Source organism: Rhyacophila brunnea, unplaced genomic scaffold (assembly GCF_057557595.1).
Source record: "Rhyacophila brunnea isolate RB1 unplaced genomic scaffold, BYU_Rbru_1.0 scaffold_23, whole genome shotgun sequence".
In the NCBI taxonomy this organism is placed as follows: Eukaryota; Metazoa; Arthropoda; class Insecta; order Trichoptera; family Rhyacophilidae; genus Rhyacophila; species Rhyacophila brunnea.
In genome coordinates, this window is record NW_028232893.1 from 30,552,989 (window position 1) to 30,625,077 (window position 72,089).

The following is a 72,089-nucleotide window of genomic DNA, read 5'->3' on the forward strand; positions in this document are numbered from 1 at the left end:
CCTACGCCCTCAACCAGTCTGAATTTATACACCAAGATACAAAACAAATGAAATTTAAATTAACGGGTTTTTAAAATACTTGATTCAAATGCTAACTATCTTAAAAAACTAGATATATTTTTTTAAATAAATAATAGTAAGGTTGTATATTGTTAATTTAGACAGTGTTTTCCAAACTATGTGATCCATTATTTAGGTAGATGGCTTACCAGAGGCGAGGACTCTAAATATTTATTTTTTATAATATAATTATTAATAAATATATTGTTGTCAATTATTCTATTCCAAACATTTTTATCAGACAATATTTATTTTCTATAGTTACCAATAGTACCATAAACCTAATTTGATAAATCCCAATAACAGGTAGGTATATTTAAAAAAAAATACCGAATAGGACTTTAACTCACGTCCATCGCATTCCAGACGGCGAACTTCATCAAATAAAATTATTAATCACGTGAAAATTTCCTAACAATTTCTAATTCTGGCTATATTGGCGGCAGACAGTCTTTTATATTTTTAAATCAGTGATTAACAACACTAGCTTTGATTTCTAGAAAATTTAATGGTGTTATTTTACTTTTGCGATGATCGCAGTGGTGTTTCCGCTTATGCGATGATCGCATTGCATTAAGTACTCAATGAAACTGTTTTAAAATATAAATATAAATCAAAACAATTCGATTCAATGCACGTATCTGTTATGCGATCATCAAACATAAAATGCATTAAAATGGACAAAATGTAATAACGAATGCGATTATCGCATAAATAAAATGGAAATTGGACGATTCGGCGCCGGACAATTTGGCGCTATGCAATCGAATGAAATTTGAAAATAAATAGACGTTTGTGAATTGAAGGTATCCCCGGAAAAGGAGTCTATATGCAAAAACAAAATTGTCCAGGAGAGGAAAAAAACATTTTATTCGATAATGCGGACTTTTGGAGTATATCTGTGATAATAATTATGTTCATGAAAACACTCTTTATCATTGACAATTTTAATTTTTATTTTGGATAATAAAATAATCATATAGACCCCTCTTCTACAGTAAGCATTTTAATGTTGCTAATATCTCAAAAGTGTGGTAGTTAAAATAATAAAACTTTCAAATATCGTGAGCAATGATATAGATCCGTTTTAGTCAATAAAATTACTTTTTGACATGATGTATTATATGGACCCCTTTGCCGGGGACGCCTTCAATTATAGGTAGGTACTTTTAAATATATATTTAATACTTTATATTACTTGGTGAGAATTTTAATATGCACACGTAAATAATGATTTAATTGTGCATATTATTATGTTTAAGTTCCAACGATAAGATAGTTCTTTTATTTTTATATTAAGCGTCAAGCATAATAATTCTCAATCTTCAGAAAACTAAGTAGTAGATAGAAACTGATTAAAATTCCTTGTCTATTTTCTGTATAAAATTGTAACATACGTCTATTTATTTCATTAATGAACATTATTTCATTAATCAGTGCGGCGCCTACTTGTCCTGGCGTCCAGTTGTCCCATTGCCAATAAAATGACTGCCATTTGAATATCGTATACATTCAATTCGATTGCGATCATGGCATAAAAAATCACCACTCTAGAAAGTATCCTTATTTTATTGTAATATTATGTTCTCATGGGAGGGTCAATCAAAAATGTTAAATTCTAAAGTTGAATCTACTGAATAAAAAATAACTAAATATAAAAATGCCGTAGAATCGCTTTCAAGTATTGTATTTTAATAGCCTCTTTCGTGAGCATAACAATTCTGTCATTGTAGTTTGGAAAACACTGCTTTACGTAAAATATAATATTTCTAACATAAAGTATAAACTCAAAGTAATTTGAACTCTGACTGACAACTTGGTGTTAGATACGTATTAAGTGATTTGGCATCGCAGCTTTCAGTTCTCAGTCAAGAAGCTATCATGGAAGGTCTTGTTGGCGAGGAGTTGCTGCTCCCAGAGTATCTCCTGAGGATTAGACCTGGTCTTCCTGGAATCGCTTTCTTCGTTTACGGGTGCGTACTTCTTGATGCTTTCACTCATATGAGAGAACATGTCTTTGAGCTGGAATTGAAATAAAGAATCCGATTATGAACAGTAAAGAGAGAAGACAGACAACAATAATTATTCTTCGGACAGAGTATGATTTATATCATCACCACCAGCCGGGGTCGATCCAATGCAGCCTCTTGTATCATCTAAAGCAGGGGGGGGCAAACTTTTTGGATGGAGGGCCAAATTCAAGAATTCAAAATGAGCGGCGGGCCGCAAGTAAAATACCATTTTTAGATATACCTACACTATTTATTATCACGAAAAATAAACATACAAAAAAATTTATGAGAAGAATGAAACTGTAGAACATTTTTTTTTAATTCAGGTGTTAATTTTGCAGTTTATATTCTCAAAACTTCTTGTAATGGGCATCGGAGATATTTGATCGTAAAGAATTTTTATTGAGGTTCATGATCGAAAATGTTTGTTCACATATATAGATTGATCCAAAAATAACGAACATTTTTCTTGCATAATCTTTAAGTTGGTCGAATTTGTCTGAATTAAGGGCATTGTAAAATTTGGAGATTTCTTCACGACGATGCAATTCTCTTAAATCAGTGTCACACTACAGATTAATAATCTCAAGTTGTAGCTCTGTCGGTACACTATCAATATCTATTGAAATCTATGTTCAACGTAGAAAATAGTGCTTACATAGTGCGAGACGAGACGCAAGGAAGATGTACTGAGATAATACATTTACGAAACAACAAATTCTTCAAATTTTAATCTATTGTCAATATTTTTTAAAAAATTATAAAAAAAGTTATTCGTAATCAAAAGTACAATTAATTATGGCGGGCCGCAAAAAAATACCCGGCGGGCCACATGCGGCCCGCGGGCCGCAGTTTGCCCTCCCCTGATCTAAAGTGAATAAGTGATACTGGGCCTTGCTCAGTCACGTGCTGTGAATGCCTCAAGTAAGTCTCAAACCTAGTTTTCCAATTATTCGAGCAAAACAGATTTCAGAATCTTGGAAAGAGGACTTGCATGACCTGGATTCATGGCCCCCACATCCTGAAGCAGGCCCCCAGGCTAGAATTTTGGCGGGCCCCCTACCTATCGCTAAAGGTAAAGGCAGTGTGACTATCTAGAGTTGTGTATTCCAAATAGTGTTCGAGGTAAAAATTAGGGTATTTAATTTAACTAATACACCCACTTTAATTATGGAGTTATCGAATATTAACAAACAATAATCAAAAATTACATCGCACAATCATATGCTTTTAATTTTGCTGTAAGCGAAATAGTTCCGCAGGCGACATTTTTACTATTAGTGCAATTTTGTGTGTTTATCTCACTTGACTGGTCAATTTGCCAGGCCAGGCCCCCCTTAAGACAGGGCCACCAGGCTGGAGCCCTGTCACCCCTCCCCCTTCTTGTGGGGGGTATGCCTGGGTTGATGCAAGAAGATTTTAATGCGACATGATTTTTTGGAGACGCTGCATGGTGTCTATATGCTCACAACTAAGAAGCATACAGTAGGTCTTACGATCCTTTTTTATCCTTTTTTTATCTATCTAATAGGCAGTCTGTGGTGCAATGGATTTTTCAAAATCCTGGCATAATATTACTAGGATTAATTATGTCGTACCTTCGAACTGTCTTTTATTAAACTGTCAAATCCATCTTTAAGAAGAAGAAGAGTAGAATCGAGGGCGTCTGCTGCCTCTTTTGCGTATTTGTCCTGCTTTTTACCATCGTCAGGAGTTTCTGGCAGAGCTGGCTTGCAGAGAGATGGCTGAAATAATAGAAGAATATGTTAAGTAAATATTTTAATGACTGAAAAAAGTTATTTTTGTTAACTCTACTTAAAGTAAATAGTATCCTATAATGCGTATCGTTTGTGGTTGTACCTTCCTCTCCATATGTCATCTTCTCTGCATATGGCCTCTAAGACCTTTCTCAGTATCTTCCTTTCAAATGTGTGCAGTTTTATTTCATCTATTTATAATACAGTTCAGTATTTCAATACATAATATTATATTATAACCAATAGTAAAAATCTTTTTGAAAAAAGTAAGAGACCCCGCAGGAATTTAACCTGCATCACTTGGGTATTGCGCCCACGCACATTGACCACAATGCTAAAGGAGTCATACTTAATTTTGACAAATTTTAATTAATGGCTGTTACACTGAAGCGCTTTCTAAATTGAGCTACATTGGCGATCGACTTTTGTATTTAAATTGTGTGATTTATTCGTTGAATAAAACAATTAGTTAGGTAATTAAAAATTATTAGCAAGTAGTTCAAGTTCAAGAAAGTTACAAAAAAAATATCTTGGATTGATCCATGACATCGGTAATTATTAGAGTAATACCTACTTTGATTTAAAATGCATAAGCCGATTGCCAATGTTGCTCAATTTAGAAATCGCTTCAGTGAGTATTAAAAGCCTTTAGTTAAAATGTGTCGTAATTAAGTATGACTTCTTTAGCATTGTTGTCAATGTGTGTGGGCGCGATACCCGAGAGATGCAGGTTCGATTTCTGTGGGGGGTCATACTTTTTTCAAAAAGATTTTTTCTTTTGCTCATATTGTTAGAAGAGTATTTTTTGACTATTATCTATTATGGCATGGTTTTCGCACGGTTTAATTGAATTTTAAAAACTAACCAACACCATCTGTAAAGTATTGTAGTCTTATTACAATGTAAACAACTACGTATGACTGACAAAGTTGAATGTGCACTATTTATGGCGGATCTTAACAGCCTACCCCCACCCTTCGTCCAGTGACGTCCAGATAAAATGCCACCTAATTTTTTAGCATCCTTTCATGACTCTAATATCTAAAAAATCTCTTGTATGGATACATTACTAACAAAATATATAGGTACCACTGATACATACAAAATTGAATTTAGATACCTTATAAAAAGCGAATAAATATACCCAAATCATCAGAGTCTGAGATTCTATGTGATTAATATCACGCATTTGGTCTGTACCATTAAATTTAGCAATACACAGACTTATTATTTCCACACCATTTTTACTATGCTATTATTGTAGGCATGTAAACAAAATAATTTTAGCTATGTCTATATAGGTATACCAAATGATTTTCCTCGATTTGCCGCCCTTCGAATAACTGCCGCCCCCAAGCGACGCCTAATCTGCCTACCCCCACGGGACGTCACTGCCTTCGTCACTGACATAATATGGCGGATAAATTAGCATATTTCTATCATAACTTAGTACATTCTATATCACCACTGCACGTAGTGATAAATATATATTAACAGGACGATATCAATGAATTTTATTTTACTGTCAATAAAACAAGAATATAATATCATTGAGTTATTTATTAGTTTTATAATACTCTGAACTATGTATCTTAGAGTGATAACAGGTCGTCGATTTGTCGACTTTATATTAAATCTTACATTGTATATTGTTATGAATTAAATAGCGCATATTAAATGTCATGGCCTGTTTGATAGAGCGGCCGTATCTGGAGCCGTGGGCCGCGAGTTCGTTACCGCGGCTGAATACAAATATACAATGAAGCCTTTTAATTTTTTTCATCTAATGCAAGTACCTCCACTCTGTTGGGGTCTATAAATTATGCTTCGCTTACACGCAAAAGTAGCAGAAACCAATAAAAAGTTATTTTTAAGAGGAATTACGAGAGATTAAATTACTGACTTTTTAAAGAAATCCCATTATTGTGTCGCTAGATTTCAAAATCAGCCAAGTCCATAATAGATGAATAGGAGAAAAACAGCTTTTTGTTTTTTTTATTTTATGTTTATGTTTTAAATTTATATTATTTCGAGTATAGAATATTTAAAATTAATAAATTCCACATTTTGATATTGCAGAAATGTTAGAAAGCATTAGTTCTTCATCAATTCACAAAAAAGTCAAAAATACCTAAAGGTGGACTTGGCTGATTTTGAAATCTAGCGACACAATCGTTGTTTCTGAAAAAATTGATCACACATCCCTACTATTTATAAACAAGAGTTTATGGTCGCCATATTTTAATGTGCCAAAGCACGTTATTTTGTTATAGCTACAAATTCAACCGTATTAAAAACGTTGTGGAATCGTCACCCAGTGTTGTAGAACATAAAGTTTTGTCCAATAAATGAAATGGGGAAATTATCCGCAATACTAAGAATTTAAGCAACATTATGACGATACAATGAATAATAAATTTTTTGGTGTATTTCTTATCTAATCGTACTTTTTTATCACCACTTTCATACTGGAACAACTATTGATTGCAATGAATTATTGTTCAAGTGTAAGCATGGAGTTTTTTATTAACATTTTTTAAGTTTCCGATCAAACAAACACAATATTTTGGCGTAGAAATACGGATTGTCATCAAAAATCATTTTTGCAAAGGTTTGGTCATATTTAAATCAATATCTCATCTCGTCGATTTAATTTCTAAATTAATCAAAAAAGAAAATCAAAATGCATACAATTACCGCTTTTATTTAAAAAAATATTTAGCCTTCTTCAATCTTTCAAATGATTTATATTTTGTCGTTATATATAAACTGTACGTATTAAATGTAACTGTAACACAGTTCACCGTTAGCTGTAGTACCGGGGGAAAATGGCCGCATAGCATTGAGATCAAAAAATGAGCGTTAATTTTTATATTGATTGGTATCAAATATCTAATAATTACCAGAATTTCCATTACCAGTCTTTCCTTTAAGGGTATTCCGGTGGTTTTACGTATTTTTAAGTATTTTTTTTTTATTCAGATGTTAGTTCGATCTTAATACTATACAGCCATCTATTTCAACTGCTTGCGTAACACATTTCTGGACACACTTTATTTATTAGAGGTTTGCTATACAAAATAGTGTATTGAATCTTTGCGTTATTTTGTTGTATTTCACTGACGTTCACACCGATGACCGAAGGCTTTGTTAACAACAAAGTGACAATTTATTAGTATTAAGTCTTTGTTGTTATTGTAATATAATTAATTAATTTGTAATATTATTATAATATATTACCTGTATTAAGATGGCCGCCAGCAGAAAAACTAATCGGAACGACATGGCGTGATGCATTTTGTATACTATTTTTCTCCCAATAACTTGCAGTAATCCGATAAATTCTAATATTAATTATTGATTGATAGTTACTATGGATGTGTGCGTTGTTTCACGCGATATACCGTTGGTCAACTGTCCGGTGGTCTTTTCACCCGATGACTCTATACAATATTGGATTATTCACGCGCTATCGTACGGTGGGCAAATAGAAAGCGATTGGCCAGAACAAGATAATTTAATTAAAATTATTTGTAGTATTAACGGCCCACATGCTCAGCGTACGTCAAAATGGAGCTTTTATGCTATTTTCAAAGCATGATCCTGGACATTCCTTAAACGTTGTAGATAATCTATTTACATAATTTTGAAGCCTTATTATCCTTTATATTTATTTTAAACATTTGATGACTGCATAAAGTATTTTTAGTACATAAAATAGTATTCTTTTAAACCTCTCGCTCTAATGTTTTAGAATATAGTCATATTTCAGTACGTCCATGTAAAGTGGTGTTAAGATTTTTTATATTTATTAATTTTTAAAAGCATTTATAAAACCATTAGTAAAATTTATGTCGACATTATTATTGTGAAATATTTACAATAAAAAATTATATTGATAATCTCTGTGATCCCAAATTTGACAAGAATTAGGCATTTTATTATTCAAAAATTGGCAAGATTTATAAGCTATGTTTTTGACCATTCAAATGTGATAAACATTCTACGAATAATGTTTGCTTTATAATAATTATTGACCTAAGAATAAGGTAGTATTTTTTTGAAATGCGCCATTTCTATTGGCATTTCCCAGTGGCTAAGCTACAACATACGACCGTCGCCATAAATTGACAAACGATAAATGAAGTAGGGAGTAAGATCATGTTAACGCGCGTGTTTGAACTGTGTATACAATTATTATCCATTTACACAATTACGCATAAAATTTGAATTCAGTATAAAAGTTATACTTATAACACTAAAAATTCGAGAAACTCGACGTGACGAAACCCGTAAATAGATAAACAGAACTCGAGCACTAGTACCTATTCCGGGACTTGAGACTGACGTCAACTCGATATAATTCTCATACTCAACTGAAACTAAAACTAACTCCATATTATTATTACTATAAAACGAACATGTCACCATTTTTGTCCTTCGCTATATCAACTTTACAACTGGGGAGAAAGGAAGAGAAATTTCATTTGAGTATCTAGTTAATATATTTATGGCTATGTATACGTGTATTATGCTATCTCGCTCGCGCATATTTATTGTCAATAGTATTGAAAGTCTACCAATAGTACCAACTAGCGAGTCGCGGCGATGATCTCATCGCATGCGCTCGAACTTCGAACAAATTTCTTGTAACAAGTTTATTGGGCTACACCATTGATATACTACTGGATGAATCATATGCTTCTTAAAATGGCGCCCGATTTTCAGCGACTCGGCCAGTGTTAAAACTTACTGTTTTAATATCAGCGGACTTAACTCGATATAAGCTCACTTAATATTTGTCTCGAAAACGACCTGGCAATAATTATGAGTAAGCCAAGTAAGTATGAGTATTTTTGGTAGCTTGCAAGCTTTGGGTTGCAGACACCCTTAGGGTCACTATTCCAAGAACGCAAATTTAGTTTTACAGCCAGGGCAATACGGGTGAAATTCGGGAATCCATGCGGTCTTATCGCATTATACCTACAAGGAAATATTATAAGACGATATTCGTAATATCTTTTGTGGTACATTTTTAAAATGACACTTGTATGGGAACTCCTCATCTAGTAGTATATCAATAGGCCACACATACTGAGTGTGGGTAGTACCTACATGCCGAGACTTGACTACGCAAACTGGTGACAGTATTTCTAAGTCACATCTAGTCAGTTAGTAGTCAAACGACATCTTATTTTTTATTAATTGTCTCTACAATCCACCTACAATCTTGGCCGCCTCACGAAGAGGTTTTGTAACATTATTTTTTTACGAGAAATGGATGTTAGCCACTTCTCAATCTATTATATGCATGCTCTAGATTCAAATGCACATTGAAAAACAGTATGCGAAATTCGCCAGATCCGAGATTTCAACCCGAAACCCTCAACTTACCAAGCGTATACGTTAGCTCAAATCAGTAGCGAATGGTGGAGGTAGGCTGTTAAGATCCTCCATAAATAACGCCTATTAAACTTTGTTATTCATACGTAGGTATTTGTTTTTATTGAACTAACGCTACAATTTACAGATTCTATTGGTTAATTTTTAATCATTTAATACCTGCCTAAACCAAACCATAATCGTTTTTGTATACTTTGGGGGCTACGATAAAATTGTGCACACTTTTTCATTCATAATTATTCGTTTTTGTCGGATTAAAAATACATTTTACACGTCATATTGTTGGTTCATTTTATTTTAATTCGTTAAGCTCTGCCTAAATTAAACAATACCATAAGTATAAATAATATTATTCTATCTATCACATATTCAAAGTTATGCATGATTTAATTGCATAATATTTTATAGATAGATGATAGTATATTTTGACTATTGTCTATCATGGCTTGGTTTTCGCAGCGTTTACCACTATCTATAAATTTTAGTCTTATTTCAATGAAAACAAATACGTATGACTGACAAAGTTTAGTATCCACTATTTATGGCGGATCTTAACAGCCTACCTCCACCCTTCGCCACTGCCTCAAATTCTTCATTTTCGACCTTCATACGCCACATTTACCTTATAACGTGAGTAACATTTTAAAAATCCTTATTATAAACCTCCTTAATGACAATATAATTATAGATTACTTCGTATTTCAATATAGATTTGTCTTGATTAATCCGCCTGTCACTCTATCTGTAACGCATATGTGAGCAATCTCTCTGGCGCACGTAAATTTGGATTTGTAAGATTTGGGGTATTTTTTGCGCGATCGCATAAATATAACACCAACGCTCTCATACGCGGTGCGCTTAATTGCTTAGACATACTATGTGCATTTCGCTAACACGTTTCTTTTGAAACCCATTCACTCATTAAACACACCGGCGTAATCGAAATAGATATCTACCAATCTATATCGGTATTCAAATCGGCGTGTTCTTAGGCAATGAATATTATATCCTTTATAATTATATTACCTACTGTTGACTAAGTAGTGTTACTGACCACAAGAATGTTGCATTCTAATACATTGATCAATTTGTACGCGGAATGTGTTTGAGTAGGTATTATATACACGGTGTTTACAAACAATAATCTGAATAAATCATTTTCATGTCAAATGTAATGTCTCCATACTAATATTGATTTTGCCCTCTTTTCGACAACATTTCTAACTTCATTTCTCGTGATTACTCTCTTGTTAATCTGGAGATTGATGGAGGTAGGTTAGGTTAGGTTAGGTTAGGTTAGGTTAGTAGGTAGGTCAACTAATTGCACGTATTGTTTTGGTAGCCGGTCTGTCGTGCGCAGTAACGTCCCGTCGGGGTGGGCAGATTGAGCGTCGCTTGGGGGCGGCAGTTACTCAAAGGGCGGCAAATCGAGAAGAATCATTAGGTATATATAGACATAGATACCGAAAATTCTCCCATTAAAAATCAGCTGACTGGTTGGAAACAAAATGTATTAATTAACATAAAATGTTTAACCGGAGTGTTTCTTTGTCGGGTATGCGATGTCTAGTTTACTTCTGTTGTTCATGGATGTCACGTCCTTAATGACCAGCAATGACACGTGCAGATTTGAAAATTATATTTGAATTATCGGTAGGTACATACTTACCTAATTAATTTGTCCAAATATTTTTGCCAGTCACTCGCGAGTCTTGAAAGTTGTCAGGTGTATATTTAAATGTATCTGAAAACCGTGGACTCACAATATTGTCTATTGAAGTAGAGATGGCATTTAAATTAGATTTAGTGGTATATATTTTGTTAGTAATGTATCCATACAACATTTTTCTTAGATATTAGAGTCATGGAAGAATGATAAAAAACACTGTATAAAAAATGGGGAGGCATTTTGGCGCCGTCTAAGGGCGGCATTTCGGCTAGCGACTTCACTGGTTGTGCGATGTTTTGGTAGCCGAATGCTCCGCCTAGAACTTTGAGGAAAATTCAGTTATGCTACATTTAGGTTGATCTTTCACTCGTGGATGAACTTATTACAAAGAAGTGAATGTGGAAATGAAATTATTATACTATCGCCAACGATTGATTGTATGATGTCACTGAGTTAAAATAAGACTAAAATAAGACTTAAAATAAGACTAGAAAAAATAAGACTTTAATATATCTCAATTACATAACAAATCTGAAAACGGTCTGCTGATATTTAAAAGAAAGATTCTAAAATCTAACCTAGACGATAATATATAATAATTATGTAGGTACATCATACCCGCCCGAATACAATTATTATTTGAAACACAACACATTTTCACATATGCAAAAGTTGTTATCAAACTAGACATAGTTTCGACAGTCCATATGAAAAAAAATTCACGCTTCAATCAAAGCAACATCCCACGAGGTGTCGCTACTTCCTATAACACAGTAAAAAAATGTCACACTTGCTTGCAATGGCTTATAATCAAAATAAAAAAATATTTACAGAAGTTTATAAGTATATTTTTAAATTTATAATACATATTATAATATAGTGTCTCGAACCCCTGTGATTTTACAACGTTTTTCTTAGCTCGTATTCTTGTTTGTCCGGTGGTTGTTTGTCCAGTAAAAATCTTGCAATCGATTTTTAACTAACTTCCCGACTAGCTAGACATTTGAAACTCTTAGAATATATATTTATTAAAGTATTTTTTAAATACTTTTAGCCATCTTTAAGTAGAATTGAATTCGTTTTCAGTTAATTCTGTTTTGTATGATAAGTTATTTCGACACCATTATTGGTTGCTAGAGGTCTGGGGTGCTAGCAACTAAATTATTAATATATAGTACGTGCGTTACTATGGAAATCAATATGACATGTCAAAATGACATTTCAGTAATAATAATCTATCAAGTACAAATTTTTTTGATCGTTTAAGCTAGTCAAGTTAAGTTTATATGTTTCAACAGAAAATTTAAAAACGTTGTATATAAAAAGTTCTTTTTATCTTGTAATTATTTGTGTTTCATTCATCGTTAGGACAACTATGTATTTCTGACCCAGCAGCAAATGTCAACATCATAGTTCAACTGATAAACCGTCATATTATTTATGTTACATACAAATAATATTTTTATTCGTTTATTATACTGCTATACAATAATAAAATATTATTTATTTTAATACATAAACTGCCTACTTTGCTGAATAATGAGGCGCTGCGGATTAGACAAGTACAGGTGACATATTATATTAATATGAGTGAAACATCTAACTGATTTATGTGAAATTTTATAAATATTTTATTCCTGGCAATGGGTTATATCATTGCCCACTGAAGAAGGAAGCCGATACATTACACGACGGGTCCTACTGTTCGCCCCTCCCGTTTTCTATGGATGACCTTTCATTGTCTATAGAGTGCTCATACTGACGCGTCTGTCGTGTTCACTTGTCGGAGTATTCTTAGTTTCAGATTTCTTTCAGATTATTTTAACGTATCTTGGAGACCTTGGAGTTCATCTGATTTAGTGGTTCTGTGTTAATAATAATAATTGGAAGTGACGATCAAAGTAAGTAAACTTCTTCTGTGTATAATATTATCATACTACACTAGGACGTTTGTCAATGTGACAGTCAATTCTAAACGACAATAACTAATAACTTATTTATACTCTTCAGTCATTATCGAATACTAAGCTCTGCTTGCAAGTACGTTATCAATAAATAGTATGGCAGTGGATCACTCGTTGCTTGAGCAAAAAATTATGTTCAGGCTTTATTAATCTAAAGATGGCGGTGGTTATATCTCATGGACATGGTGCATAATTATAATCAGAGCGTTGGAGCGGAGCTCGGAACAGGAGCACGGAGCAGTGGAGCAATGGAGTTTTACCTGGAGCAGGAGCAGAGCTGGAGCACCGAAAATTTGTAGTGCTCCACTTATCCGTATGTTTTTTTCAATATTTTTAATTTTTTTTAATAGTCCTAAAATCCAATGAACATATTGTAAGTATTTAACACTGCAACACAGGAATCATTTCAAATACGACAAGACTGCCGAGGGATAAATATAACCTCACGTTTTTTGACAGAAGAGGCAGATAATGGAAGACGATTTGCTGTTGGTAATTTTGTTTAATAGAATTAATAATGAAAATGACGAATAATAAGTAAACTACTTACTTTTTTTATTTTTTAACATTTGTCTACATATAATACCGATTAAAACGTTTTACCCGGAGCGGAGCAGACCATGGATCGGACCTGGAGTGGAGCAACTTACTCAAAAAGGGTCCGCTCCAACCCTCTGTATATAATTATTGATTTCATATCAATTTTAGCCTGTAAGTACGTAATATTAGGGTGAACTAATATACCTTCTTAAAGGCTGCCACTTTGTACCGCAGTCGATGCATTCAATTCACCGATTATGCATTATACCTAAACCTTGTTTATTTGTTTTAATATATAATATATATTTAATGACATTTATCATTACTTAATTTTGTTCCCCAATACTTTACCTAGTTCCGTTGTTTATGAGATCTTTAAGCTCAAATTAAAATGACAGATTCTCAGACAAACGCCTGGTCCGGTCGTGAAAAGTCACTTTCGAGTCGTTCCCTGGAGTCGTAATCGAATTGGAACAATTCCTATTTTTTTAAGATTACCGAGAACATACGAAAATATCCGAATTAACCTCGAGCTTCCAAGTGTTTCCAAATTTCAAGTTATTCACATTTATATTTTTATAAAAATCGTTGTTTTTTAAACTAAATATAAAAAATATTAAAACTATGAATGAGTCAAAAATCTCTCGCATAGAAAACTAAATAAACTAAATTTTAATAATAAATATGACCATAAAATATATGTAATAATAAGATGGGGCTTGACAAATTCACATTTTCTAACATTTTTTTACAATTGTAAGTTTGTCTTTGACTATATTAATAAAACATATTTTGCTTTTTAATGTTTTCAGGTACATATGTGTCGCTACATTTCAAAATCAGCTTAGTCCACCTTTAGGTATTTTTGACTTTTTTTGTGAATTGCTGAAGAAGTACTTCTTTCTAACATTTCTGCATTATCAAAATGTAGGATTTATTAATTTTAAATATTCTATAATCTAAATAATATAAACTTTCACCCTTATGACTGTGTATTTGAGAAAACAAAAAGCTGTTTTTCTCCTATTCATATATTATGGACTTGGCTGATTTTGAAATCTAGCGACACATATTTATTAATTAATACAGTTAAATTGTAAATTATCAAAAAAATGTCTCAAATTGCAAGCTTCGTATTTTTCCTCTAGGTGCCTCTGGTAGGTAAAGACATCGCCTTAATGAAGGCTGTCTGACTTTATTCATTATTTTAACAGACGAAATAACATAATACCCTAGTAAATACAATTATTGGTTACTTGTCTAAATTTTATTTGTTGCTTTAGTTATAATTATTGACACTAGCAACTTAGCGTATATTATTAACCAATCAAATCAAGCGTCAACATGATTGAGTTGGTGGCTTAATTGTTCTATCTAATTGATATTTAAAGTCGACGATTGCACACGACGATCTGTTATGCACAAAATCAATAAGTAGATAAGAGATTCTAATTAGAGAAACCGCAACTTCCTGTGATAAAGATAGCATCCTCTGATATCAATAATATTGTCAATTTAAATATTGATTCATTCTAATTAATTCCAGAAAACCACAAAACAATAAAATATGTTATTTGTGTTTGATAATTAGAAACTTCTAGAACATTATTCTTTTTCATATATGAACAATTGCACACGTAATGAGACTGTTAGTTCTCCGTCGACCATTGTCTCTCTAGTATGTAAGTTGGCTTTCTGTCAATTGTAATAAATCTGTATTACTGTAATTTATCTCCGTTTAATAAATCAAACATCTATCAAAAGTTCTTCTATTTTAATTTGATATCTCCTGTGAACATTTCCGCTCTCTTTCGCTATTCCTGACAAAACAAAAGAGACTTTAACAGAATCCTATTTTCATAGTCCTCTGTATAATAATAATAAAATAGCAAATAATACCTTACAAGTATAAAGACTATTTAAATTCGTAAATTACGAAACCTAAAAGTACTAATTAAAGTGATTAACTATCTTACTTAAACTACTCCACTTTTTGGGGACGTAACAGATCGTTGAATCTGGTTGAGTCTACGAGTCTGCTGGTGTAATGATGGCCGAGCGACAACGACTAGGGTTCAAGTCACGGGTTTGACAAAAAAATCACATGTCTTTCAATGTGCGATTGGAGTCAATATACGGACATTATGTTGAGCTATGTAGACTAACATGCATTTCCAGTAAAAAACAAAAATCTATTAATCCAAGCTCCACTCTGTGGAGGCCAATGATCAGTCGGGCAGTCAGCATGTTTTTTTTATACTTGGGGTTTATGGCCTGACCGTCGTAAAGTGCCCTATATTAAAATCTTAAGCCTTTCGGTCATGGAGAAACTAAACTCCGACAAACTAGTTGCTGATAGAACTCTTAAACTGGCCAATGACTGATGTTTCGCACACGGTGCTACTGAAACCCACTTGAAATTTTAATCAATCTCATAACCTCAATCTATCAAAATGAATATAAAATATTATAATATATAGGTATACAAAATATAAACGGGAATATTCTGGCAGCCTGCAATTATTATACAGGCAAGCCAAAATTTTAAATTAGAAATCAGTTCATCCATCTTTAACGTTTGACGTCTTGACTTGTTATAGCTAAATTGCTTGTTCAGTTCAGTTCAGTGCTACCAATTTTGGTAAGAAAAGATGATTTTTCATCGAATCTACTGATATTGGCACCACTGTTTTATAGGGGATTGGAAATTGAGAGACTGGGAGACCAGCATTTCACGTCTCTTCAGTTTAGTCCCAAACGTTTTGAAATAGAAATTCCAGTCTTGCCGTCAGCGAGCCACCATTGGAATACATTAGCTAGATACTGGCTGGAATTTTAGTTTCAGACTCGTCTTTTTTGAGTATTCTCGTGACCGGAAGGCCTTAGTCCATGGCGATGGCTTTTACGTTTCACCTTTTTTTGGTCAAATACGTGGCAATGAAGCTCATAATATGACCGATGGTGGTGAAATCAGAATGAAAGGGCCTTCATACAGCAGTAGATTGATCTAGCTAGACTAGATTGATTGATTGACTGATTTCCAACCTTTTTTGTATGGCAGGGCTACGCCGACGTGCAACCGCTCGTCCATTATGGGTATAGAATAGGCCCCGTTAAACTTTGTGTTTAACTTATTGCCAAAAAGGTTTCAAGTTGTATTTTTTTGCTCAAGATTTTACGAATTCTCGCGGAGACCCTGGCACAGCTCGCAAAGCCCCAGTGTTCTGTGGAACACTGTTTTTTTTTTTTTTTTGAATTATTAATAACCATATCCTTGCTTTTTCGTACTAGGTGGTTGTTAGTAATTTTGAACAATCACAAACATCCAGGCTTTGAGAAAAACACATAAAATGTTTTTTTTGTCATGACCGGGAATCGAACCCAGACTCTCGGGTAGAAGACCAGCGCCTTATCCACTGCACCACGAGAGCCGCCTGTGGAACACTGTTGGGAATCATTGCTAGAATCTAGGCTGATAATTGAATAATCAATCTTAACTGAATCTCTTGGAGATTCACGCTTGCCAGGTAGTTATCCATTATGTAAATTAATTATAATAAGTACTTATACAAGACTAAAATATTTTCGAGAAAAAAAATAACCAACGTCAAATTTGACAGCTGAGTTTTGACGTAAAAATGCGAGGGTAAACTGTTCAGGTGTAGCTACCAATCTAACGAGAAATAGTTTTTGTTCAACCATAATAGTAGAATCATTATGCTTATTTTAAATCAATCAAAAGCAATGATCAACGCGATCTAATCGTTGCGTGTAATTGCTTATAGTGTGAAGACGATTGGTCACGACGGTCGGCGCAGATCGTTGGATCTGTTGGAACTTCGCATCGGTTGGTGTAATTATCCCATTACGTCTTACACATCGAGATATGCGCATAAAAAGAATGACAGTTTTGAGGGGTTTTTAGCTACATTTATGTGTTATTATAATATATTAATAGACAGTGACGTCCCTAGATAAAATTCCGCCCCTTGGCAGCGCCAAAATGCCACCTTATCTTTTATACATTATTTTCAGCATCCTTTCATGAGTCCAATATCTATGTAATGTGTTGTATGGATACATTACTAACAAAATATCAGACTAATTATTCGCAAATCTGCACGTGTCGTTTCTGGTCACCAAGGACGTCGAAGAGCAACGGAAGTAAACTAGATATCACAGTCAATTCAGTGAGCTGAATTTTTTAATGGAAAGATATTTTCGTTATTACTAACTTTGGATAACTTCTATATTATATTTCAAATGATTTTCCGCGATTTGCCGCCCTTCGAGTAACTGCCGCCCCCAAGCGACGCTCAATCTGCCTACCCCTACGGGACGTCACTGTTAATAGAAAGAACTCAGCTATTTTGACCATTGCTTAAATTGAATATAATTAAAGTTATTTGGTCAATTTGAACATTTCAAAGAGTAAATGTTGTGCATTTCAAAAATGGAGATAAGCCCTTTTGCTTCTTACCCACTCAATTACGTCAATAGTATGAACATAAAGCATAATAAAATCGGCGCATGTAGGTACATTTAATTGAAATTGACACACATTTATTTGAAATAATTGTTGTACATAATATTATTGATCATTTTTTATGGTAAATGTAAAAAATCTAATTTTCCTTCAATATTTTCAACTAATTCTTTAACGTGAGAGAAGACATCGCTTATCGTTTTATTGTCTGTCTTAAAAAGAAATATTTATGAGACATCTGTGTTAAATCAGAGAAAATCATTGGCCGTTGGATCGACGAGATGAGATAATAGGTATGTGGGAATCAGAGAATAAATAAGTAATGAGATCTGCGTTACCTTCTGTGTATGGTAGTAACAACTTATAATATTCTCGAATGTGTGGAAATATGTGATAAATTTGTTAACCGTGTTAAAAGTTAATATTATGTTATGTTCAGTGTTATGTCTTCCACTGTGCCAGTATCCTAGAGCCTAGAGCCTAGACAAGTGTCTATAGATGGATGTATATTTGATGAAAGTTAGTTCGCAGTAAAAGTTTGTTCGCAGAGTAAAACTAGGCTGGAGTGCTTTTGGCCGCCTGAATAATGTCTTCAAAAGTGACCTTCCACTGTGCCTAAAGCGCAAAGTGTTCAACCAGTGGGTGCTTCCCGTGATCACATATGCGTGTGAAACATGGACCCTAAGTAAAAGAGAGATCCAGAAACTCAGAGTAGCACAACGTGGTATGGAGAGGTGCATGCTGGGCATAACGCGAAAGGACAAAAAGAGGAATGAGTGGACAAGGAAGCAAACAAGGGTTTGCGATGTAATAGAGTTTATTAAAAGCCTTAAATGGAGATGGGCTGGACACATAGCTCAAACAAGAGACAATCGTTGGACAAATCTAGTGATCTAGTGGTATCCAAGAAGTACAAAACGTCCGCAAGGTAGATCTAGAGGCTGCTGGATCGATGAAATGATAAATTCTGCGGAAATACGTGGGAACGCAATTCACAGGACCGATAGAAGTGGAAGCAGCTTGAAGAAGCCTTCATCTAGTAGTGGATAGATTCAGGCTGATGATAAATATGGCAATGTTGACAGGTGGTACCGCCACCCTAGTACTTAATATGATATATTGTTAATGATTTTTATGGCCGCGGGAGGGACGGGATTAACAAAATCTAGACGATGTCACTGACTTCCGGATACATTCCCTGTACCCAGACATTCGACACTTTGAGTATAGCATTATTTTATGGTAATCAACACTGAAAAAATTGCGCCCCAGGCGACATTTTAAGTATAGACAGTTAACTTTGTTAAGAAAGCGAACGAAAATACGGCTCTCAACTAGATTGGGAGAGGAAATAATATTGTAATATTATATTGATAGTCAATAAATTTTAATCACATAGGAAGGTGGCTTGACAGCATCGAATCATCCAGGTTACGATTCTCAGTCATGATTTCCCGAAAAAGAAGAAGCACTAATATTCCATTCACCTAAATATTTTATATTTTTTTCGTTTCTGAGGGTGGTCCGGACACGACGACCTCCTACCCTTTTGCGTGCCTGCCTGTGATTACTTGCATACAAAATTGGTAATTCCAAGGATGTATATTTCAATTGTATGGTTTGGTCATCATTGCGTAAATATGGCGACTGGTTTTGAATTTCTATCATATGATGCTCAAATTTTATTGGAAGATTGCGTCTGGCCCGATCGTCTGCCACGATCGCCAAATTCTATTATCTATTGTTTTCCGGGATCGTGAGCAAATTGGAACCAATTCTATTTCCGTCTGCGACGATTCACGAAGATTCAAGCAAAGATTGCCGAGAACGTACGAAAATATCCGAAGATACCACTCGCTTGCGAGGTCAAGTTTGACAGCTGAGTTTTGACGTAAAATTGCGAGGGAAAACTGTTCAGTGTAGCTAACGATCTAACGAAGATAATAGTATTTAGACAAACTTTACAATATTTTTAGTAATAGCAACACTATGTTTATTTTATCATAAGCAAGGATCAACACGATCGATTTGTTTCGTGTAATTGTTTATAGTGTAAAGACGATTGGTCACGACGGTCGGCGTAGATCGTTGGATCTTTTGTATCTGCGCGATTGTTGGTGTAATTATGCCATTACGTCTTACACATTGAGATATGCGCATAAAGATAATGACACAGTTTAGAGGGGTTTTTCGCTACATTTATGTTTTATTATACTATATTCACTGTACTCAGCTACTTTTACCATTGTTTAAATTAAAAATAATTAAAGTTATTTGGTCTAATTTTAACATTTCAAAGAGTGACTGTTGTGTATTTCAAAAATGGAGAGAAGCTTTTTTGCTTATCACGTCTGGTTGGGCCATTTATATTACCATTCCACTACTTATCTCCTCACACACCTCCAAATCCCCAGTGTTATTGTCACCAAACAATCAATAAGCAATTACGGGTCATGAGATACGGTATTACAAAGAACATTCAATTGCATCTCGATAGCGGGCGTGAGCGCGCTTCTAATAGCTTTCCGTCGCTTAAGTGATTGACTTAATAGATAGAAACTCATTCAGAATCTATCATCATCATTCATACACCCTCACATATAATCCATAAAACTGTGTCACAAAGTGCGTGAATGTACGAACCGGGTGACCCAAGACAACAATACCGATACTCGAGTTAAAGTTGAAACCAGACCACGGAGCCATCATACATCATTACAAAGGTCAGTGTCTGGCATTCTGTTCCATCGCCCCTTCCCCTAGATCCGACCTCCTCATCTTCCCTCAAAGTAATTACAGTTCACTAAAAGGCTCAACCAACGTCAATAGTATGAACATAAAGTATAATAAAATCGGCAAATGTAGGTACATTTCATTGACATTGGCAAACATTTATTTGAAATAATTGATGTACATAATATTGATCATTTTATGGTAATTAATCAAGTGAAAAACGAAATGGTTCTTCAATACTTTCAACATTTCTTAAGAGGAAATCACTTCTTGTTTCATTGTCTGCATATACGAGTACGCCGATCTGAAAACACATATGAAACATCTGTGTTAAATCTGTGTTAATTCTGTGTTAAATATGTGTTAAATCTGTGTTAAATCAGGGGAAATCATTGGCCGTTGGATCGACGAGATGAGATAATATGTACGTGGGAATCAGAGAACAAATAAATAACGGGATATACCTTCTGTCATCTGTGTATGGTAGTAACAAAACGAGCTATAATTATTCTCGAATATGTAGAAATATGGAATAAACTTGAACGCGTGTGAAAAAATATTTCAATTGTTACTTTGTTAATAATTGTCACGTGGGCGCGCATACAGAAAAATGGTATGGAGAGAGTTTTAAAAAATCCATTCTTCAATAAATATTTGCCTTGATTTATCTATCTTGCAGAGGGAGACAATGAAAAAACGTATTAAAAGGGGAAAGATATGTGAAAATATATGTGAATGTGTGTGAGAGAGGGATAATGAAATAATATATTATAAAGATGGGAATGTTGACAGGTAGCACTCCCACTCCGGTACTTAATATAATATATTTTTATATATTTTTATAGCCGCGAGAGTGACAGAATTTACAACATCTAGATGATGCTACTGAATTCCGGATATATTCCCTATACCCAGACATTCCACACTTTGAGTCTAGGATTATTTTATTTAATGGTAATCGACACTGAAAAAATTGTGCCGCAGGCGACATTTTAGATTGGTAGAGGAAATAATATTGTAATATTATATTGATAGTCAATAAATTTTAAGGACATAGGAAAGTGGCTCGACAACATCGAATCATCCAGGTCACGATCCTCAGTCATGATGTCCCGACAACGAAGAAGGACTAATATTCTATTCACCTAAATATTTTATAATTTTTTCGTTCCTGAGGGTGGTCCGGACACGAAAATCCTCTAACCTTTTGCGTGCGTGCTTGTGGTTATATGCATACAATATTGGTAATTCCAAAGCTTTATATTTCAATTGTATGGTCTGGTCGTCACTGTCTAAAATTCTGCTTCAAAATATTGTTCTGGCGTAAATATGACGACTGGTTTTGCATTTCTATCATATTATGCTCAAATTACATTGGCAGATTGCGTCTGGCCCGATCATCTGCCACGATCGCCAACATCTATTATCTATGGTTTTCCAGGACCGTGAACGATCGTGAGCAAATTGGAACCAATCCTATTTCCGTCTGCCACGATTCACGAAGATTGCCGAGAACGTACGAAAATATCCATAGCTACCGCCGCTTGCAAGGTTAGGTTTGACAGCTGAGTTTTGACATGAAATTGCGCGGGAAAACTGTTCGGTGTAGCCACCAATCTAACGAATAAATAATTTTCGGTAAACCTATATTTTTATTAATAGCAACTATATGTTAATTTTAGGCCAATGAAAAGCAAGGACCAACGCGATTGAATCGTTGCGTGTAATTGCTTATAGTGTAAAGACGTTGGTCACGACGGTCGGCGCGGATCGTTGGATCTGGTTGGATCTGGTTGGATCTGGTTGGATCTGGTTGGATCTGCGCATCTGCCAATGTAATTAAGCCTTTACTGTGTAAGGAATGCAGCAGAATCGAACGGCTTTCATCCAACATTGGGGCTGATAATGGTGACACTGTTAATGACATAAGTAGGTACATAATGTATAATAAAATTGGCATATGTCCATTTTCTTGGTAAACATTTATTGACAATAATAAATTGTTCTACATTTTTTGGTATTAACCAATGTTAAGTAATATCCCTTTGATCCCCTTTTCAATTTTTTTCTCAGCATCTAGAGTGAGAGAGGTAGTGTCGATAACTGCTTTCGTTGCGATTCCTCCAACACCACCTACATATGTGCCCAACTGAAAAAAAATGCAAATACTTATTAACCATATGTACTTAATTTTTCGTAGTTTCGGACCAGGCCGCTTTAGGGGTGACAGGTGTAGTGACGAAACGCCCACGGTGGCCGCGCGGCTTAAGCGTTGGACTATAACGCCGTGGGTCCCAGGCTCGAATCCTGGGTCTGGCAAGTACACATATTATTGTTTTTCAATTTGTGTGTGTCAGGGTATATACCTAATAGGTTGAGCAAGTGGCTGACATCATTTTTCGTATAAAAAAAAACAACATCTGTCAATACAAACCTCTACTCTGTGGAGGCCCATATGATCCTATTAGGATCGGACATGGTCGAAAGAATATCGGCTATTTAAAATTTGTTTGCCGCTGGCTTCCTAAACCGACAAGAACCGCGTTTTATTTAGACATGAATTTTATCTCAGTACTATACAACCCAAAGAGGTTGGATGGTCTTTAATATACGACCATATTTCCGATACAGCATTTCACAGTGAAGTGTGATACGGCGAACTGCATACGTAAAAATTTCCGGACACGATATTATGAACCAATCAAATCAAGTGTCAACATGATTGAGTTGGTAGCTGAATTGTTCCGTGTAATAATTGCTATTGAAAGTCGACGATTGCTCACAACGATCGTTGTATCTGGTTTGGTCTGCAAATCTGATGTTCTAATTAGGAATTAACAACTATGATATTAGTTATTATTGCAGTTGTTGTATAAGTGTCCCATTATCTAATTTATAACAGGCACCTACCTACCTAATGTTCAATAAAAACATGTCATTGTTAAATGTCATGATAATTATATCAAATTTATGTAATTCTGTTTTCCCGGAAGTTAGACAAACATCCGATAGATGACAATGGCAGCAAATCGGTGTGTAAGTCACCTACAATTAGTTATCTATCGCATTTTGTAATACTTAATTAAAACCAATCATTATAAATTCAACATAACATTGTTGATCTGTTGTCCTCTAATGTGACAAAATTTAAATTTGACAGGAGAGACAAAAACAGCTTTATAAGCACAAAAAATAAGTAAGTATGTCTTTGAAGTTCCTTTCTGAATAATTTGATTGGTCTGGTGGAGGTAGGCTGTTAAGATCCGACATAAATAGTGCACACTAAACTTTGTTAGTCATACTTATTTATTTTCATTCAACTAAGAATATAAATTTCAGATGGTGCTGATTAATTTTTAAAATTCAATTCAACCCAGCCTAACCCAAAACCGTAGTAGCTTAGGTATGCTGTATGCAATCCGACAAAGATAGTGCACACTTTTTCAGTCATACTTATTATTGTTTTCGTTGAATTAAGAATAGGTACATATTATTTCAGATGTGGTTAGTTAGGTTTTTTTTAAATTCATTTAGCCCTGCCAAAACCACATTTTAATCGATATAAAATATTGTTTTATCTAAAATTATGTATGGTTTAATGGCAGAATTTTTTCGAACAATATTTCGTAGTTGCTGTCAAAAGTTGGTAAGTCGATAAAGAGACTCCCAAACTTATTTCACATAGTAAGGAAAAATGTTGAAGTAAAAAAGATATGATGCTTAAATTGTGAAATTATTTATTAAAATTAAGCATTTACTATTTATTAGCGATAGGTAATGGAGGGCTGGGTGTTTGTGATTGTTTCACTTATATTACTACCTACACTACACTACTTTCACTACATTACTGACATTGGGTCTCAGGGTCTGATGTAAGTAATGCAAAAGAAAATTGTATATAAAAAGAAGAAAATCGTGGGGTTGCTGCCAAAAGATGGTAAGTCGATTATTTAAGTATTTTGAGTTAACAACGGATTATGCATCTATTATATAAATTAGTATGCTAGAAAAAAAATTGATGTCATCCGATATATATAAAATGCACATAAAGCATAAAGAGATTAACACTATGCCTGATTTTAGAGGGTATGTCAAACTTTCAAATTGTAATTAAGTACTTTATAACATGATTTAGAAACATACCATCTTTTGGCAGTATATTTATTATGATATAATATTATCTCAGGTCAGAACCAACTTCTAGTGGTCTTATAACTATCAGTTGGCTTGGGATTATAGAAAAAATAGTATTAAGTTATCACTTACCACTTAACTGAGAGTCATAGATATGTGTCAGTCGAACCCTAAAGTCGAATTCTAAATTTAAATTACTAACTAACTAAATATTAATTATATCATGGTTTGTAAACGTTTTCCACCACAAACCTTAGTTAGTGCACGTCGTACAAATTGTATTTGTATGCAAATTCTCACGGTAGATGCCAGTAGACAAGCACTGATCCACTTACTTACATGGTGGGTATCTTTTTGCCGCGCTCATGAAAAAAATAGCGTGCTGTTCTTAGCGCGCTATGTAAAACCATATCCAGGCGCATAAGTCCCTAAGACACTCCAACTTTAGGAGGCCAATTTCGGCATCTTATAGCAGGAAGTAAATCAATGGGAAAAGGGCAATGGCCCAGAATGAAACCATTTAAAAAACGGTTAAACATGCTTAATTAAGTCGGGGTTAAATTAGAAACTCTGGGAGAATGGGACAACCAGGCGCCAAGACAACTGGGCACCGCTCTATCCAATAAAATAAATAGGCATTCGTTACGATTTTAACTAGAAAGTAGACGAGGAATTTTAATCAGTTTCTATCTACTACTTGGTAGTTTTAATCCATTTTCGCTCGCTCGCATTCTCTCTTAACAAAATGTTTTTTATAGGTAATTGAGAATGGTCATGCCTGAGGTTTAATATAAAAATAAAATAACTCTCTTCTCGTTGTAACTTAAACATATACACAATTAAATCATTAATAACAGGTGCATATTTAAAATCTCACCAAGTATTAAATAATAATATTACCTAAATATGTATTTTAAAAGTACCTATAATTCACGAACGTCTATTTATTTTTGAATTTCATTCGATTATGTGGCGACCAGTTGTCCCGGCGACGAATCGTCCTAGACTCCAACTCTGGACAATGTTTATATTACCAAATCAATCCAGATGGTTCTGCATCGCGCTCTTAGTGCTGATGCAGGAATAGTGAAAGTAAAATTCTGGCCGTCAGAGCCAGACTATCTTAAATCATTTTTTTCCGAAAATAGGTATAAGTTAAGTATAGGTATATAGAATTTGTACCAAAATTATCATATTTCTGAACATCGTTATTCAGACTTTAAATACCTATATTCATGACAGAAACCCGAAATTTTAAAATATAATACCTAAAGCTGTACTTATGTAAAATTTTAAAAAAACTCAAATTGTGTTTTGCCGAAAGTGTTTGTTTTGTAGATAAGATAATCTGGTTCTCAGGTACCTACACAATTGTATTTATTGGATTTACCTCTTTCAATGCGTCCCCTGCCGATGTCTCCTGGTAGGCGTGGCGCTTCACCACTCCACCACAGCTTTCCTATGGAAAAAATCTTACATTTAAAACTTTTGTAACTGCAATATTAAACGGATAACAAGGATAATCAATATTAATATAACGCGTTACCTTGATGTGGTGATAGACAGACCATATTGATGGATAAGTAATTGCTAGACAAATCTTATTATAAAACAGTAGCCAATAAATATATTAAAAAAGACAAGATAATAAAGTTTAACGGAAGTACGTGACAACGAGATGAGTGGAGACAAAAATAAGATAATATGTAGAGGTTTTACCCAACTCTACAACTGACACAGTATTGTCTATGCTCATGTTTAGAGCATGTGGCATAGACAATAACGAGTCGGAATTGACAGTTGTCTAGAGATCTTAAATATATGTATATGTAGAGGTTACAAGGGCACTCAGCCCTTTTCCAATTAGTAAGTTAAAAGAATCAGGATATCATAGTTTAATATAACTTCATGCTAGCTAATGTATTTATGCCATATAAACGATATAAAATACCAACGCGTGTTTTCATTCAACACTGCCCATACAAAATTACATGTCACATACAAAAGCAACCGTCTAAATACAAGATAATAGCTAGGGTAGTTGACTAAATGAATAACAACTACTCCCCTTATGGAGGCACTCCATTGGCGAGCCAAAAGTTCGAGGATAGTAAATCGTCCAATCTATCTGCTGCTGAACAACGAACGAATAAAAAAGTCGAGCTGTCAAAAGTCAAAAGTTGCGATTATCGTAATGTCTTCCGATAATCCTAAAATTTTGTGTTATTGATACGAAGACTTGCATAAAGTAATATAACATTGAAAACAACACAGATTTTACGTTTTCTTTTAAGAATTTCATAAATCAAATAAAAAAAATATTAATAAATCTCTCGTTTTCTAATGTCTAAATTAACAAATTAATCAATAAAAATGTTTAGAACAATCACAGGATTTTTTCGATCCGAATGATTGTATATTAATGTGTATCAAATTTACGTAGTGATTGACGGACGAATTCTAGCAACTCGGAGAGTAAAATATCACACATGTTGGAAATCCAATGAACCTGGTCTGCAGACTTAAAAGTCCGCAGATTCAGGGTGCTCCACGCGAAAAAAAATGTCCGAAGACTGTAAATCGTTTGACTTGCGTGCCAATGGAGTACAAGCATTATAGATGTCCTCAACCAGCAGTGGATTGAGAGTGGCTGAGATGAACGATTAACATTACCTGCGCAAGGAACAGAACCGCAACGGCGACAAACATAACTTTAGCAACCATTTTGAATGAAATATTGAAACTCTGCACAACTGGCCACTCTTCGAGGATCACAACTTTTAAATCTATCGGCGCGGAATTATTTATACAGCCCAGCCAATTAGAGCCAATTAAACTCTAATGTAAAAAAACAAAAATCATTTCCTCCGGATTTGATTCACATAATACTATTATTTATTATGTGGCGTACAGTGTCGGACTACGGGTAACTATCAGTGGCGAAGAGTAGAGGTAGGCTGTGGGGATCCGACATAAACAGTGCACACTAAACTTTGTCAATAATACAATTTGCAGATGGTGTTGATTATTTTTTTTAATTCATGTTGCCGTTGCCTAAACCAAGCCATAATAGAAAAAAAATATTTTTCTATCTATAAAATATCTAAAATAATCACCATTCACCACAAGAATGGAGATAGGCTGTTGAGATCCAACATAAAAATAGTGTACACTAAATTTTTACTTGTTTATTTTCATGCCACCTACTAATAAAATTGTAGATGGTGTTGGTTAGTTTTAAAATTCAATTAAACCCTGCCTCATCCAAACCATAGGTAATAGATAAGAAATATTCTTATTATAGATGCATCTTTTATATATTATCGTTTTGGTTTAGGTAGGTGTTAATTGATTTTGTAAATACTAACCGATAGTATCTGTAATTACAACGTTTTTCTAAGCTCGTATTCTTATTTGTCCGGTACAAATCTTGCAATCAATTTTTAACTAACTTCCCGACTAGCTAGACATTTGAAACTTTTAGAATATATCAGAACATAATGCCAATGCATTTTTTAAATACTTTTAGCCATCTTTAAGTAGAATTGAATTCATTTTCAGCTAATTCTGTTTTGTATGAAAAGTTATTTCGACACCATTATTGTTTGCTAGAGGGGTCTGGGGTCCTAGCAACTAAATTATTAATATATACGTGCGTTACTATGGAAATCAATATGACATGTCGAGTACAAATTTTTTTGATCGTTTAAGCTAGTCAAGTCAAGTTTATATGGTTCAACAGAATTTAAAAACGTTGTATATAAAAAGTTCTTTTTATCTTGTAATTATTTTTATTCTTAGTTAAATGAAAACAAACAACTATGTCTGATAAATTTTAGTGTGCAGTATTTATGTCGGATCTCTACAGCCTACCTCCACCTTTCGCCATTGGTAACTATAATCTGGTACCAACTCATATAAATGGCATGGCTTATGAAATAAATATCGACTGAGAAGATTTTTTTTTATAATTTTCTTCAGTTGTGTAATGTTCCAGATGTCACTTTGGCACCATTTTGAAAATGGCACACAGGCTTTGCGTGCCGTAGAATGCCGAGAGGAGTGAATAAAACCCGTTAAAAAGTGTGTTTGACTTTCCAAAATATTTACGATATTAGGTCTTGAGGTCCTGACGAAAAAATAAGTAATATTTCAGTCATTTAAATTTGTATTTTTTTCATTTCCTGTGACGGGATCCTGATCCTGAGTGATACAACCAGTGACACCATGTATCCATTGAAGATCATACTACAGTCCTACAAATTGATCCCTAGAGTGGACATAAAATGGAACTACATACATAACAGAATTAGCGACACCATATTGAATAATATGTCATTCCACTGTCAGATTGTATCTCTATTTCGATTTTGGCTCCCTCATCTATTCTACAAATATGTTTGTAGCACTGTACATAATATTATTATAGAAGGAGACAAGTATTTTCAATGTAATAAATAATTTCAAATATCTATTGTTGAGTGAGTATTTTATTTCATTGGAATAGTATTAAATTTACAAAGATTTCGAATTGATCATTAATTATTATTGCTACCCAAATTACTGGGTGTTTTAACAAAATGTAATATTCATAAATCAAATAATTAGTGCAAATACACTTAATGACTGCATATTATTTAAAATAATTATATTTGTTACTAAAATATCAATTCTTTATTGTTCTATGTCGATTCTTTCTTGAACATATCATTGGCTTTCTGCTGGACAGTGTTGGAGAAATCTTTAGCACCGGCCTGCACTTTCTCTCCGAACTCCTTCAGGTTGCTCTGGATGTCATCGATCTGGAAAAAGAAACACCAATATTAATATATCTGCTTAAAATAGGTCAACACATTGTACAAACCATCATATTGAGATGCCTTTCTGAGGCCATTAGTGTGCGGCAGGTGACTGCCGTAGTCAAATACATAAGGCACTGGATTTTCATACCGGGAGTCCGGGTGAACTCCTGGTGAGGTGACAATACACAAACATATGATTTTTTCAAGCCTGGGTATTTTTTGTGATTGCTTCATTGCTACTAGGTATCAGTAACGAAGGGTGGAGGTAGGCTGACAAAGTCCGACATAAATAGTGCACACTAAACTTTGTCAGTTATACGCATGGCCCCCACAAAGGGGGGCTGACAGGGCTCTAACCTGGGGGCCCGGGTTTAGGAGGGACCTGGCGTGGCAGGTCAACCATTTAAAGCCGCGTTGACACGGTCCAAGTACGATCCAAGTAGACTTGGATAGGAATAATTAGTATGAAGATGTCTCATCCAAGTGACAGCTTCATACTATTTATTCCTATCCAAGTGCACTCGTATGTGACATCTTCATACTAATTATTCCTATCCAAGCTACTTGGACCGCGTCCTACTCATCCAAGTTAACTTGGATAGGAATAAATAGTATGGAGCTGTCACTTGGATTAGACATATTCATACTAATTATTCCTATCCAAGTCTACTTGGATCGTACTTGGACCGTGTCAACGCGGCTTAAGTGAGACACCGTAAATTTATTAGCTCTAATAGTAAAAAAAGTCGCCTACGGGGCGCTATAAGACGAAAAGAATTTTACATTAAATTACTTTTAGTATGTTCCTGACTAATAAAAACGACTATTTATCCAACATGGCGAAGGGTCACCTATAACTTGACTATCACAAAAGAGGGTCGCTATCAGCGCTTCATAATATGCTGCTGAGTGCCGACAATTCAAGCTAATTTATTTAAAATACCAAAAATTGCTATTTTCACATTAAAAAATACACGGAGTTCCGCGGAGTATCATTTGGGAAACACTACTATAGAATATTACACTGCCCTTAACCTTAGTCCGTCAAATATCGTGGCCTGGGGGCCCGCTTCAGGATGTGGGGGCCATGGTAATACGTGTTTGTTTTCATTGATCTAATGTAAATGTACAGATGGTGATGGTTAGTTTTTAAAATTCAATTAAACTAAACAATTAAACAATAAAACTGAGAAAACCAAGCCATACCTAAAATCTAATCGTCAAACAATAGTCGTCTACCTATAAAATATCTAAATTTATGCCAATAAATCAGACATCATTTTGAATGTTTTATAGATATCATAATATTTTTTATCTATTATGATTTGGTTAAGCAGGGCTTTATGAATTTTAATAATTACAAGATAAAAAATACTTTTTATATACAATGTTTTTAAATTTTCTGTTGAATCATGCTAGGGGTCTGGGGTCCTAGCAACTAAATTATTAATATATACGTGCGTTACTATGGAAATCAATATGAAATGTCAAAATGAAATTTCAGTATTATTTCTATCAAGTACATTTTTTGATCGTTTAAGCTAGTCAAGTCAAGTTTATATGATTCAACAGAAAATTTAAAAACGTTGTACATAAAAAGTTCTTTTTATATTGTAATTATTTAAAACTAACCTACACCATCTGTAAACTGTAGTCAAATTTGAATGAAAACAAATACGTATGACTGACTAGTGTGTACTATCTATGACTGATCTAAACAGCCTACCTCCACCCTTCGCAACTGCTAGGTATACACTACTGTTTTACTACAATTATTTTTTATTTCTTTATTATTATAGGAACGATGTTGCCAACCTAAATAATGTACATTTTTCAACAGTTCTACATTCTACATAGGTACCCACTATGTTTTTTCCAGAGTATCAATTATTGATGCAATAGAAAACGATAATTTTATTCTTCATCAATTATCCTTAACACGTTTGAATTCAATATAGATTCAATATTAAGTAGTCATATAAAATTAGATTCACGTTTATATTCATATTACTTAATGATATAAATTATGATGGATTTCGAGGTTAAAATCATTGTATGGGTTACTATTACTGACTAAATAATATAATGCATCAGGAGTGAATTGTCTTGGCTATTTTATCAGCAATGTCGTATTGGAAATGGTATAACTGGGCGCCAGGACAATTGGGCGCAGCGCCGTCGACTGAAATAAATAGACGTTCGTTACAATTTTATACAGAAAGCAAATGAGGAATTTTAATCAGTTTCTATCTACTACTTAGTAGTTTTAATTAACTCATTCGCTGCTGACTAGATAATGATTTTTTAATTACCACCTTTAAAATGCACGTTAATTACTTCGATCGGCCGCCTGGTCATTACGCGCCGGGTGCGTCTTCAGCGTCCAAAGTATTAATTTTGCTCATAGAGTAGTGTTTTTTTTATTGCGGATTGAGAATTATTATGAGGCTTTATATAAAAATAAAAGAACTCGCTTCTCGTGGCAACTTCTACATATGCACAATTAAATCATTATTTATGTGTGCATATTTAATTTCTCATCAAGAATTAAATAATATAATAATATATAAGTATTAAATATATATATTAAAGTACCTATAATTTAAGAACATCTATTTATTTTTGATTTTCATTCGATCGCGTGGCACCCAGTTATCCCGGCACCTAATCGTCCTAGACCCGTTGTATTCGCATTGTAAATAATATATACTTACATATAATTTGAACGAAGTACATACATCATACATAATACAATAGTTTTAAAAAAAGTTAAAGTCAGTGACGTCCCGCGAGGGTTGGCATGTCATGCGTTGCTTAGTGACGAAAAATTACTCCTGATCGTTTTAGACATTTGTTTTATAAAAAGCTTCAAATTACGTACATTGACAGACCCGTACACCACGGGAGCGAAAAATTAAATCATAAATCTGGAGGGTATTGTTAATTCACAGTTTTAACACGTGGACAAGAAGTTCTTGTTCGATGGTAATAGGTAAAGAATATTAACTTGAATCCGACATGTTCGATTCCCGCCCGCCACCAAATTATTTTTTAAATTATTTTGTCTTCATAATAAACTAATATTTAAGCATCTTGCCTAAGTATGTCCCTGTTTTCATTTTGCAGTAAAAATATAATACCTACTAAAAATTTATAATGCATCTACTACCAGGTAATGATTGACATAATAAATAATTTTATTGACAGATGTGCTAATGTCATTACGACTCATTGTGTCGTATCATTGCCGAATCAAGTAGAAAGCCGATACATTCACAACGACTGGTCCTACTTTTTCCGACCCTCCCGTTGTTGTCTATGTATGAACTGGCATTGCCTGCCATTTTCTGTAGAGTGCTCATACTGACGCGTCTGTCATGTTCACACAGTGAATGGTTTGATTTGAATAGATAAGTTACATGATAAATAATACACTAGCATTAACACACCTTCTACAAATGTAATGCATAGATAAATGTTACATATTTTTTGAAAATCGATATTACCACCGGTTTGTGTGTGAAGGACTAGTCTGACTTTGACAGCTGATGAATAACAGGAATGTATATTATTTATAATATATTAATATATTTGATTTGAGAATTGTTTATAATTCATTTTGAAACGAGAAAGGGCGAATCAATATGTCAAGCAATCAGGGATCTGATTTTGACAGCTGAAAAGTGGACCACTCGTTGCTTGTGCAAAAAGTTATGCTCAGGCTTTATTTATCTAAAGAAGGCGGTGGTCGTATGCAATAGGTAAGGCTACCTACAATTAGACGCAAAATTATCCGCAAACCGCTGCCAACGCAATTACACGTACAATATAAACAATAAAGCGCGAACCAAATTGAGGTGCATGTCGCGGACTATCACGTGACGTCACAGTAAACTGCCGCTACGGGAAAAAAGTGTGTAATGTCGTTTTTCTTGGTGTTTAAAATGTTTTCAGACTGATGCTCCCATCCCGTAGCATATTTTGAACCTTCAAACGAACATTGTCAGTTGGCAAAATCTGCCAAAATCACTAAAACAACAATGAGGTCACCTCACGTTAAACTGCACTGCATCGGCACCTGCATGACGTTTTGAACGTTTTTATCATATTTCACATGCCTACACTTTTCGAACATCGTGTCAAAATCACGTTTTTTTTGTTTTTAGCGGTTGGCCTTATGTATTTTCGATAAGGATGTTTTCTATTATCTATGGTCTGCAAGTTGGGTTCTGTTCAAAATATTATCTATGGATGTCATATTGGAAGTCATTTTACCGTACACACACGTAGAAACTATTAAAATGAATTGAAATTAGCATGAATAATTAATAATGATAAAATTACTAATACATTATAGTAGGCACTCTTCATCAGTATCATTCTTCAGTGAATTTACAGAGATGGTGATGGTTCAAAATATTCTGCAAAATGACGAAACCATAGACTAAGTTTGTTGCCGCGACAGCGTGACAGTAGGCGACATGCACTTCAATTTTATTCACGCTTACGAGTTTAGAGGATCGATTATGATGTTTTAACTCATCATTTTTGGTGAATGTACTCGTACTAAAACTAAACTAAATCTACTTTAAATCAACACTTTTCTACAATGATTATTATTGATTGCAATGATTCATTTTACAAATGCAAATAAAGAAGAAGAATTAACTGGTTGAATATTTCATGGAAAATGGTGGTTTCAGAGAAAAAAATCCCCCTATTCTAAGGTCAATATTTGATATTATAAATTAATTTGAAATTCGAAATTATTATTATTATTAAAAATTTAATATAATTAGCAATACGTTAATTTAATTTATTGAATGGTTAATGATATCCCTTCTGATTCGTAGGTTTTATGTTATTTAAATCGTAGCATATATTACAAAACATCCTTTCGATATCAGATTTCTGTTAGATTTAGAGTTAAATATTATGTTATACTGAATATGTTTACTGTATCAAATTTTAAAATATTAAAACTAAACTTATAGTAAGTTAGTAAACAGTGTGACACAATAATTAGTACGAAAATTGTTGTCAACGTGGCTATTATAGCTGCCAAAGTATGGCTGAGCTCTAAATTATAAAATCTAGTAGTTTCAAAGAATACTATTTACGTCATAAAAATAGTCTAAGTTGTTATCAAATGTCTTATATAAATTTTAATTAAATTATTTCAAATATAATATTTCTACAAAGTTCACGGAATATCCAGGCTTATACAATAAAATCTATATTTTGGCTCACTTGGCAAATCTTGGCCCTTAAGGGTGATGTTTCTACCTACCAGAGGCACCTAGCGGAAAAATACGAAGCTTGCAATTTGAGACATTTTATTTTGATAATTTACAATAATTTCAACTGTATTAATTAATAAATATGTGTCTGAGAACATTAAAATAAATTCACATTTTATAACATTTTTTTATAATTGTTTATCTTTGAATAAAACTAAAAAATATGTTTCTTTTTAATGTTTTCAGATACATTTATTAATTAATACAGTTGAAATTGTAAATTATCAAAAAAAAATGTTACAAATTGCAAGCTTCGTATTTTTCCGCTAGGTGCCTCTGGTAGGTAGAATCATCACCCTTAAGTGGTAACGGAGTATTAAGTCAAAGTGAAAAAAAACCTGAACGATCTTCATACTGTAAAAAGCCAGGAAAATGAAGTAATTATCACGAAGAAATTTTATATTTTTCAGTACTTATAGTTTTAATGTGCCTCTAAATTCTGCGATTTTTTTACGTTTCCCTGAAGTTTCCATTTATCATTATGCCTATAGTAAAATAACGGCGGAAAAAATCACAAGTTGTGTTTGGAACTAATAGGTTGAGTAAGTCACTATCATCTATTTCTCGCAGAAACAAAAAAAAACCTGTTGATACAGCCACCAGTGACGTCCCTAGATAAAATCCCGCCCCATAGGCAGTGTCAAAATGCCGCCCCATTTTATACAGTATTTTTTATCATCCTTTCATGGCTCCAATATCTAAGAAATGTGTTGTATGGATATATTACAAACAAAATATATACCACTAAATCTAATTTAAATGCCATCTCTACTTCAATACACAATATTGCGAGTCCACGGTTTAGATACATTTAAAAATACACCTGACAACTTTCAAAACTCGCGAGTGACTGGCAAAAATATTTGGATAAATTAATTAGGTAAGTATGTAGGTACCTACCTATAATTCAAATATAATTCGCAAATCTGCACGCGTCATTGCTGGTCATCAAGGATGTGACTTCCAATGCCAACGGAAATAAACTAGACATCGCAAACCCGATAAAAAAACACAGTCCTGTTAAAACTTTTATGTTAATTAATACATTTTGTTTTCAATCAGTGAGCTGAATTATTTAATGGAAGATATTTCCGTTATTATTAAGTTATGTAGGTACATATTTATATATATACTTAATGATTATTCTCGATTTACGCTCAATCTGCCTATCCCCACGGGACGTCACTGACAGCCACCACTCTGTGGAGGTCCGTATGATCTTCTTAGGGTCGGACATGATTTAAAATATATATTATACCTTGACGTTTTCAGCGAAAAATTTCTTGACATTGTCCAGGATTCCATCGAGGGTTTCTGAAGCCTTGGGGTCAACAGCTCCAGCTTGCACATCTCGTCGGACGATACTGGAGGCAGAACAGCTCTGGAAGAAGACAAATTAACACAATAAATTACTCTGCTTCTTTCAATAGGTTTGGATTATAATATCATCTTTTCTTCCATGTTATTCTTTCTCATGACATTATAGGCAGGGCCAGAATCATAGCCATCACATCTTGAAGCGGGCTCCCAGGCCAGGATCTTTGGCGGGCCCCTTTACCAATCGCTAAGGTTAAAGGCAGTGTGACGCTCTAAAGTAGCGCATGGCCAGGATCTTTTGAGCCCCCTTCAAAAACTATAGAAAGGAAATATAAAATGTTAGTTTTCTTCATGGTAGGTATTTAATATTATACAACGAAAGGTTTTCATGATTTTCCACTTGCAAATTTAGAGATCATTTCGGAATCATTGTCATGTCATAACTGCCTCAAGAACCGGGGATCCTGGAATGTTGTACGTAATGAAAAATGTAATTTCAAATCCCATTCAGGTCAAAATAATTTCCAGGATTTTTCTTCTAATAGATAGTAATAGATAACTGTTTTATTATGATTGTATTATCAATATTGTTATTAAATCAAACATATTATATTATTATTGTTTTTGTTATCGCATAAACAAATTAATAGAAACGCCAGTATTTGTTTGGTTTGGTAATGATTTACACTTTATCGCAATGAACTTTGACATTGAGTCAACAAACATACGAGAACTGCGTAAAAGTTATACGTAAATACTTACGGATGTATAAGTATTATGCCATTAGAAATTATTAAAATCTTATGAATTTTTCCATTATGCAGTGATTTTCAAACTATTTCGTTCCGCGGCCCCCTTCGCATCTACAGATTTTTTCACGGCACCCTAAAAGATACTGATCAGTAACCGTTCACCACACAGTTTCTCAAAGCTTGGATTTAAACTACATACAGCTATTTTTTTTAATCAATGAAGTGTTTTCTGGACACCATAATGCCCTAATAAAATAAAAACTTGAATTTTTGTCAGTATGAAGATTATAATAATAATATAGGTTTGTAATATTACCAAAGACACCATATTGAGCTCTATCTACATTTGGGCATTCTTTCGTTCGCTTGATGAACGCATCGCAGTGCATGCCTAGCCTGCGCATTGCCTGCCTCAAATCGGTTTTAAAATGGCCGCTTTTCGTGACGAAAGTGCTAGCGCACGGTAACCGGACAAAACAGAACGTGACAAAACAGAACAGCCAAGGGAAAAATAAAACATTATTTTTTATAGAATCTATTCATTAATTAAATACTTATAAAGTAACTTTATAAACGAAATACTTATAAAGATTTAATATTTTTAAAATTTTCAATTGTTAAGTTAGAACCCAGCCTAACCAAACTATAATCGATAAAAAATATTTTCTATCTATAAAATATCTAAAACTATGTATAATTTAATGTCATAATTTTAGATAAGTATTATATAAATAAACGAATATTTTTTTACTATTATCTACTATAGCTTGGTTTACGCAGGGTATAATTGAATTAAAAAAATTAACCAACACTATCTGAAATTTATGATCTTAGTTCAATTAAAACAAATAAGTATGGCAATGTTTAGTGTGCGTCGAATCTTAACGCATTGACTGCTGACTATATAATTACATTCTAATTACCACATTTAAATAGCATGCTAATTATATCAAATGGCCACCTTAATCGTTACGCGCTGGGCGCGTCTTTAGCGTTCAATGTATTTTAACAGCCTACTTCCACCCTATGCCACTGATCTATAGAGTTTATCTTTCTTAAGGCTAATACCTCAGCTGAGGCATGGTCTAAAAAGATCGTGACTAGGCGATGCGGCGGATTGTGCAATGACGCGAGCCGAACGAAATATAATTTGTCATAAAAATTCAACATGCATCCTTTTAATGTTATGTTTATTATTATATTCGCAATAATAATAGTATATTCATCGACATGTTTTCTTTTTCAAGTACCTAAATGCGGAATGTTTTTTAGTCATCTTTATACGATTTAAGAATATATTCCTCCGACGCCATCACAAAACAAATTGACGTGTGAACATGTCGATTTTCGCTCTCCGAATGGCAACGCGGCCGAAATTTCGTTACACATACTGTTGAAAATTATTTGCCGTTTCACTTATGTACGCTCTTAATGTATAACCTCGAAAAAATGTAAAAGTATATTCATAATAATAATCAAGTTGTAACTTACCTACTATCATTACAAAACAATAATTAGTATAGTGGTTTGACCAGTTTACTCTACAGTAATAATTAACCTTATAATTAATATGAACTTTTGATCAATTAAAGTTTACAGTAAATAAAATTAATTATTCATGTGTATTTTTTCGGTTTATACATTCATAAATAATGCAGTAATAATATTATTATACCTAGTAGCTGTCAACTTATTGTCCACGATGGTCATTCGCAGTGACGGCAAATTGAGCGTCGCTTGGGGGCGGCAAATCGAGAAGAATCATTAGGTATATACTTAAGTATATAAAAATCTACATGAACTTAGTAATAACGGAAATATTTTTCCATTAAAAAAATAACCTCACTGGTTGGAAACAAAGTGTAGGTACTTTAAAAGTTTTAACAGGACTTTATTTTTTGTAGGGTTCGCGATGTCTAGTTTACTCTCGCTGTCCTTGGACGTCACGTTCTTCGCGAACAGCAATGACACGTGCATACCTAATTTAAAGTTTATCCAAATATGCCACTCGCGAGTTTATGAAGTTGTCAGGTGTGTTTTTAAATGTACCTATCTGAAGCCGTAGGCTCGCAATATTGTCTATTGAACAGAGATGGCATTTAAATTAGATTTAATAGTACATATATTGTTAGCAATGTATCCATACAACACATTTCTTAGATATTGGAGTCATGAAATGATGATAAAAAGTATTGTATAAAAAAATGTGGCGGCATTTTGTCTAGGAACGTCACTGGTCATTCGTGAACTAGAATGTGATTGTTTGAGATAGATAGTGAACCATCTTAGTGTTTTTCTTGCCAGATCTATTACTTATAAGTTACTTGCTAAATATGCATCTGACATATTATTATGATTATGGTATTGGTTCGAGCATTTCTCGACATAATACAATTCAACACCTTAAAATTGATCGTAAAACGCGAAATATATTATGGTGCATGTCGTGTACTATCACATGACGTCACAGTAAGTTGCCGCTAGGGGAAATAGAGTGTGTAATATCGTTTTTCTTGGTGTTATCAAACTGATGCTCCCATCCCGTAGCATATTTTGAACCTTTAATTAAACGAACATTGTCAGTTAGCATGATCTACCGAAATCACCAGAACAACAATGAGGTTACCTCACGTTCTACTGCACTGCATTGACGCCTGCAGGACTCAATGGACATTTTTTTATCATTTTCTACATGCCTATACATTTTCGAATCATCTGAAAATCGCGTATTTTTTATTTTTTGCGGTAGGCACTATGTATTTTCTATAAGAATGTTGTCTATTATCTACGGTCTGCGGGTTGGGTTCCGTTAAAAATATTATTGAATTTACAAAGACTCGTTACTGGGTTACTCCATCATTTAATTTACAGAGATCGTGTTCGTTCAAAATATTCTACAAAGTGACGAAAACATAGACTAAATTGGTCGCCGTGACAGAGTGATAGTACGCGACATGCATCTCAATATAATCACAACTTAAGTTTGGCATATGCGTATTTGGTATCTAAGCAACGTATAATAATATTATTATGAGCAGCTGCTCCTATACCCTACACATATTTTGAGCGTAAGATCGACAGTTATATCAAGAAAAATCTGCTACAATGAGATTAACAAGTTTACTATGACTTTTTTCTATAAAACATGTAGAGATTGACCTTCGCGTATACGGACATAAAGTTGCATATACAATCACAATCTGTTATTACTGCTCGAAAATAAACACACAGGCTTAGATTATAGAAACACAGGACTTTAGTAACTAAATTGCCACAATCCAAAAAACGTCAAACAGAGAAAATCAGCTTTGAAATTTTTACCTTTCGCATTTTTGTACTGTGTTTTTTAAATATGTTTAGAAATTGAATAAAGTTTTGACTTGAATTTGATGACTTAGAAATATGAAATTTTCGGTACATATACTATGAACAATAAACAATGAAACGTAGTAATTAACTCAAAACACGTAAATTTGGACTGTGGCGGTTTAGTTGGGAGGGTGTGACTTATCTTAATAATAAATAAAATGTAATGTACGAGTTAAGTTAAGTTAAGTTCTATAACCAGGGAACACAAAAATAATAGAAAACAATATTCATAAATATTAGATATTTTTAACTGCTTATTTCGAGACAATTTAACAAAAAAATATGAAAAAAATCCAGCATTGTTTTTGCCAACGGCTTATTTTTTTACTCCGTCTGACAGATTTTATATACTTCTTTAAAAAAAAAAAACATTGTCTATATAACAAATTAGAATTGAGGACGTTCACAACATGATATTACAATTTAAAACTAATCCAAAGAGTCACGGTAAAAGTCTGTTTACTGGAACTAGGCGGGAACAAAGGTAATTTTCATAGCCGATTTCAATTAAATTAATGAATTCAAGAATAATAACCTAACTTTACCTATCCTAACAAATAATCCAGTATATCGGCTATTTTCAAAATTTGTTTGCCACTGGCTTCCACTAAATAGATCAGAACCAAAATTAAACATAAAATAAAATTTCAAAAACAAAATACATAACTCATCACTGAAAATATCTATGTTTCTTGGGTATCGCAGCCCTCGCTAAGAGTGCATAATAAACCTGACACAAGGAAACGGTACTGATCCAGAAGAAGTTATGACTATTAGTTTAAACTCTTCAGAACGTCAGGATTGGAAACCATCCCTCGTGAGAGCAGTGAAAACTGTATTAAGAGCAGAAGTGATATTCGACCTTCAAGAGAAGGAAAAGCGAGCATGTCATGACGAAAGTCATTCTACTACAGTTGGTAAAACTGCTTCAGATCTTATAAATAACAATGATGATAAAAAATACAATTTTATTACAATCGATATTAATATTCTTGAAATGATAGGTATATTAATTGTAAATTTACAGACAATTATTACGTATAGATAAAACTATTAGTAAGACGTAGATAAGCAAAATATAATAATAATATATCTGCATTTTGCGCAGGTCACTTGCAGCGGTCCAAGGATAGCCCAACAAGTATTACTAATAAGCGGAATAATTAATTAGAAGGTTTGTTGTTATTTACCTGCGCAACCAAGAATAGGGCGACGGTGAGGAATACGAACTTGGCAACCATTTTGTGTTAATTATGATATGCTCAATAAAAGGACGATCTAACTTCACCAACAGACAACTGACGAATGTTTATGTCAGGCGATCGATCCTCGCTGGAAGATGAAACAATAAACATTTATACACGATTAGTACATGGCTACAGGACGTTCCAAAAGTGTGATGATTGATGATACATTAATATTTATGTAACAATAATAATATTATTTAACTATTTTTTTTATTCAATGAATAATTTACAAGATTTAAGAATGTACCAATCTAATTATTGAACATACATTCCTGCCGAATGTCTTACTTTTTTCGAAAAAGATTTTTTCTATCGGCTATATTTTCTCATTAGTGTTTTCAGAATTTTGTATGTTCAATAATTAGAATGGTACATTCTTAAATCTCGTGAATTATTCGATAAATAAAACAAATAGTTAATTAAAAATTATTAGCAAGTTCAAGTGAGTTGAAACAGAAAATATTGGAGAGATCCGTGACGTTGGTTAGTAATTAAAGTAATAAATACTTTAATTTAGAATACAAAAATCGATCGCCTACCGTAACTCAATTTGGAGAGCACTAATGAGCAGGTATTAATAAAAAAGTCAATAGTTAAAATTTGTCGCAATTAAGCATTGCAGTCGTAGCATAGTGGTAATGCACAGGGCGCGATACCCAAGAGTCGCAGATTCGATTCCTGCCGGGTGTCTTACTTTTTTCGAAAAAGATTTTTTATATTGGCTATATTTTCTCATGAGTGTTTTCAGAATTATGTATGTTTAATAATAATATTATTATAATGGTTTAAAAACAATGTACCTACTTATTATTAATTGAAAATGATATTGTTATATATATGTACCTATGTACGTACTAATAATTTAATTGAAATATTGCCCAGCATAAATTAATATGTTTTTTTTTTTTATTTTTCTATTTGTTATAGTTCAAATATTCTTCTTCTTCGGCGCTACAGCTCAAGTCGAGCCCTGGCCTCCTCCACCGCCGTCCTCCAACCGGAACGGTCCTCCGCACGTCTTTTCCAGTTCATGATTTTTCGCAGCTGGTTGGCATATTTTGTAATGTTGTCACCCCATCGTGTGCGTGGCTTTCCCACTGGCCTTTTCCCCCCTGGATTTCCTTCGAGGATCTTCTTCGGGATCCGTGACTCAAGCATGCGCTGGACATGGCCTACCCAGTTCAGCCTCTGGAGTTTTATGAAGGTGGAGAGTTTTGAATCTTGGTATAAGCGGTATAGTTCCGTGTTGTACCTAATTCTTCACTCCCCACCATCATCCATGGGTCCGTATATCCGCCTCAGGATCTTTCTCTCAAAGTAATCCACCATTTCAGCTGCTTTCACATTTAGCGTCCATGACTCGCACCCGTATGCAACGAGCTTTATAGAGCCGGGTCTTAGTTTTTCCGTGGACATTTCTGGATTTGAATATGTGCAGCAATGAGAAGTACTTCTACTTACTAAATATACTACTTGACCAATATTATTTATGAAACTTGCAAAGTTCATACAAAAAAAAATATATTTTAGTACCATTTTCTTTTGCTATGTCAAAAACGTTACAAAATTATGACAAAACTTCTCTAAAACAATGCTCTTGCAAACAATTCATCACGAGTGATCAAGTAAAAGCGGTAGAAATGGGTGAATCTCTTTCTGAATTATTTGGAAATTCTCTTTTATCTACATAATATTTTTTAAACACCACAGATTGAAAAAAATACGACGCCTTAAACCCGTAACTACTGGATTCGCGCCAATGTGCTTTACCAATTAAACAACGGAAATCTTACTTAATTACGACGAATTTAACAAGTATTTCTTACGTGAAATGCTTACCAATGTCGGCTATCGATTGTTATGTTATAAATCAAGGTATCATTTGAGTGCCGTAAGTACTAACCAACACCCGGATCACTCCAAATCTTAATTATAACGTACTTGCACTAGTTAATAAGTAAAATAAACGGTTTATTAATTAATCTTCCAATGCGAAGTCATTTTTTGCTTCAATTTTATACATTACGGCCTCTTACGCACTGTCGATTGGTCTCCTGCAACGATTATAGCCAGCAACCAGAAAGTCTAGCTCGTTGCCGCAACCACGTCTGTAATAGCTTTATTATACTTCGTGGGTGCTGTCAATTTGGTTGACAGTGCGTAAGGGGCCTTCGGTTCCACAGAAGAAGGTTTGGTACAGTTTAGTTATGAGGAATACAGCGGAAAACACATTTTGAAAATACCCGATATACTGGATTATTTGTTAGTTTTGGTAAGTTTAGGTTAGGTTAGGTTAGGTTTGGTTAGGTTAATGACACGAGCAGAAACGCCGACCTTCAGTTAGTGTTTGTGGCAGAGTATGGTTTAACGACATAACTATACAAATCTAGCCTTGTAGTCAATTCTACTTCCCAATAGCCGTGCGACAACCTCACGACAGGGTATAAACAGGATATATAAGTCCCATGGTTCTAAACTATGGAAGAAGCAGGGAAGAAATGGTCGAAAAAGACCATGAACAGGTAACCAGTAGCGTAATCGTTTAGTAATAGGAAGTAAAATGTATGTTGTTAACCTTTTCTTTGTAAATGTAATAAAAATTTTACGTAAAAATTTCGCCTCGGAGAATCGAGACTGCTCGAGTGTAATTGGAACGCTGTGACCGCAGCCCTCGAAATGTCACGTCATGGAATTTCAACGCGATGTTATTTTGAATAAAATTTCCGGGAAATCTCCATTAAACTTGGAAAATAAGTTATGGGAGAGATTGTTTACGTAAAATTTAGCAAGTACATGCTTCAATAACTTTTATAGCAATAATGGAAATGTATGAAAATTGAAAAAGAAAATTTAATATTTATAAATTTATATACTGTATAATTGTGAATAAAGAATTTTAATACTAATTTTATCGATACAAGATAAAAGCTAACTACCGTTATAAAAATATTGTAAACGCGTATCTATATCTATAGACGCGTAATTATAATTATAGATGTTGTTAATGCTATAACTCGCTAACTATTATAAATATTATAAAAGTAACAATTGGAAAAACTTAAGATTCTGGTATAGATGGGTTTCTACCCATAAACAATAAAAAATCTTAATTGCCTCCTAAGTAATAAAAGAATCAAAAATCACAACTAAAAATACGAATTATCACATAACCTTGAACTTTAAAGCAGATCTAATTCTGGCAAAAACACGGACCAGCTGTGCTGGCTCGCAAGGTAAAAATAGATTCAAGGTTACATTCGAATTACTATGTGAAAGCTATCATGCAAGATTAAATAAGTTAGTAACTGCTCATGTATAACATCTTGTTAGGATTAAGCATTTATATACTTAAGTAGAAATGTTAAGTATAATATTATAGTATTTTCACGTAATAATGTTCGCCCGAAAGGTAAATATCGAATGAGAAAGTTTCTGCGGGACCAAACAGTTTTATTAAAACTTAGTAAAATTCTATTGGCCTAAAAAGGCCAAGAGTGGTGGAAAGGACCAGCACGTGGGTGTCAACCTTTCGTTTTGACGTTTTAAATTTAAAGACTGCCATCCCCTTATCTAGTACACGAGTACCTATTCCGATACCTCGTTGGAAAGCTAAAAACTTTCCCCTTCGTTTGAACACGAAAAATCATATAAAATCAACTATTTTGCTTGCGTCACCGTAACTGCGCATTTGAGAAACTTGTTCTAGAGGGTGTCTAAAACATCCCTATTAAGACTTTATTTTGTGAAAATAAGGTAGAGTAAATTTAACCCGACTTAAGTAGAAGATATCTCTATTAGAAAGTTGTCAGGAACGGGAGATATACGTAAATTTATCCCGTGGGAGAGAGATATAGATCTGCTATCCCTTACGGACTGTTTCCTGTTAAACCTCTATCCCGAGGGTATAAAAGGTGACATCCTTTTTCCGTAAAATCATTAGTTTCTACACTCTTCACCGGCGATCTTCAACAAGCAGCAGTCCTCACTGCCAAGTTGTGAGACACGGTTCTCAGTACATTCGCGATAAATACGTACCAGTAAGTCCCCTTCGGCGGGCAAAACGTAGCGCGAATACCACGTATCTGTCGGTAGTGACGCATGCCGCTAAACGTAGCGCGAATACCACGTATCTGCCGGTAGTGACGCACGTCGCGGAGTAACTTTATTTTTTATTACACATCGTACGAGGTGATGTAATCGGGATAAATTACGCGATCGGATTTGTTTTATAAAAACAAATTAATAAACTTAGTTTGTAATAATAAATTTTACAAATCATTTCGGAATTATAAAATAAATTTTTGAAACTTTATTAAGTAAACATAATTATAAAAACAAATTTTAGTAAATAAATTTGTAAACATAAAAACAAATTTTAGTAAATAAAATTGTAAACATTAACAAACCTTTTGTAAACAAGTTTATAAACACAAATAAATATTTGTAAACATACTGTGAACATAAATAAACTTTATAAACAACAATAAAATAAATTCTATTCTTTTTATAAACCCAATACTATGTGACTAAAGAATAATTTATATTTTTCTTACGGGAAAATATTTCATGAAATAAAAATATTCAAAGAATATCTGCGTATACATTCTCCGAGTTAGGTGTGACTTTTTGGAAACTTGTGAAAGATTTCACAGAGATCCTATAGTGAACAAATAAATAGTTTACTGATACTTTAATGAGATTTAATTACGGGAACAATGACAATTAACTTTATTGTGAAACCGTGAACTCTAGAACCTGAATAAATTCAGCACCACACCAGCTGAGAGTTTTATTTGGGAATTCAAAAGTTGTGATACTACAAAGGAGATCCACCTCTCCTAATTCATCACTAGTCTCCTCAGTGACTTACAGTACACCTTCCTATCATGGATCAACATAAACATAGACCCCCAAACTATCTCACCCCGCACCATACTCGGTCTTAATCGATAATCACGATGACCAACGTTTGATGTGAAGCATCAGCAGGTTTTACGCCGGGAAATCTGAGGGTATACTCAGTCATGGAAGTCCTGATAAATAAGAAAGACTAATATTCAATTTACATAAATATTTTGTATTTTTTTCGGTTTTTTTACAACTACAATATTTCAAGGTCATAATATAAAAATTTAGCTATGCGAATAATTTACATAGTATTTGCCATACTTTTAAATAATTTTACTGGACTAGGGAAATAGGGAATGGGACGACTGGACTCCGGACACTGTCGTAGATACGTATACAGAACGTAGACGAGGTATTTTAATCAGTTTCTATCTACGACTTAGTAGTTTTAATTCATTTTACTCTTAAAATAACGTATTCTTTATTGCGGATTGAGAATTACCATGCCTAGGTTCAAATAGACTATATGACGATCGGGCACATATATGCTAAGAGTGTTTTAGTGTCTATGATCAAATCTATGCCATTCCGACATTTATACATACATATTGTATGACAGCTATGACATCCTATTTACACTCTGTGACACCCTGTGACACAGGACGCCAACATAAGAAACGGGTTTTTCGACATATATATGACGGATCGTCATAGAGTGTATTTGAAGCATAAGGCTTTATATAAAATAAAAAACTCTTTTTTCGTTTAAACTTAAACATATGCACGATTAAATCATGATTTACGTCTGCATATTTACATTCTCACCAACTATTAAATCATAATATTATAATCATTTAAATATAAATAATAATATTACATATATTTTTTAAAGTACCTAACGTCTATTTGTTTTCGAATTCCGTGGCGTCCAGTTGTCCGGTGCCAAATCGTCCTAGACCCGTAATAACATAAGCATCCACATGCACATATGGCTTATACCGTTGCGAAATATATTATGGTGCATGTCGGATACTATCACGCGACGTCGGGTAAGCTGCCGCTACGGGGAAAAAGTGTATTATATCGTTTTTCTTGGTGTTTAAAATGTTATCAGACTGATGCTCCCATCCCGTTGCACATGTTAAACCTTTAAACAAATATTGTCAGTTCTGTCAAATCTGGCGAAATCAACTGGCAGTCTGGCAGAACAACAATGAGGTCACCTCACGTTGTACCGCACTGCATCGACACCTGCATGACTCAATCAACGTTTTTATCATTTTCTACATGCCTATACATTTTCGAATCATGTCAAAATCACGTATTTTTTTGTTTTTAGCGGTTGGCACTATATATTTTCTATAAGAATGTTGTCTATGGTCTGCGGGTTGGGTTCTGTTTAAAATATTATTGAATTTACAGAGACTCGTTACTAGGTTGCTCCATCATTGAATTTACAAAGATCGTATTTGTTCAAAATATTTTGCGAAATGACGAGACCATAGACTAAATTTATCGCCGTGACAGCGTGACGCTGTCATGCATCTCAATTTAATCACAACTTTGAGCATTTGAAAATCTATCACTTTTTATTTTACCATGGACCCCGGAAGTGTATTGCACGAAACCTATTTACTTAAGCGGTGTTGTCGCTGTTACAACCATACAGCTTTTGGCAACTTAATTTCAACGCCTCCCATACAGACTTCGTTGCCAAACCCTACGTATGCGTCATCAGAAGGTAAGTCTCTTTGATATTTTTTGATTAGAAGGGTTTGGCATTGGACTCTGTATAGGAGGCGATGAAATGAGGTGACCTGATAAATAATCAACTATTTCTTTTATTCAACAAATAAGACACAAAATTTGAAAACGTAACATTCTATATATTGAACATACATAATTTGAAAACATCTCATGCATATATATACACACTAGAACGCGCGGCTTAAGCGTCGGCCTATAGCGTTGTGGATCCCAGGTTCGAATCCTGCGTCTGACAAGTACTACACAATATATTGTTTTTCAATTTGTCTTTGAGTCAGAGTATGGACCTTATAGGTTGAGCAAGTGGCTGACATCCATTTCTCGTTAAAACAAAATTTGTGGAGGCCCATATGATCTTATTAGGATCGAACATGATCGCGGTGGAAAAACCGATAGCCAACATTATAACGAATTACGATAAGCATTAATTCATGTAACAACATTATTACTAGTTAAAATCGTTGTTATTAAGTAAGATGCCCTTAGCTTAATTAAAAAAGGACAAGGAGGAAAAAAATCCAGCGGGTACAGTTTCAAGTCCCATCGGGTGTCGTATTTTTTTCTACAATTTATTTTTTCTAGTCTGTATATGAATGAGATGTCTTCAAATCATGTAGGTATATTAATATATTATACTTATAGAATGTTACATTTTTTAAATCTTGTGCTTTAGTACATAGTTTCTTAACCGTCGGTCCGCGAAGATTTTGGGTGGACCGCAAAAATTTTCTGCAGTTCAAAAATAGTTAGTATCCGTTTTTAAAAGCTTATATTAAATTTCAAGTAGGTAATAAATATCTTTCAGAACTTGTGCACCTACAAGGGTTCACAATGAATTAACAAGTCATTTCCGGAATGAATGACACAGGGAACTCAGAAATAATGGGAACTGAAATACATAACGGGTAAGGCGATAGCAGGTAACCGACTTGAGTAAGGAAGAATCCGTGTTAAACTTACGCACGTGTCAAGAATACGTTTTACGTCGAATACTGAAAACTGCTCTCGGTTTATGCATTTACGCTCATTTAATGTTGGTGTATTACACACTTTATTGCACGTGGATAATGCGTGCTTCATTTTAGTAGGACACTCAAACATTCAAAAGCCTGCATCAACATGCGACGTATTGAATATAGCCTATCGGTATTATATTTATTATCTGTTCTGTGGAATGACACTATTGTACCTATGCAGCGTACATAGTCATAAATCGGTTCATAGAAGGACGGGAGGGACTTGGTTTACCTAGAAACCCAAACTTTGCAGTGGGGTTGTATTATATTTTGACAATTGTTTCAAAAATAGTGTAAGTAAATAAAAATATTTATTATTTTATTCCAATGTTGATGGTCCGCAAAACATTTTTTGATTTTTTTGTGGTCCGCGGATGTTAAAAGGTTAAGAAACATTGCTTTAGTACAGTGCTTTCCAAACTTTATGTTACTACGCCTCCTTTTAAAAAAAAATCTTGGCGCCTCCCCCCCCCTTTATTTCATTAAATAATACAGACACCTTTTTTCTTTGGCGGACCCCAATGACATTAATATGGACGAATCATCTGGAAATAAAAATGACACTCACTTTTTTGTTGGGTCTGCCGAATGGCATAATCTGTTCTAACGCCATCACAATAAAGGTGATATTGCTATAAATTCCCGATGCTTTTAGTCGGGTCTGCCGAACGGTTCGGTTCAAACGGGTTCGCTCAAATGAACATTGACACTAGAAACACTATTCTAACGCCATTACAATAAAGGTGATATTGGTATAGATTCCCGATGCGTGATATCGCATAATGGAAATGTGTGACGTCTACCTATACGTGTGCGAATGTCGCTGTACGTGAATTTAATTGCTAGCTACTGTATTGAGTGCGTTGTCCATTAGTAATGTCATTGGCGGACCCACATATCTATCGCTGATGTTAAGGGCAGTGTAGTGCTCTAATGTTATATTTCCTAAATTATACACATATCATTTATTTAAGTATATTAATCATCATATAGGTATCACGTCAAATTGCAACGCACAATCACATATTTAAAATATCCAAAAGCCTTGTAATAAAGTAGCGCCTTTTTTTACTCTTAACAAAATAATGTGAAAATTGCATTAGCAAACTAACCAAGACTACACTCAGTAAATAGATTTTTGTTTGCTTCAATATATCTGGCGCAGAAATCATTTAAAATTGGAAACATGGCGAGCTTATCAGCTTATTAATTTTTAATCTTGATTTCCAAAGCACCAATTTTTATGAATGCCTTCACGTTGTCTTTTTAAGTCAGTGAATGCACTAATTGTCCTTGCATTGGTTTATTCACTCATTTTTTAACTAAATAGACAAATTTAACAACAAAATTATCGTATTTGTTTAGAAAAATTTGCCTCAAATTTCAACATTATGATTTGACCCTTTTATTTCATCTTTTTCACGAGATATCCAGCGCGCATCACAATATTATTGAAATGACGTACTTATTATAAAATTAGTCTCCATATTTTCAGACAGGTTTGAAAACAACCTTTTATAGGACTGTTTTTTTATGTAATTTATAACTAGCGGCCGTATTATAAGCTATGCATTTGCAAACTGCACACCTATGTTAAACATTTCGCGCCTCTCAGTTTGGAAGTCGCTGCTTTAGTATGTAGTGTTTGGCAATACACATCGCGGAACTGATGCCCATACTCAGTACAGGAAAAGACTTATTCTACGTCAAAAGAATTGATTTTTGAAGCAAATGTAACGCTGTCATAGTGTGCTGTAGTGTGAATGTCTCACTATCTATATATGTATCAATAACAACCAATGCCAAAGTTCAAACTCATGTATCAATATAGAAATTATTTATTTTCTTTTTTCTTTATCTCAGGGTCATAACTCAAAAGTCCAAAGACGATTATTGTCAATACGACATCATAATATACTGATTCATTAAAATTGATATCTATCTATAGTGGCATCAACGAGTCTCTCAGAATCTACAATTAAAATACATCATAATCATATTAATACCATCGACTGAAGGTATTTGAATTTAAATTAAAATTGATTTAAGTTTTGTACCATTCCATTTGAATCGTTTTTTGCGATCCGGATTTCGCCTTTCGGCATCTTCAGGCACTATGTGCATTCACCAAAAGGTAAATACACACTGGCAATGAATACAATTAATTCTAACATACATTTTACACAGAGAGGTATTAAATTAAAAGAGGGGCAAGTAATCGGCTTTCTTTTACAGCTGAATGAAGCAGGCCAACAATACCCGACAACTTACAAGAAATAGCGACGCAATAAAGAAAATTCTGGGCATCACAGAGGATTTGCTTTGGTCATTATAACGTACCCATATAATATAATGTTAACGTTCAAATTTTGCCACAAATTGATTACCAGCACACATCACTATACTTTTCCACCATACTAGCCTACTTCACCATACTTTCATATAACCTGCCGCCCCTAGATTTTACACCTCTTGAATGAAGTATTTATTGATTATTACTTAAGCGTCAATTACATTGAGCTACTTTACGAACTGTTTTTTGGCGAATTTAACAGCGGGCGATTCAGCTACTGCGATTGTGATGATGACACACAAAACTTTCCATTCGCTGAGAAGCCACAAGCCAGCTACCATTCTGACAGAACGTAGTTCGTTTTTTTACCGTGAGGTCTTTACTGCGCAGACGCAGTAGGCCCACACGCCGGCGTGTAGCGTGTAAAGTTGACCGGCTTTCAACTTTCCTCGGTAGAGTGTTTACAATCTACTTGTTCGATGATGACACTGGGCGACTTTACAGGCAGATTGTAAATTCTCCAACAAGCAGCTCGTAAAGTAGCTCAATGTAATTGACGCTTTAATGATCTATTATATATGTAGGTACTTAGGTGATAATTTTTTTTACCTACTTTATTGTATTAATTTATTATATACCTATATTAAAATTAATTGTATTCCTTGTCAGTACGTCTTTCGGTGAGTGCACATAGTGCCTGAAGATGCCAAAAGGCGAAACCCGGGTCGCAAAAAAACGATTCAAATGGAATAGTACAAAACTTAAATCCATTAGAATTTACATCATAATGGAGTCTGGAATAATCCACTTCTAAAATGAAAGCATATTCAAACTAATTTCATTCGCAATTTTGGCAACAAAGTTGTTTTACCTTGACGTACGTAAATGCCAGTTTAATTAACAATATATTTTGTCTTCATCCGCACAACATAAATACATAAATACAACATAAAAAAACCAAAAAGCTGAATTTGAGATAAGGGTTTTTAATGAATAATTCGTTTATCTTTTCATAAAAGCACTATTTTATTATCTTCTCAATAGATTTAATATACAATTTTAATATCATAAGATGAAAAAAAATACACTAATAAATTAAGCACTGTACCTAAGATTGAAAGATATTTTAGAAAAGCACTACGTCGCAACACTAATTTCTTCAAAGAATCAGGATTAAGTGTCACGCTTTATATAGAAAAAGAAGAACTAATACAGATGACACATACTTACATATTAACTAAACGCCACTTAGTGGTTATTTTAAAAATAATCACGCTGCCTCTTAGACCAAAAGCCCTCTTTTTTGGCACTTAGACATGTATTTAGGATATTGGCGATGACAAACTCACTTTTTTCGATTTTCGGGCACTGTTTTATTTCGTGTATTCAATTGGCTATATTATGCTTTCAAAAAAATTAACCATGTCCGGAGGATACATCCCAGACTAATGGATCCCGACATTTAACATCCGTTATATTTTAATTATCTACGTTCCCAATGTCTTCCCACTGAGATAAATTGGCAATTTAAGTGGTAATTTTGGGACCCCTAATATAAAAATATACAAATTTTAATTCTCCAAATAATTACATGCGTTCAAACCATGGTCCCCACAAAGGGGGGCTGGCAGGGGGCTCTAGCCTGGAGTACCGGGCTCAGGAAGGGCCTGGCGTGGCGAGTCAACCAGATAAGTGATATAAACACACATCACAAATTCTCTCTAATAGTATAAAAAAGTCGCTATTGTTCTTCAATATCGTTATTATTTAAAATTATGTGGTTGTACGATTTAATTTTCAAATGTGTATCGATACTCGACAACTTCATAATTCAAATGAGTGTATATGTAGAGGTGAATTTAATATTTAAGACGGTCAATTACACCAACATAATATTTGGTATCCGATAGAATTTGCTTTATATGACTAAGTGGCGCACCCAGGGGGGGGGGCAGGGGGCCTTGCCCCCCCCCCCAAAATATGAAAATCATCAGAATGATTTTACACATTGAAATCGAAAGCCAATAAACTATACCTTGGGCTTAGACAAACAACACGGCAAAAAATGATTTGTAATTCTCCAGCACCCTTTTTAGTAAAATTTCTTAGATTTTAATTTCTAACACAAAAATTTCGAAACACAAATGTCGGGTTTTTTTAGAAACCCGTTCCCTAATGAAATTCTTGGTGTCCACCCGAATTCCGGAGTGGTATAGGTCATGGCTGGGGAGGGTTTACAGGGCTCTAACCTATGGCCCCGGGCTGTAGGGGGCCTGGCGTGTCGGGTTGACCAGATAAGTGAGATAAACACACATCATAAATTAGCTTTAATAGTAAAAAAGTCGCCTGCGGCGCTATTATACTTCATGACTATGAACATTCTAATTTATATAATTGTCCAATATATTTTCTGATTAGTATGTGTCGATACTCGACAGCTCCATTATTAAAGTAGATGTGTTGAAAATCGCCAATAATTCACTGTACAAGTACCCTCAATTTGAACTAAAACACAATTTGAAAAACGTTAATGTAGTATTTCACACTGCCTTTAATCTAAGCGCTGGATGGGGGCCCGTCAAATACCCTAGCCCAGTGGTCGGCAAACTCGTTAGTCAATAGAGCCAAATATCAACAGTACAACGATTGAGATTTCTTTTAAGAGCCAAATTTCTTAAACTTAAAGTATATACGTAGGTAGTAAGTAGGTAGTAGTACTGCTAATTTACTTAATAAACTTTAGTTAAAGTTTTAAGTTCTAATTAAATTATAGATAGGTACACTGAATAAAACTGAATATCATACGTAATAATGATCTTATTTATTAATAAAAATTAAATTGTAAGTCAGGTATCCATAAAATTGAATCATGACAATGACTAACAAACTCAATGTGAATAATGGCCTTGCATCTCCTTGTAAAGTTTGGGTAAGTTAGGTTCGTATGTTGTTGATTTAATTTGAAGCACGATTCCAGGTTCCCATCAATAAATCGATTTCTTAATTTACTCTTGATTTCCTCTCTTGGAAATCTTTTTACCAACCACAATACTTGCTATATTAACATTGTTGACAGATTTTATTCAGTACCTAATTAAATACAGAACTTTATTTTTATTGACTCTTCTCCTCAGCTGCTTTCTTCCTTGCATCATCGACAGAATATTTAGCGCAAAATTACGATTTTTAGCTGTATCTTTCTAAATTTCAATGCGCCAATTTTTCCCGACACATAAATACAGGTCGGTAAGCCATTTAAGTTTTGAATAAACGCGAAGTCTCGGTCTATTCAACATTACATTTACGGTTATCCTCTTCCATTTTCTTTGCTTCTTCTTTGTAGCCATGTCAAATATGGCAGAGAGTATCTGTGGCAGAGCCGTACTCAAGGGGCCAAAGAGCCGCAGTTTTCCGACCACTGCCCTAGCCTGAGGGCCCGTTTCAGGATGTGGGGGCCATGGTGTACGTACACCAAGTGCAATAGACAAAAGACCGATAAACGAGATATTAGGCTGTGTTGTGTTGAGTAGGTTGTGTATAATTTAAATGCAATAATACTTTTTTGACCATTTTCGATTAATATGTTGGAACCTCAATATTTAAAAACCAAAAATCTACGATAAACATTCGGCGAAAAGAACGACTACACCCACTACGGTGGTGGTGTAAATCAAAACAACATTTTTTTCGGTGGAATTCGGCATAAATATTGTAGCTCTCTAGACCAGTGTTCCCCAGACTTTCGACATCTGTGTACCCCTTCTATAATTTTCGTAACACTGAGTACTCCTCGTCAAAGAAAAATGCATATAAGTACTTTAATAACAATCAAAATATATTTATATATTCCTTTTGTTGTACATAAACAAAATAATAATAAACGAAAAATAAAATTCATTCATAATAAAATATAAATAAAAGTTATATTATAAAAAATAACATTCATTGGTTATTAATTTTAATCTGAGATGCGGTTCCACACCCAAAAGGCTGTTCCTTTTTTTACGTAATGTCTACAAATGCTGAAAAAGCAACTTCACATAGATATGAAGTTGGAAAAGGCAAGATGTATTTCAGGAATGTCTCTGTTAAAACTGGGTACACATGTTGCATTTGCAACCTAAATGATGTTTAAGTACACTCCTTATATTTATTTTGCAAGAATCCGTCTGAAGCTAATAATTCCAACAATTGCTCTTCTTCCGCATGCGATAAACCTTCTAGCATGGATATTGTATTAATGCTTGTTGCACCAGGCGTAGCCATAACCCGGTGCAGCGCATACCCCCACCAAACTCTTCCCGTACCCCAGGGGGTACACATACCACACTTTGGGAAACACTGCTCTAGACCAAGCGGGTAGCACAGCCGATAATATTTAAGTAATCTTTTAGCATACTAGGTACACATGTCCAGCATGGTCGCTGTTCACTTCCAATCCACCAGTCGCTGATGACACGCTCAACGGTTACCGCCACTATGCCTCCAGTTTAATAAAAACTAGGAGAAACTGTACAAATATATCGCCGTGTATTGTGAAAATATGTAAAAATATTTATATCAAGAAGAAAAAGAGCCTATGGGACTAATTTACATTCTCCTCCTTGGGCCCCCCCCCAATAATAAATCCTGGGTGCGCCACTGATATGACTACCCATTGGCCGATATAAATAGTCAGTATTATCAGTTATTTTAATTAAATTTTATTGTATATAATCTTTTAGTTTCAAGTATTATTTTTGGGAACAAAAAGCTACACAAAACCGTCTTATACATTTGTACTGAGTCTACACTAAATATACACATTAATTTTACCGCATACACCATTTGTAGTAGCAGGTATACTACTGTAGAGCGTCACACCTTCATCTTTAGTGATATGTAGGGAGGCCCGCCAAAGATCCTAGCCGAGTGGCCCGCTTTAGGATGTGTGGGCCATTGTTCGAACATTTAACATTTTTCTTTTGCGGATAAGATATCAATAATACAATACAATCATGGTTTAATTGCATTTAAACTCAAAGGCAATAAACGTTGATATCCGCTCTTTTCGAAATTATTTAGAAATGGAAGTAGGTACCTAACTCGCTCCAGCAGGACTAAACCTAAAAAATCTTTTAATATTAAATTAACATTTAAGATCTTGGGGTCGTATGCATGAGATTCTCAAATACTCTATAGGAAATATACTGCTTGTTTGTATGCATGAGTGCAAATGTTATTTGTTGGTTAGCGACGTCACGATGCGACATCGTAATGTGTCATGGCGTCAAAATTATTTCAAGCTTATAAAATTTCATTCCCCGACCATTAATTTAAAATCTTGTGTCTGAAAGTGTGCGAACGGTACCACATAAATTTAATAATTATACATGAATAATTATTATGAACTTTAAATAATTTATCAGTTATTTTATCACATTTTTTTTATAATTCTACTGTACGAAAGGATAAAGTATGACCAGCAAACATTTCCATTTGGTGGCATTGCTGAATACATACATTATTATTATGACTAATTTCACTTCAATTATGAGATGTCAAACAGAATAAGAATAAATGACAGAAATGCAAATGGATTTAGAAAATAATATGTAATGATCTCTGTATGATATTATAATTTATACCAATCACCGTATGACACTATTGGTGTTTCCAGTGTATTTGAGACTTGTGCCTTGCTTAATTGATTAATAATTTAATTATCTAGGTAGGTAGGTACCTACCATAATATTTTTAAGAATGCATAATGCTTCCAATTGCATATTTTAATGCCAGATACAGCAATAGGTACCTATTTTGCGGTCGTTTAGCGGAGATATTTTATCGTAATCTTACGTAAATCCATCTTATTTCTCCATGAGATATATTGCAAGCGAAATAAGTAGGTACGAGGCATTGTATCAGTTACCTACTATCTAGATTATAGACTAGGGATCAAAATTATACGTATTTTGTAAAGTTCGCAAATGTTTTACAGAGTTTACAAAATGAACTAGGGCCTCAAGCAAACGTTTGTTGTAATGAATGCATTATTAAAATGACATTTGATAGTGACTGAGAAGCAGCCATTTTGAATGGCGTGTGACGTCAGATTGTTTACGTCACAAACAGTGCTTTACGCTATATGATGGAAAATCGATTAAATAGCTTATAAAGAATTTGGGAATCTCATACATACGGCACTTGGTGTCATTCAATAATAGTTGAATGAATTGAGACCCCCTAATGAATGACAGTTTTTATGACGTGTATTATTTTGAGTGAAAAATCAATCGTTAGTATTAGTATACTTACTACGTCGTATTAATTTATTCAAATGTTTACTTTCTTATATTAGATATAGCTCTTCACTTAATTTACTATTGAATTATCTGTCGTGAAACTTTATTTATTTTAGTGATTCGGAGTTATTGAATGAATTGTATCATTAAATAATTATTTGACACCAAGCTGATACTATAAAGCGTGAACCAAATTGAGGTGCATGTCGCGGACTATCACGTGAGGTCACAGTAAGCTGCCGCTACGGGGAAAAAATGTGTAATGTCGTTGTTCTTGTTGTTTAAAATCAAACCGATACTCTCATCCCGTAGCACATTTTGAACCTTTAAACGAACATTGTCAGTTGGCAAAATCTACCGAAATCACTAAAACAACAATGAGGTCACCTCACGCTGAACTGCACTGCATTGACATTTTGAACGTTTTTATCATAGTCCACATGCCTACACTTTTCGAATGTCATGTCAAAATCAGGTTTTTTTGTTTTTAGCAGTTGGCACTTTCGATAATAATAATCTATGGTATGGATGTCATGTCGCAAGTATTTTAACGTACGCACACGTAGAAACTGTTGAAATTAGCATGAATAATTGATAGTAATTCAAATTATGGTTCAAAATATTCAGCAAATTGACGAAACCATAGACTAAATTTGTCGCCGCGACATCGTGACAGCAAGCAACATGCACCTCAATTTTTTTCGCGCTTAATTCAATTTAAACCTTACTTTAAAAACCGATAATATTTCTAAAAAGGAAATTATCAAAGATTTTACCCCATAATATGATGAACCCACGTTAAGAATAATTTGATAATACGTATACTTTCACGAAGCACGTACAACTTCTAGGATATGCGGATGCCGGATATCATTGATCTCATCAGCCGTGGTAGCTCTCGGTCTATCCTGGATTATAGTGCAAGAAATGACGAAGAATTATTCTGTTGTATTCACGTGTTATCGTAATTATAATAATTGAACGGTCGAATAGTAAAATTTTTCTGTTAAAAAATATACGTTAATTCTTAAATGTGTCTTTGATTCATAGCATAAACTTATAGTTTTACGAATGGCTGATGATAATTACTCATATAACACGTTTGTTAATATTACCACAATTCTGTTTTTTATCAATAGGCAATAATATAATATAACAAATTATGCTACAGCTACACTATATAATAATTACAAGATAAAAAGAACTTTTTATATACAACGTTTTTAAATTTTCTGTTGAATCATAAAAACTTGACTTTACTAGCTTAAACGATCAAAAAATTTGTAATTGATAGAAATAATACTGAAATGTCATTTTGACATTCATATTGATTTCCATATTAACGCACGTATATATTAATAATTTAGTTGCTAGGACCCCAAACCCCTAGCAACCAATAATATTTGATTGGATTACGGATTTCTTCCGAAATAACTTTTCATGCAAAAATCAATTTTTTTTTACTTGATATAAATAATACTGAAATATCATTTTGACATTCATATTGATTTCCATATTAACGCACGTATATATTAATAATTTAGTTCCTAGGACCCCAGACCCCTAGCAACCAATAATATTGGATTGAATTACGGATTTCTTCCGAAATAACTTTTCATGCAAAACAGAATTAACTGAAAATGAATTCAATTCTACTTCAAGATGGCTAAAGGTATTTAAAAAAATGCATTGGCATCGTGTTCTGATATATTCTAAAAGTTTCAAATGTCTAGCTAGTCGGTAAATAAGTTAAAAATCGATTGCAAGATTTGTACCGGATAAACAACCACCGGACAAATAACAATACGACCTAATAAAAACGTTGTAAAAATCAGCTAAAATTATGAAAAGAAAATCATCGTAGACATTGATTTTGAGAGTTTTTCTTTATTAATTGTAACACAATGGACAATTTTGATGATTTGAATATGTACAAATTAGTTTATAGCATTTAAAATTTCTGAACTATCTATTATTAGTAATTTATTTCTGGCATTTGCAAGACGCTGATGGTGGTGACTGACAGCAAGTTGTTGGTGGTACGCTGCATTTTGGTGGTGGTTGACATGGCGGTGGGGGAGGTGGAGCACAAGGAGCGGGTGCGGGTGGTGCGCAAGCATTACATGAAGGTAGTGGACACGGTGGCGGTGAAGCATCACAAGACTCGCATGCTGGCGGAGAGGATGGTACACAATAAGCTGAGCATTCACAAGAGTTTGGCGGTGGTGGAGGTGCAGCTTGTACGCATGGTGGAACATATGGTTGGCATGGAGCTACGCAGGTCTTTGGTGGTTGTTGATATGTTTCACAGGGTGGTGATGATTGGGGTTTGCATACTTGGCATGGTGGTGGGGAAGGCACGGAGGAACATGAGGGTGGTTGACACGAGTAGGCGTAAGCAGAATTGCAGAACTGTAAAGAAGAAAAATAAAATAATATGCATTTGAAAAAATATAATGATAGTCATTGCTAATATGGTCTATAACAGACAATTTGTCCAGAGTCTACATTCTCACACTGTCCATGCCATCATCTTCGCAATTGGCCATCATCAAACACAAGTCAGTTCTACTGTTGAATACATTGACTTACCATTTTTATTATGATACTTTTTTTTAGCTAAATTCATATATTCTAGGGCTCGAAATGGACCGGAACGCACCGGAGCGCCGTTCTGGTTCATAAAATCTATAAATTATCGCTAAGTCTCGTGGAAATATTAATTTGACCGTCTGAGCTAGATATTTCATATAATAAAAAATAATACATTTATTTTTATAAATCACATTTAATTAATGTAGTAAATATTTTCGTAAAATTATCGAGCGCTCCGGTTCGTAAAATTTTCCATTTCGAGCGCTGATATAGGTTTGAAGCGCACGCAATTTCTGACAGTTTGTAAGGCAACCGGGGCTTTCATTCATTGGCGTATTACAAGGCTCACAATAGTCAGGCCGTGACACGGAACTGTATGCATCTATGTAAGTGCTAGATATTGCTCATGCTTCGAATGCAATATTAAAAAAAAAATGATTGTGATAAATTTAATTAAATTGTAATAATCTTAATGAAATATGCAATCGAAAATAAACATTTATAGCACACAAGATACCGCATTGCATTCTAAGATAATCAATAACTCTAGCACTACTATCGTAATTCGCAATTCAGTGCCACGGGCTGAATATAGTTGGCCTTGGACTTGTACTAGACGGTATGCAGCCAATGAGGTGTCGGCTGTTTAGTACGACTCGGTTTTTAGCCAATGTGAATATTTGTTGCTTTAATACTGTGCAGATAAAATCAAAAAGAAATATGAAATTGAAAGTATGGTTAGATGGAAAATACAAAAAAAGGCATTGTGGAAAGAGTGAACGAAACTAAGATCCTACACACTGAAATGCACGAAAGACCCACTGACCATAATCTTCCCTGCAGACCTTCCAAATGAATAGTAGAAAAATAGCTTGGACTCAACATAAAACTAAATCCGAAAAAGATCTGATAGTCTAAAACAAATAGCTATTAAATGAACTAAAAAATAAATTACTTCAATAATACAAAAGGTGAAATTCAATTTACCTGTGCCACAACTATCAACAGAAAACCTGTTAATAAACTAGAAAAATTTGCCATGTTTACTCTGCAAGACAATACAATGAGAACTGAATTGCATTTATTTAAAATGTTAGTATTTTATACTAACAGAAAGTTATTTAAAAATGAAGCACAGATAAAGATTGTATTGTTTTCTTTCAGCTAAGTATGTAAAAGAATGTCGTTTGACATATTTTTTCAATGCTATTTCTACTTCTACCAGGAATACACAAAAACGTGATACATTTCGCTGACATAATATAACAGTTTCATGGCATAGGTTTGCAAAACAATAGCATTTTCGGTAATACGTGTGTAATCTACAATAAAATTAATCTACAATGGTAGGCACCATCTTTAATTTTGACAGATAATTAATTTTGTTTTTAAATTTTTTCATTGGATATGAAAAGCAACGTAAGGTTCTTTTTTACAGAAAATACATAGGTAATTTAATAAAACTGAAAACAATTCAGGTGGGTTCTCCGCATTTCATGGACGACCAGGTGTACAAATGTACTGGAATAGCTTGGCATCAAAGAAGTCTATAGAATAACTGCAAGAGACGCATTCTTCAATTCTTCAGTCACGTGGATCCGAGCAACCTCGCGAAAAGAGTGATCTCTGGTGGCGTCGAAGGGTAGAGGTTTCGAGAGTGTGTGCCTTCTAGATGGAACGACACCATCAATAAGACGACCGAATCATTATCATATTGTTAAATTCGTCGCAATTAGATAGGACACACATAGATTAATGGTTAGAGCACATAGGCGCTAGTTCTAATCCCGATGGGTGTCTATATATTCCTCTGAGGTGTTTTCAAATTATGTATAACGACTGAACCAATAAGATCAGCACAGTATCCGTCAAGAGAGAAGAAGATTGTTGGAAACGCTTGTAATTATTTCACTATCTTTAGTAACGAGTCAAAAGTATGTAAAGATTTATATAAACCGACAATGAATCGATTTGTGAAGACATCACATCGATGGCGCCTTTAACAATGTTACATATTTGGAAGAACGGTGTTTGGGTATTGCAATTGTTGATCACCTGTCCGCACTTAAATTTAAATACAATACAACTGTTTATGCGTCGTCGTCGTGAAAACACTGTTTTTCGGAATCGCAGCAATGTCGTGTCAAGTGACGATTTGTTTTTGTCACAAGCGCTTTTCTATTGTTTATTGGTTAATAAAAGAGAAATAATCCTCCAGATCCAAGTGGACCAAACAATGGATATTTAGAAGAAACATACACTCGCATATAAATCAGCATTTTTTGCTTAAATTTAATATATACTAGTAGCAGTGACGTCCCGTGGGGGATAGGCCATGGCCCCCACATCCTGAAGCGGGGCCCCCAGGCCAAGATCGTTGGCGGGTCCTCCTACCCATAGAGTTTCCCAAATGTTGTTCCGCGAGGTAAAAATTAGTATTCAGCGTATTGTTGAGTACCTACCTACATCTACTCAAAGTATTTAATATCGACAAACTATAATCAAAAATTTCTAGGTATTCCACAACCATATAAGTATTTTACACTTTTAATAATCTTGAAGTAAACTTGCACCGCAGGCGACTTTTTTTACTATTAGAGCAAATTTTTGATGCGTATATAGGTATAGTATAGTACGCGGATCAAAATTATAGTAGGTACGTGGTCCCAAAAATTATAGTATTTTGTCCAAAAATAAAATAGTAGTTAGCTACCTACTCATTATTTTCGGTTGAAAGTGTATAGGTTTTTAATCATATCATATCATATCATTTCAGGTTAAAGTACCACAACGATGGTGTATATATGTCTAAGAAAACCGAAAATGCCGTTGGTAGTTTGAAAGAAGAATGCACATAGGATTACTATAGTTTGGATATAAATACTTTCACAGTGACAATATAAAGTGAATGTTTTATAAAATATAGTAATTTATTTTACAAAACTTACTATATCTGATATAAAAGAACGCATCTGGTGCGTTGCCTATCAGGTGGTCATTAGATATAATTAGCATGTTATTTAAATATTAATTAAAAGGTCCGCAGCGAACGGGTGATGTTGAATATAAAATAAATTTGATTGAACTGGACATTTGGATAAATGCATTCATTCAATGCACACTAAACGCCCACAGGGATGCTCTAAAATTGGTTGGATTGACGAATTCATTAAGTTTAGTAGATGTACGTAGCAGCGAAGAACTATCGATTGAGAAAGGTGGAAGGATCTATGGAGAAACCTTCATACAGCAATTTATCGACCACAGCTTGCTAATACTTAATCTCACAGAAAAATTGTTTGGGAGGGTCCATAATAATGTATTATTCATTTTTTAAGGCGGCGGAAGGAGGCCAAAGGGCGTTTTGTTACTACACACCTACCTGAAACGGACACATGCAATAACAGTCTTTAGATATCTGACACGTGCTACATCTACAAATTTGGGTGGACAACGTGTTTCAGCACCGCAGGCGAAATAAATATGCTTTCAAAAATGGTATTATTATTTTTCCTTCCTTTATCTGTCGCATAAAAGTAGTGCATGTTTTGTCTATCCCCATGACATGTCAGGAACGTCACTGCTTTGTACTTTTAAATAATGTAATATTTTCTATCGAGTAATTAGTTTAATTAGTAATAAAATACAACCTCCACAGACATTGAAAATGTCAGAAGGCGAATCCTGGAATACTAATTCCGAATCTTATGGAACGCCGCAAAACTTTCATGAATCAGAATTTGAGTCGCCTAGGCCGGGAATGGGACAACTGGACGCCGCACTGTCGTAGACACGTATACAGAACGTAGACGAGTAATTTTAGTCAGTTTCTATCTACTGCTTAGTAGTTTCAATTCATTTTACTCTTAACATAATGTTTTTTATTGCGGATTGTGAATTACCAAGTCTAAGGCTTTATATAAAAATAAAAAAATATTTTTTTTGAGTTAAGTGATTCTAAAAGCATTAATCTATATTATGAGTATCAAAGTCACTTTAAACCATGTGAAATCGTTGACAAAAGTTGACTGTTGGTGTCATAACTCACATTTTTCAATAAAAAATAGAGTTCTGTCACCAAGGCCTTTCTAACCAATCAGGGAGCTCTATTTTTCCTAGTGTGCTGTGTGTAAATAATTACAAGACATAAAGAAGTTTTTATATACAACGTTTTTAAATTCTGTTGAACGATATAAACTTGACTTGACTAGCTTAAACGATAAAAAAAAATGTACTTGTACTTTATATATTAATAATTTAGTTGCTAGGACCCCAGATCCCTAGCAACCAATAATGGTGTCGAAATAACTTTTCATACAAAACAGAATTAACTGGATATGAATCCAAATCTACTTAAAGGTGCCTAAAAGTATTAAAAAATGCATTGACATCGTGTTCTGATATATTATAAAAGTTTCAAATGTCTAGCTAGTCGGGAAGTTAGTAAAAAATCGATTGCAAGATTTGTACCGGACAAAGAACCACCGGACAGATAAGAATACGTTAAAAACGTTGTTAAAATGTAAATCGACTCAATCACTCATTAATATTTGAAGGATTTTAATACTTTTCTTCTAATTACAAAAAAAAACAGTGCTCTGGTGGTTTTTTTTACGATTATCTCAAAACTAGATTTTTGGAATATGTGAGTTATGACTCTGGGTAACTCATTTATATTATGTTTAGATCGCATAAAACTCTGTGATAAAACAACACAACATCTTATAATTATTGTTTTTAGAAATATATGTGTACGACGTCATGTCAAGTTTTTATTGTAATGATTTTCATAATATTTCCCAAACCGGAAAGCCATTTTGCCGGTGCGTTAGTCTCGAGGAGAGCACAGCTCCGGTGCGTTCCGGTTTATTTCGAGCGCTGCGACCGTAATAATGTACAGGAATATCATGGTTGTAATAATAGATACTCGTACATACAATAATGATAGTACTTTACAGTAATGGATATGTAAAACTACGACTTCATCTAGCAGTGGATCGACCTCAGATGAGAATGCATAATGAGAATGAGGAAAGGTTACAATGTATTAACGATTAAATTAACAATGAAACATACATATTATCTTGTGTAAAAACATATTTTTATTATTTTAGTTTTCACTTTATACCAATACTCTGACATAAATTTATAAAAAAGGTTTGCCATCCCTGATTTGTGTTATTAATCAAAGGCTTCCCTCGTCAAAGGGTCTATATGCCAAAAGTAAATTTTACAGGAGAGAAGAAATCACTTGACAAAATAAATTACAAGAATTTCATTGATTTATAGTAAATTTTTCAAGTTAAGTAAAATGTCAATGATTAAAAAAAATATAACAATACATAACTGAAATTCTTCCTATTTATTTATTTACGCGTGTTTCCTTTCATTCTAAAATTTTGGTTATTGATATAGGACTCCTTTTTGAGGGACGCCTTCAATTATAAATTTTAAGTATTATGGTATTAAATTTTACATCTCACAATGCAATGAATAAATTTTACGTGTAAAACTGATCATAATTATGGATGTATCCTATTCCATCTTAGTATACGCAGTACACGCAAGGAGGTGGTGGTGGACAGCCCTGACAAGTCGGTTGTTGCTTTATTGGTGGTGGAGGATGTGATTGACAAGCCTTGCAAGGTGGTTGTGGTACAGCTTTGCACGATGGAGGTGGTGCAGGAGGTGGAGGTGCACAAGACAGCGTAGGTGTTAGGGGAGCTGCTTTACACGTCGGTGGTGCTACGGTTGCTGGTTTGCAGGGCGGTGGGGGTGGCGCTGATTTCTTACACGATGACGGTGGCGGTGGAGGACATGGTTTACTTGGTTGGGGAAGTGGTGCGCATGATTTACATGGCTGGGGTGGTTGATAGCATTTTGGTGGTGGTGGAGGAGGTAATGGGTAAGGCGGAGCAGCATGGCAGCTTTGAGGGATGCAAGCGGAGTTGCAAATCTGTAACATAACATTGTTTTAAAATTAGTTTCTTTATAATATTACATAAATACTATAATATTATATTATCAAGTCGTTAACGATTGAATTATTCAAAAAAATATCGAACAATTTACGATATAAAAACAACGGTTATCTATTAGTTAAGTAGTTTACTTTTATATAACCTGGAATATATCCATATTTGAACTGAAATACCGATTGTTTATTGAAAAAATATTACTAAGTACATCGTATTCATATGTTCACATGGTTGAGTTGGGATATATATACTCTTGATGCCGCATGAAAGTGTGACATTTTGCAACCTTTCTAGTACAGCAGTACGGATTCTGTGGCTAACTCTTCATTAACCAGCAGCAATACTCCAGGGCAGAAAACGCGGGATTTGGCAATAAAACAAGAAACATAACACGACCTTGCGCTAGTCATGAAGTTAGCTCATCATGAAATTAAGCAGAAATAATAAATGAATTATTACTATAGAAATAAATTGGTGAAGGCTACGCCACTGACTCTCGTCAACCAGAATTGTCATTATACAGTAATACACCCCGTCATGACTGTGCAAGAACGTTTTTTGTTAGAATTTATATGATTAGTTTTCCTTCTTGTTTCGTTCTTGAGGATGAGTTTATAGCCAGAAATAGATTTCAAAATTAATATTGAAGAATTAAAAAATAGCTATGTTTCAAATTTATTAGTAAAATAATTTATTTACCTGAACTGTAGCTACCAGCAAAAATCCTGCCAATAAGCATGTAACTCTCGCCATCTTAATGAAGTTTGGTGATATTTTTTGACCACTTGATTATCTTGTGTATGTGAATGTGAGTGACATTATTTAAAAAAATCTGTCTTATATACCACATTCTTCATAATATTATGTTTGCACTAAGCATAACAAAATAATATCTGACAAAAAAGTTTGGTCTAAGCACTTTTTAGTTTGCATATTTGCTCGTTAAATACGTGACTTTATTCTGTATATTGTTTGACGATGTCAAAATATTTTTTTAATTTATTAATCATGGTTTTATGAGTCACGTTATCATCATTTCAACCACTCTAGATCCTCTGATGGATAAAGGTTTCTCCTTGCTGTCTCCACTCTTTTTGATCCCTACGTCTTTTCTTGACATGTCCTACGTGGTTACTCATCATGCACACTTTTCATTCTCTCGAAGCTCGTAGGTCACTTCTGCTCTTAAGATACTTTATCATCCTCTCAAGAGGGATGATTTCCAATACTGACGTCCTAAAGAATTTGAATTTATATAATGTACCCGTCAATTACCTATATGGTCGCAGCCATGACATCTTCTGGACCACAACTATTTCCTCGTGTTAAGCTTATCAACTACTATTAGCGAGGGGTACGAGACTAATCAATGCACTTGCATAACATTTGAATGAAAGTGCCACCTTCATACTTTTGTTAAACTCAGTGCGAAGGCAATGGCTTCCTCCGCCTCAAGATTTTTACATGGTTGGTGTGTATGGTCACCAGTAAAACACATATAGATTCTGGATATATTTTTATTTGCGTTGATTTATCAACGCACGAGTTACCATTTAAGTCTTGTAAGTATGCGTGTTGACTGTGCCAAGGCTCACAATGGACTGTTTGAGCCACTGACGCCAGAGATTTTATGTCACTCTATTTATTCCTCTTTAACCTTATAGTAAATCTGGTCCTGCGTGCATCTCTCCATACCATATTGATGCTGTAAAGATAGTTTTGTTGTGAATTTGTTAATCATGATTTTATCAATCATATCATAATCACTTCAACCATTCTCGATACATATTTTTCTTATTACTCCAGGATAACGTAATGAGTAATCTGCTTTTGTCACAACTTTTAAATTATAAAAACTTGCTTAATAATCTAAATGAAACTAATCTTGTTAATTTATTATGTAAAGCTTTAAAAACGTTTTATTTCTCTCTTACTTTACACTGCTTCCTATCCCTAGGATCAAAAACTCCCATCATACCCCTTCAGCTCTACTTTGAGAATCCATGTTAAATAAATAGAAGGTTTGATTGTTTCTTTAAAATATTAGTGCAATCTCATAATATTCTAATAAATCCTGTATAATTAACCTGAGTAATTAATTTATTTATCGTAAGGAAATAAAAACAGTGTACCTAAGCAAGTAATCGTATCGCACGTTCTGCAAGAAATTTGATAACCACTTGTTTTGTCGAAGTATTTTGGCGCCTATCTAGAAAAAAAGGTCAGCATATAATATATGTACGACAATGATATTATGGAATCATTTATTATAAAAGTCTAATGTTTATTCATATAATCATCATTCATTTCACTGATTGGTCTCCAAAAAGATTAAGATTTTGAAGAAATATAATATCAGGATATTGTTCACCATGACAATAATTTCAAAGGTTTTGGCAGGACTTCTCTTTGCTATTGTAACACAGGTAACGAAATCTTTTTTGTTTTTATAATCTATAATGGAAACCATTTATATTATATGTACAAATTTAATATACTATATAATATAAATTTATTTCTTCTTCGATAGCATTACAGCTCAAATATGCTATAGCCTTCCTTGTTTTGTCCTGTTTTGTATTTTTAGAAGCTTTGCTTTTTTCATTGAATATTATTTTATTTGTATTGATTCTTATATCCTTTTAGAATTGCCAAGCTGTATGCATTCCACAGTGTCAAACATGTGATGCACCACCAGCGCCATGTGCCCCATTACCACCATCCCCAGCATGTAACCTACCAGAACCGTCGTCTTGCGAATCATGTCAACCAGCTGCCTCACCCTGCTCCCAGACTTGTCACGCATCTCCACCGTCTTGCAAGTCTTGTGAACCATCTCCACCGGTGGCATGTTCTCCCCAATTACCAGCTTGCGAATCATGCTCTCAAACATGTCAAGCACCTCCACTACCTTCGCCGTCTTGTGAGACATGTAAACCCTCTCCACAATTACCAGCCTACGAATCATGTGAACCTGTTGCTCCATCATATTTCCAGACTTATCAAGCACCTCCACCGCCTTCGCCGTCTTGCGAGTCATGTGAACCCTCTCCACCAGTAGTATGTTCTCTACAATTACCAGCTTGCGAATCGTGTGAACCTGCTGCTCCATCATGCTCCCAGTCTTGTCAGGCACCTCCACCATCTTGTGAACCCTCTCCACTGCCATCACCGCCTTGCAAATTATGTGAACCATCCGTTCCAGTATGCCCTCCCTCACTTCCATCTGCATGTGCTTCACCCCCTTCTCCACTTTGCAAGTCTTGTGAAGTTCCCTTACCATCAGCCTGTGGTTCACCTCCACCAGCTTGCAACGTTTGCGAACCAGCTCAACCAGCGTGCTCACAAGCTGCCCTTCTACCATGCCAGGCATGTGAACAGCCAGCTCCATCTTCATACAACCCCTGCAAAACGGCTTGTAATTCTTGCTAAGAACAGTGCATCTTAGAGTTTCTTCTATGACAAATCTTCGAACCATATATTGAATACCTCTCAACGCATTTTATGACATGTCTTTGATTGCGATATCAATAAGGAACTAGACATCTTTTTGAATATGATTCATTTACAAAATAAACAATAGTTATCAGAAATGTGTGTAATTATTTAATATTTTTTCGTATCGACTAATATTATAATATAACTTGTAGGTGTATTTAGTAACCTTCTGAATGTCGGAATCCAGATGGCTTGAAGAACAGTTAAAATTGTCTTGAGACATTCATAGGACATGGCCGAGCCAGGTTTATCTTCACTTCTCGCATAGTGCAGTACAAACCAGCACATAGTGCTGTGCAATAGCTCTTGTGCAGAATCAGATTTTCCCCTGACTAGCGACGGGAAATCATCATTTGTTGACAGCTTTGAATACCTGGACATGCACATAACGGGAGATGGTACTTCGTAAAGACAGCTATCCATGGCCCCCACAAGGGGTGGGAGGCTAACAGGGTTCTAGCCTAGGGGCCCGGGCTCAGAGGACGGGAGGAGGGGAGCGGCGTGACGGGTCGATCAGATATGTGAGATAAACATCCATAACAAATTTGCTCTAATAAAAAATATATATATTTCACGAGGGGGATATTAATATTTTTAAAAAATGTGACTGTTATGCCATGTCCACACTAGCAACAAGTTGCTGGCAACCTCGTTAGATTTTAGGATAATTCTCGTAAAATTTCTTAAGCGATTATGATATACATCGTAAAATTTAATGAGGTTGCCAGCAACTTGTTGCCAGTGTGGACACGGCATAAGATTCATTTTTTTATTTTTTCTCCTCCATATTGTAATTCCATAATTCAAGTATATGTATTAAAACTACAAAAAAATCAATAAAAATACACTGTGGGCCCTTACTTTTTACCTTCAACACAATTTTGAAAACACTTCTGTTGTGCGTCACATATGCCATTAAACTGAGCGATAGGTAGAGGGGACGCCAAAGATCCTGGCTAGGGACACCCACTTTAGGATGTGGGGGCCATGCAGCCAGCTATCTGACTAGTCTGGGACTCACGGTTGTGCTCAGTTAAATCCTAATGTTGCCTGTTTACATCCTCACGGTTCTACTTTACGGTAGTAATTCATGATACAATGACGCTTGTTGCAGATACGAGGTATGTGGTAGAATGACATTGAAAATAAACCGAATCGAATTGTCTGGAGCAGCATTCAACAGTGTGCGGGATCTCTGGTGGTCACAACTCCTTGATTAAAATTAAATTCCGTAAATTCCACACAAATTCCACACAAATTCCACACAAATTCCACACAAATTCCACATAGAAAACTATATCGATGGTCTAACATTGACACTTCGTATCTGAAATTCAATATTTTTGATAGGAGGTAGTAAAAATGTTATACAAAAACTATAAAATGATATTAGTTAAAAACAAAAATACCGTTAGATTAAAAATGAACAAAAATATTTTTGCACTAAGCGTATTTTACCACGTTTTTCTTAGCTCGTATTCTTGTTTGTCCGGTGGTTATTTATCCAGTACAAATCTTGCAATCGATTTTTAACTAACTTCCCGACTAGTTAGACATTTGAAACTTTTAGAATATATCAGAACACGATGCCAATGCATTTTTTTAATACTTTTAGCCATCTTTAAGTAGAATTGACTTAATTTTCAGTTAATTCTGTTTTGTATGAAAAGTTATTTCGGAAGAAATCCATAATCCAATCCACTATTATTGGTTGCTAAGCGGGTGATCCCAGCAACTAAATTATTAAAATATACGTGCGTTATGTACTATGGAAATCAAAGTGACATGTCAGTATTCTATATTTGTTTGTTGCGAAATAGCAAAAAATGATTGGTTGATTATTTGTCCTAAATTATTAATACATAGAATTTTCAAGTTTATATGATTCAACAGAAAATTTAAAAACATAGTATAGTTCTTTTTATCTTGTAATTATTTGTTTTTATTTAATATCATTTAAGAGTTTTGTATAACATTTTAACTACCCCCTCTCAAAAATATTGAATGTCAGATACGAGGTGTCAATGTTAGCCCATCGATATTATATTCATATCTATCCTCTGTGATTGATCCTGTTGGTTGACCTAAATAAATAAAATTACACTATAGACATTGAAGTTAATGGCCCCATCAAACCCCACCAGAATCCGACGTTTGGTGTGAAGCATATTTTTTGGATCTTCGGTACCCTGTCAACAGACGTTTTCTCAATGTAACAGGCCCATCACAGTCCTTGCGCCTTACATAATCTAGGCACTAATAGTT

The 72,089-nt window shown here is 34.3% G+C and overlaps 1 protein-coding gene and 2 long non-coding RNA genes across 3 annotated transcripts; all 3 read right to left on the reverse strand.

The window, feature by feature from the left end:
• Positions 1-1,021: 1,021 nt before the first annotated feature.
• LOC147069851 (uncharacterized) lies at positions 1,022-7,284 on the reverse strand. The gene is made up of 3 exons (XM_085950518.1): positions 7,070-7,284; positions 3,671-3,817; positions 1,022-2,082 (listed from the first exon to the last, which is right to left on the reverse strand). Exons 1-3 carry the CDS (start codon positions 7,124-7,126, stop codon positions 1,918-1,920), a joined length of 369 nt encoding a protein of 122 aa, XP_085806644.1. The 5' UTR covers positions 7,127-7,284; the 3' UTR covers positions 1,022-1,917.
• A 15,381-nt stretch (positions 7,285-22,665) lies between these two features.
• On the reverse strand, positions 22,666-26,437 carry LOC147069852 (uncharacterized). Its single transcript, XR_015071177.1, has 3 exons — positions 26,305-26,437; positions 26,149-26,217; positions 22,666-22,773 (listed from the first exon to the last, which is right to left on the reverse strand). It is a non-coding gene; the product is annotated as an uncharacterized LOC147069852 (long non-coding RNA).
• Positions 26,438-29,228: 2,791 nt separating this feature from the next.
• LOC147069853 (uncharacterized) lies at positions 29,229-41,605 on the reverse strand. Its single transcript, XR_015071161.1, has 3 exons — positions 41,489-41,605; positions 36,119-36,241; positions 29,229-29,560 (listed from the first exon to the last, which is right to left on the reverse strand). It is a non-coding gene; the product is annotated as an uncharacterized LOC147069853 (long non-coding RNA).
• Between the last annotated feature and the right edge of the window lie 30,484 nt (positions 41,606-72,089).

Excerpts from the sequence above, each read along its gene's own strand:
- LOC147069851 (XM_085950518.1), bottom strand. The coding sequence starts at position 7,126 with ATGCATCACGCCATGTCGTTCCGATTAGTTTTTCTGCTGGCGGCCATC. Across the intron at positions 3,818-7,069 it reads TGGCGGCCATCTTAATACAG|CCATCTCTCTGCAAGCCAGC; the intron begins GTAATATATTAT and ends CTATTATTTCAG. Across the intron at positions 2,083-3,670 it reads TAATAAAAGACAGTTCGAAG|CTCAAAGACATGTTCTCTCA; the intron begins GTACGACATAAT and ends TTTCAATTCCAG.